This window comes from Coenobita brevimanus, chromosome 70 (genome assembly GCF_032717465.1).
Source record: "Coenobita brevimanus isolate Jiangsu-jjx chromosome 70, ASM3271746v2, whole genome shotgun sequence".
NCBI lineage: Eukaryota > Metazoa > Arthropoda > Malacostraca > Decapoda > Coenobitidae > Coenobita > Coenobita brevimanus.
In genome coordinates, this window is record NC_137023.1 from 45,347,926 (window position 1) to 45,408,873 (window position 60,948).

Below are 60,948 nucleotides of genomic sequence, written 5' to 3' on the forward strand. Positions count from 1 at the left end.
AAATGGACAACGCTGGTATCAATATTTAAACTCATGTAGTAATGTAAGATTGGTAGGACAGGCAGAACCTACTCACTTTCTAGGTGGCAGGCTTGATTATGTTTGTCTTTTTAACGAACCTGACAGAACTTGCTCAGTTCAGCAAGTTGATTTATGTTCCGATCATTTCGCGTTATTAACTACATTAGATGTTAAAAAAAGGACAGTTGGGGGCTCTAGAAAAAGGTTAACTCTTCCTGCCCATAAGAAAGAGATGTTTTTAGAGGAAATGGGGAAATGGTGTGACCGCTACACTGGGTTTGAGTCTCTGGATTCCTTTGTTACAGATTTTACAAAAGCCACGGAAAATGTATTGCGACAGCTAAATCACACCACTTTAAGGAAGCATAAAAAGGGTAAGACTACTCAAGTGAGAGGAAGAGATCCATGGCGTCAATGGTACAAACATGACAGACATGTTCAGCTCACGGAAAGCTTGTTACGTGCAGCCAGGCAGTGCTGGAGGGAGAACAGATCTCATGATAATTTAACCAACTTAAAGTGGTGTGCTGAGAAAGCTAGGGAAGCAAGGAAGAATGCAAGAGAGAGGTACTGGCTAGAGTTCGTTGGCAATATTCACAGAGATACTTCATCTGCAGTAATATGGAAGCACATTAATATTGCCAGAGGGACTCGGACCCAGAGTGTTGCACATCCACGACCAAGAGAGTATGCACAGTCTTTAATGGAAGACTGGGCCTCAGCCTCTAAGTTTAGTAACCTGCCACTGCGAATACAGCATAAATTAAGTCCAAAGCTTGAACACTATCACAATCAAGTAACACAGGCAATAACTCATCAAGACGACACATGCATAGATATCACACCTTACGAATTAACAAGAGCATTGAAACACAGTAAGTCTAGCGCCCCTGGAGAAGATGGTGTGACGTATCCTATCCTACAAGCGTTAGAAAAAGTTAAGGGTAATCCTCTCTTACACATGTTTAATCTAAGCTATCGTGAAAGTCATTTGCCTGCCCAGTGGAAAGGTGCCATGATAATTCCTATCCCTAAAGCTGGAGATGGTGACTCTAAGAGACCAATATCCTTAACGTCTTGTTATAGTAAGACACTTGAAAGAGTAATACTGAATCGCCTGATTCATAAAATAGGTCATGTCTTACATCCTAACCTAAATGGGTTTATCAAGGGCAGAAGTACTACAACCTGCATAGTATCATACCTCACCAACTCTAAGGCAAAATTCTCAGTTTTCCTCGACTTAAAAGGGGCCTTTGATAGAGCCAATAGAAGTGTTATCTTGCATGAGCTAGTAAAAATGGGCATTAAAGGAAAGCTGTTGGGATGGATTAGGAATTATTTAACTCAGCGCACAGCTTATGTAACTTATCAGGGGAAAAAATCTGATATCTGTGAGCTTGAAATGGGTACGCCACAGGGTGGAGTAATCAGCCCTACATTGTTCAATATCTTAATGAATGTCATTGTGAGTACTAAGCTTCCCAAGGGAGTCACGTGCCTCAGCTACGCAGATGACATCTTAATCCAGGCTAACAGTCACAAGGGTATGCAAAATTCTCTCAATCTCATCGCTGAGGTATGTGATGAACTGGGCCTTGTGATCTCAACAGAGAAAACAAAATCCATCACAAAAGGACGTGAGAGACACAAGCCTCTGCTGTTGCATGGCGATCCACTGGACAGGGTAGATTACTATAAATACCTCGGTGTTTATGTTGGTAGCACTAAAGGGAAAAATGCGGAATTTAACCATGTCATGACTACATGCTTAACCAGACTTAGGCCACTCCGAGTTATGTCATGGAAAGGTATGGGAGCATCAATACCCATTTTGAGGACAATGTATATTGCTTACGTTAGATCTGTCATTGATTACCATGCACCTGCACTTGCTTGTCTGCCACATGCCAAAATAAAAAAACTTGAAGTTATTCAGAACAAAGCAGCCAGGATCATTTTTGGATGTCCTCCCAATGTCAAAGTAGCCAATCTCACACATGAATTAGGCCTTCCATCCATATCTGATAGAATTAAAGAGATGAATACCGTTGTGGGTGTTAGGGTGCTGAGGGATATTAGACACACAGGGCCAAAAGTTAGTTTACAGAACATGCTTCACCATGGCAACCACTCGGGAAGGCATTGGCCTCAGATCACCACCAACTGCCTACACATTTATCAGTTACTGGAGGAAGTACGCAATGAACATCACTGTCCGCATCCACTCCCACCCTGGCAAGTGAGACCTCTCGACATGATTATAACAAAGCTACCCGCCAGGAAATCTGACTCATCCCCCTTTGAACTCAAGGCTGACTTCATGAGACTCATTGACGAGCTCACTACTCTTGATACTGACCAGATATACTGTGATGGCTCACTTGACACTGTAACTGGACAAGCCGGGGCAGCGGTTACTGTAATGAGGGGGGGTAGGTTTTGCCATGAGAGTGAGACTTTAGTTAAACTACATGACTGGGCCTCTTCCACTCAGGCAGAACTAGTTGCACTTGAGGTGGGATTGCAGCAAGTCAGTACAAGGAGGAATGACGCTGTGATTTTCTCTGATAGTATGGCTGCATTGCAAGCACTGTCCAGTGTGCACCCTTCCTGGTCCGAACTTGCCAACAGGACACAGAATATAGTGGCCACACTTAGGGAGGACAACATCAGGGTGAGGTTTGTCTGGATTCCCTCACATGTAGGTATTCCAGGCAATGACCGAGCTGATGTACTTGCCAAGGAAGCATCCAGGCTAGCTTCCCACGATTATGATTTAGGACTCTCCATTAGACAAATAAAATCCCAGATAAAAGCTATACAAACAGAGGAGGTCATTAACATGAGAACCATACAACAAAATACCAGCAGATCTATACACTATTATAATAAGGTTGCTTTAACCACGACATACACGTATGGTAAAAAGATTACGAGTAGACGGGTTGACTCTGTGCATGCCAGGATCAGACTAGGCTATGACTATCCCTGGCAGCTTGGTTGGCAGGTGGAGGATGAGGCCAGACAGTGTCGAGTGTGTCATCAGCCAAACAAACACACACTTCACCATTATGTTCTCGAGTGTGAACACTTGCTAGAATACAGAAACCCACAACTATTGTCACTTGAACTACAGGCAAAATATATGTTGGAAAACGATATTGTATCTAAAATACTTGTAAAACATAAAGGATTTGCTCCACCAATGTAACTGTAGATACTAAGAGGAATATAATTTTTTTTTTCTCTCTCTCTCTCGCTATTTATCCACCTATCTATGTCTAACTATCTGTCCAGCTAACTCTCCCTCCGTTTCAAGTCTCCACACCTGTGTTTGTCGTTATCTTTTAGCCTGTCAGTGGGTTCCTCCTCTAAATCTCATAATTGCTTACTGCACCTCACTCATTTCCATCCTTTCTCTCCCCTACTCTCTCTCTCTCTCTCTCTCTCTCTCTTTCTCCACGCCTTTGTTCTAAATCCCATAATTACTGCCCTGCCGCTCCCTCCTTTCCCTCTGGTGCCATAGGACGTCTCACCTAATTGTTAAAATCTCCTCATGCTGCTGCTAATCCTTCCTTTCTCCCTCTTTCTCTCCTACCCAGTCTCTCTCTCTCTCTCTCTCTCTCCACGCCTTTGTTCTAAATCCCATAATTACTGCCCTGCCGCTCCCTCCTTTCCCTCTGGTGCCATAGGACTTCTCACCTATTTGTTAAAATCTCCTCATGCCGCCGCTAATCCTTCCTATTCTCTCTCTCTCTCTCTCTCTCTCTCTCTCTCTCTCTCTCTCTCTCTCTCTCTCTCTCTCTCTCCACACCTTTGTTCTAAATCCCACAATTACTGTCCTGCCGCTCCCCCCTTTCCCTCTGGTGCCACTGGGCTTCTCACCTACTTGTTAAAATCTCCTCATGCTGCTGCTAATCCTTCCTATTCTCTCTCTCTCTCTCTCTCTCTCTCTCTCTTTCCACACCTTTGTTCCAAATCCCACAATTACTGTCCTGCCGCTCCCCCCTTTCCCTCTGGTGCCACTGGGCTTCTCACCTACTTGTTAAATCTCACACCGTCGCCCCATTACCTCCTCGTGCTGCTATAATAATCCTTCCTCTTCCCCCTATTAATCCCTCGCTGCTCCCATCTCTCTCCTTCATAAATTCAACTCGTAAATAAAGCTTTCCTATATGTCTGTCACTAGGTATGCTCCATCATGTATACTGAACTAGATATACTATTTCCCATGTAATATAATTATATAGTCAGTGCTACTATTTTTTGTATTGGATATCTATCGCTGCTTGTAATTTAAATGTATATACCAATGCAGCATCAATATATGCTGTATATATTGTAAGTATATATATATTACGTAGGCCTATATATACGCATTACCTTTTGTCAATATATCTGTCACACTCCACCATGTATACTAATCTAGACATACTGTCTCTCATGTAACATATATAGTCATTGCAATACTTTGTAATTTAATGTCTGTCGCTAATCATAATTTAAATTTATATACCTATGAAGCATCACTATATGCTGTATGTATTGTGTAAATATATATATTAAGTAGGCCATATATACACATTACCATTTGTCACAAACACTTATGCCAATATGTCCTTTTTATTTTATAATCTTTGTAATTATGTGTACTATAGTAACATGTAAATTCTAGCCCAAGTTACTCTTACAACTAGCTGGGAGGAATCTCAATGAGATAACTCCTCCTTTATTGGCCACCCATGTAGTCATCATCTACTGACGCTGCCTCCTCACAGGATGAGGAAGGGGTGTCCAATAAACTAGCTCTACGGGGTCAAATTCATTCTCCCCTCCCCCCCTCATTAAGCTATTCCCCACTCTCTCTCCCCAATCCCCAGCACGCAGACTGGGACATGTGGCTGCGTCTCCCAGAAATCCAGCGAGGGCGAGAATGTCTGGTTCCCGAAGTGTCCCGCACCTACCACTTCGGAAGCACCGGTGCTCACCTCACCGCCCATTTCCATGCCCGCTACTACGCCCGCGCCTCCTTCAACACCCACTCACACACCACCCTCTCCGTGCTGGACAGGTGGGTGGGCGGAGGAACCTAAGAGCGAGTTTGTAGATGATTTTGGGTGACCAAGTGAAATCTGAGTGACTTTGGATCCATTTAATTTTTTTTTATTTTATTTTTTTTAATGCAAGGAAGAAGGAACCAAAGGCCAGGAGTCCGCAAGTTGTACCCTTCAAGAAAAAACAAAAACAACATTACAGAGTGCCAAATTTAAGATTCGTTCATTTGGAGAAGCCTGCACACACTACGTTTGAGACTGGAGGTCATAGGCAGTAGGAAATACGGTCAAAGGGTGAAAATTGAGTAATCTGAGTGGAATTTGGGTGTCCGCATGGTCTTGAGTGACAGGGTATAATATCAATGATCTGGGATGTAATTTCGACTATTTGTAGCGGAATTTGATGGGTAGAATTTGTGTGACGTTCAGCGATTATGGGGTGAGTAGTGAAAGAGCAGTGATTTTGGGTGCAGTTTGGGTGACTGGGTAGAATTTGAGTGCGTTTGAATGGGATTTGAGCGCTTACGAAATTTGTATTAAATTCTGTCACGATGAAAAGTCCCTTCAAAGCTACGTCAAATTGTTGGGCGGTAGCAGGAATAAAACAAAAATACGTCCTCATGCTGAAGATACTAATGAGAATAAGGATAAGCTTCACAATCACCTCCTGTTTTTTAATTACAGCAGGTCTGAAATAATAGTTAATAACATTCAACAAACACTAGAAGCTAAGTTAAATCCCCAGTAAATGTTTCAAAAGGCCTTTGCTTACTTAACCATCACCATAAACTGAAGCCCGAACATAGAAAATTAATGAAGGAGCGACCGAACCCCCATGTTATATGTGTGGTTGTGTATATGAATGTACGTAGGTAGCGACCACCTTGTACATGCCTGACGGACGGGCACCTGTATATTACACGTTCTAGTAGGTGTTTCCCGGGTCTTAAGGAGTAACTGTTCCGTAGGGGTGAGGAATGGCAGTACCTGTTACTAAATAATTTTTGGAGTGCAGGGTTTTGGAATGGACGATTTGATTCAACTAAAGGTGGACCTCTTGTAGTAATGGGGTTAACAGAGGATTTATCTGACCTCCCCCGTTCGAGAAATCTCTTATAAGCTGAGGAAAATCGTCCGGTGATAGCAAAAACAAAGCAAAGAGTACGTCATAAAATTAAAGACATTAAATGTTCTCCTCTTACCGGCAGACTAGTCCCTGCCCGCTACGACGCCTACCTGAGAGAGCTGATTACCGGGGGGACGCACCTGAACGGAAGTAACACGGACCCCTGTTCACGCACTCTGCTACCCCAGAACTCGGTACATCCCCAGTTTAAACTCATCGTTACAAAAAAGTTGAAAAAAGAAAAAGACTGCTATGACTCTATATCCTCTTCACAGCATCCCTTTGTGACTAGCATCATGTTCTAGTGCTAAACTATTGTTACAGCTCAACATTCAAGACAAAGAAATAGCAATTTTAGGCCACATTAGAGTAAAAGGAGTATAGTCACATGCACCAAGTTCGTACATGCACAAAGTATCCAGACACATCCCATTTGGTGCATGTGACACCTTAAGGAATTATTATCTCTTTTAAACTTTAATTCTCTTCCTTCAGACTACCACCTACGTGCTGTGGATCAAGATGAACGACGCAAGTGACGACTACACCTATATGGGGGTTATGTCCGTGAGTAGCAACAACAGTCTTCATACAGTACATGACTCTTTACCCATACATCCCTGAGTTACATTTTCCACTCAGTCTTTAATTTCTATCGCACTCAGTCTTTAATTTCTATCGCACTCAACGAAGGGGTAACGTACAGAAACGCAAGTTAGGGACAAAACTTTATCCCTGACTACAGCCTCGCTAATCAAGTCCTCTGAATAGTCTCTATTCTCCTTTCACACTTTCCTGTAAAATGTCCACGCCAGTTTTTCTATACGGCGTGGTGTTCTTTCTGACTTTTTCCTGCCGGCTTCGGCTGGAGGGTTTGGAGGGCGGGGGAGAGCCTTCTTCTTTGCTGTCCTTATCTCATTCTAGTAGTTCAGTTACTCTTCTAGGAGCTGCCTAGCATGGGCCAACCGGCCTACTGCAGTTATCCTCTCTTCTTATGTTCTTCTTATGTTCTTATACTCGTACTCGAAGTGGCATGGGAGACTTCGTAGTATCTCTTCCTTAAAGATTTATTTTGCATATACACCATAAGTCTCTCGTAGGTCTGTGCCATTTATATAACTAATATGGACACGGTTTGCATCAGGGACATAAATGAGCACGTTGGAGTGTCAAGTGTCAAGCGCAGAATAAATGAATAATGATGAAGTGTTAGGAAGTCTCCAAGGCAGCACAATACGACCCTATGTGTTTAGATGCTAGCCTGAACGAGGAGCATAACGTAGAGAAACATTCAGTAGGAACAAATTTTTGAATTCTTGATCAGTTTCACCAACGCTCATCTTCAGAGGACTTGATTAGCGAGGCTGTAGTCAGGGATAAAGTTTTGTCCCTAACTTGCGTTTCTGTACGTTACCCCCCTACCACAACTACCGCATGCACCACAATTACCACTCCCACCACAGCTACATCCTCCACAGCTACCACAACTACTACATGCTCAGTTACATCCCCCACAGCTACGATGTCCACCATGACTACCACATCCTCCACAACTACCACACCCACCACAGCTACCATTATAGTCCACAGCTACATTCTACATCCTTCACACCTACCGCACCCACCATGACTACCGCACCCACCACGACTACCACACCCACCACAACTATCACATCCACCATTCACCACAACTACAACAATTACCACATCTCCCGCAGTGCCTGGGTCTGTGGAACCTGGACGTGCGAGGTCATCATAAGCTGCTGTGGCGACTTAGGTGGAAGGGCACGCCTCTCCTAATGGTGGCATGGCCTGCATCACCCTTCTCGTGAGTACAGTGAGATAGATGGATAGAGACAGAGAACAGATAGATAGACAGATAGATAGATAGATAGATGGATAGGCAGATAAAGATAGATAGATAGACAGGAAGACATAAATAGATAGATGGATAAATACAGATAAGCAGAGAGAGAGAGAGAGAGAGTTGCGGAAGAAACAAACTGACTGAATAATACTTATGTGGGTGAGTAATGCAGGGATGAGTGTTGGGATGGGGAGAGGTGAGTGAAGATGTGGACTGGGAGAAATCAAGGTACGGTAGGGCGGATGCGAGGAATAGGGAGAGAAAGCGGGCGAGGGCGGGTGTTAAAAAAAAAGAAAAGAAAAGAAAAAAGAAAAAACAAAAGCAAAATCACTTAAGAGGCCTAAAAGTGACTAATGATATAAAGCCATGGGTGAAATTTGCAACGAAAGCCACAGAAGTAAGGAAGTAAGAGGGAATGGAGTAAAGGGAATGAATGAAAAGGTGTACGTACAGTATATTACAGGAAGAGAGAGATTTGGACAGCTAACATATTCCTCCTCCCCCTCTTTGATGACAGATCACTGAAGCCCCCTGATGCAACAGTGCTAATCAGGTACGACCCCAAAGAGAGCAAGGAGGACCCACCTGTCGCCTTCTACCACCATCTCAATCACACCACCACCACAACTTCCTCGTGAGCTCTCCTTTGCTGCCTTATACCTCACCACTTTCAGTATGAAGACATAATTTAACTGTTTAAAAATCTGCTTGAATGAAATAGCTTTGAGATGTACGAATAAAATACATTTTCGCAATGAATGAGGTTAATAGAAAAAATCATATTAGTGTCAAAGGGGTATGGTTGCAGTTACTGGCACACACACTGGCTTCTTAAATAAGGTGACGTTTTAATGCTTTTGTTTGTTTTAGATTATATCAGACATATTACTGGGCTTGGTTGATTGCCTTTGTCGTAGAGGAATAATAAAAGCTGTATCTAACCCAAAGTTATGGACCACAAAACTTGTACCTATTATTTTTCAACAAAATCTAGCTGATAAGATTGATTAGAATAAAGTAGTCTGTATAATATCTATCTATCTAACACCCAATCCTTTATTGACACATAAGGAGCGTTGGGGGCCAGAACTAGGAGAGGGTGACCTGTCTTTCCCATGATGGCACTATGTAAGCAGTAATACTTAACCATTCCTTGGATTTACATCTTTACGCGCCACATTCAGTTGCAACGCCTTAACCTCCTAAACCACCAGGTGTCCTGTTACATATATGAATACCAGTCAACGAAGTAAATGTTTTCCTGGTCCACAGTAAACATTTATCAATTAATGTAGTCACTGAGGGTAGCACCAGAAAGAGTGAGCGGATGCTGGGTGCCCCCATACCACATACAGTATTTACAGAACATTGACTTGTAAGCTCAAAAGGAGAGGACCAACTTGGGTAGCTGTCATTTTAGGTAATCAGACAGAAACAATGTAGTAGCTAACTTAAAAAAATGCAAATAGAAAGTAGTATGAATATTTATCATAGTTAAAGTCCTCGTACAGTCATCTTGCAGTACGAAAAAACAAACATGAACCTTTCAAACTAAATGCCGATATACTGTATAACTTGCCTGTGAGACGACAAATACCAGCCACAGCCAATCCTGAGAGTGATCTTCTAGTGGCGTAGGAGGTTTCGTAGTGCTTCTTCATTTTTTTTTTTCTGCATATTACACTTCAACATTTTTGTATATCATTCATATTGCTTTGATAGCCTCGTTACTTGCATTTATAATATACAAAACGATAATATCTTTGTAGTATAAATCGCTAAGGAGTAGGGGTTATGAAGCCCCCTGTGCCACCAAGAATATGACCCATAGACAGGTGGCACAACAGGAAATCGCACTGACACGGATCAGACTGGCACACAGAACCTAAGGTAGTATATATACTGAACCGATCACATTCAGGTTGCCAAAGAGACAAAACAAAATATAAATTAACACTCACTAGAATGCCAGTGATCTCAGTACAGTATATTACCCCAAACTATACTGATATAATAAAAGTAGTGATTAAATAGTGGAAATCATAAGTTACTGGAAACTGCAGCATATAAATAAACAATACATGAACAGTCGACGCAACACAAGCTCGATTGAAAACGAAGCAATGGCATGCCCTGGAGATGCTTTTCTCATTATTCTTCTTTGGTTTACCCCTCCAATCCGGTGGCATCTTTTTAAATTCATTTTTGCTCTCTTCACTTTCATGCAACTTGGGAATAATCTCTTGTATTGAAGATAACGAAGGCTTAAGCTATCTTCCCCACGTCAGAAGTCGCTCGTAACTGAAAGAGTTTCAGTCGCGTCCTGTCACCAGGGGAGTAAGCCGAGTCGTCTTCTCGTAAATGTACCGCACTTTATTAGCCTAGCCTCGGGTCTTACATTGCATACAGGGTAATACAGGAGTGCCTGTCTTTACCCTCAAGCGCTATCCAGTCCCTCAAATGCTGTTCAGTCAACTCAAGCGCTATCCAGTCTCTCAGGCGCTGTTCAGTCCCTCAAGCTGTGAAAGGTTAAGTATAATTCACAACCTATTTAAATCCTTGTAGGCCACAGCAGCTGTACAGGCGATTTGGCAAGAGATGTGCTTAATGTGCCACCTTTCACCTATTAGCTCACAGTCGTAAAGCTTTTAGATCCACATTAGATTCCTTCCTTATATGACCTTTTAAAATGCTGCAGTTTGTTCCGTGTTTTACACGTTGGGTACTCAGTGCACAATCCCTTCAATTAGATAGTATAATATTGTTTTTAATCTAGTTCTCTCCAAACGATTTCATTCACCTTAGGACAAGTTTTTCGAGCGGAAGTGGTTGGATTTAACCCTAATTAACCCCTTCATTACAAGAGGTCTCACCCAAGCAGTGCCGTTTCTAGCCTTTTGGGAGCCTTATGCGAAATGCAGTTTGGGGGCCCCTTACATTACTCGCTTTATGGTACAATAACTGGCGGGTCCACCGTACCCCTACAAAATTTATTTCATGAATATAGAATGACTCAACACATTTTAATTTCTGAAAAAGGCCAATAATGACAGCTCGGGGGCCCTCTAGTGGCTTCGGGGGCCCTATGCAACCGCGTAATTCGCATATAGTAAGAAACGGCACTGCACCTAAGTTAGCTAACATCGCCTTGCGGTACGAGAAGTTAACTAAAAAATGACAAAGCTTTATTAGGACGGTTACCTTCATCACTCTTTGTGCTGGAGGGTTGTGGTGACACCCATATAACCACTCGACTCAACTGCCTGGCCACACAATCGTTCTACTTTCCCATCCCCTAGAGAGGAGGATGGTGGATAACTTGAGCCTGCAGTCCATCGGGTTCATGCATTTCAGATGAACTTGGAGCCACAACAACAACAACCTCCTCCCGATGACGTGTTTTTCGTTTTAATTGCCCTGCTGTCGGGTGTTTTTGTTCAAAGGTTCAGATCAACTACAGGGATGAAAGGATGAATTAGGGTCATGTCTATTCTCTCCACTAAAAAAGAATATCTAAAACTGAATTAAATCGTCTGAATATAAGAAGAGTAAAATAAAATAATACGTTATCTAGTGAAAGGGTACTGGAGAGAGAGAGAAAAAGAGAGAGAGAGAGAGAGAGAGAGAGAGAGAGAGAGAGAGAGAGAGAGAGAGAGAGAGAGAGAGAGAGAGAGAGAGAGAGAGAGAGAGAGAGAGAGAGAGAATGCTGGAGGCGAACTGGAAAACATGCTTTTTACATTTTCCTCATCGATTCCCTTTAGCCAAGCCCCTCAGATCAATGACTTACCTTTCTATTAGAACCTTTCTGCTTCTAGACGATTCTGTCTTAAAAGCGCGCAACAGTAATTAATCCTTTGAACAGAGGTATGGCTTCTCCATTTTATTCCTGCTATCTCCTGACTATTTTCTACAGCTTCGGATGGACTTTATTTGCTGGAGGGGTTAGACACATCTTTAATAAACACCTCCTCTGTGTCAGATCGTCCGTAAGTTGAGTAAAATCGTCTGGTTGCAGCAAGAGTAAGTTAAAAGGAGGTCTGAGTTAAAAGGCTAATGAAGGCTATATCTAACCCCTCCAGTTCGAAAAATCTCATCTGTGCTGAATAAAATCGTATGGAGATAGCGGAATATAACTACAAAGACGTCTCAGGATTGAGGGGATTGAAGTGGGTTATGTGTTAGCCACCTGTACAAATAATGGGCATTGTTCTTTCTTTGATCAGCGTGGAAATAATACGGCAAAGCGGAAAAAAGAAGTTAGGACCCCCCCCCACCCCTCACATCCGAATCCGCCACTACTGTCTATTGACAAACGGCATCTCTCTCTCTCTCTCTCTCTCTCTCTCTCTCAGGCGTCCCGGGAAAAATGCTACAAAACAAATAATAATAATAATAATTAGAATGGCACTCAGTAGAGCGCATACCTCCGCCAACGCCCTATCTCGCAATGTTAAAGAAAGTGAAAAAAAAAAAAATCCTGGATCCGCATCTTTATCCGGATCCTCACCAAAATTTAATGGAGTGTATTCTGGGCCAAGGCCCATTCTTTTACCAAGTTTCGTGGAAATCCGTCCAGTAGTTTTTGTGTAATCTTATTCACAACCTAACCAACCAACCAACAAACAAACGGACTGGGGTGAAAACATCATCTCCTTGGCGGATGTAACAACAATAACATCAACAATATTAATAATAATAATAATAATAATAATAATAATTAAATAAATAAATAAATAAAAAAGGGAGATAGCCCCTCCTCTGGGTCCGCCACTGGAACTTATAACACAAATCAAAGCCAGAACAGTTGATATACAATGTGTATTTTGTACATGAGCCCCACTTACACTATCTCCCAAAGCTGCAGCACGGGACGAGGAAAAGATTTACTGCAGAAATGGGTGAAACGCAAGAATATGAAAATGTGTTTTAGAGATGGCCGCCCCTCAAAGGATGCAGCGCTAGCCAACAGAATGATAGATAAATGGACAGACAGATAGGTAGATGGATAAACAGTCAGACTGATTCACTGATGGAGTGAAGAGATAACAGGAGAGATGTTTAGATCTTATCATGGCCACTTGTAAATCGCTAAAAGTAACAATGAGATCCTCAGAATGGGGAGAAAATAAGCGTCTAACCAGCAGACTCGAAGATGAATTATACACAGAATAGATGAAACGGAAACAAAAGAAAAGAAAAATGGAAAAGGAAGGAAAAAGCAAGAGATTCAACCCTTTCAGTACCATGACTTCATTCTCTTTTCTTTCCATTCTTTTTTTTTTATCAGGGCACTACAAGAAGATATTGTAGTGCAGGGGGTTAAGAAAGTTTTTATCTAAACTCCCCAGTTCGAAAAATCTCATAAGCTGATCAAAACAGCCTGGTAGTAACATGAATAGAAGTTCGTCATCGGACTGAAGGGATTAATAGGAGCAGAGCAATGAAACTTAAACAGAGAGAGAGAGAGAGAGAGAGAGAGAGAACGCAGGCAAGAAACGGTGCTTCTGACACAGATAAGACAGGTAAATAAAATGCTGGAGTAAGATGACGGCAAATAAGATGACATCGCATAAGGCATACCGGCAAGGCAAGTTAGTTAAGGACAGAGCTGGGACAGGGCACATAGAAACGGTATCACACTATTTCATTTATCTTCAGTCTTTGTCCATCATCCTCCAACCACGGGTGAAATTCACTTCGTCCTGCGAGCCAAAACATATCCATTAACATTTTACAACATTCATCCATCCTGAGGTCCTGCTCCAAGAATTAATGGCTGTTATGTGGGATATTCCCTTATTTTCTCAGAATTTTTGCTTTCTTATCCCATAAAAAATACACTGCAGCCTCTTGGTGATCATGCTGCTGGTGAATTTCGTCTTAAATTCATTTATGAAGAAAATCCAAATTTGTAGGCGGACTTAACTTTCACAAAATGAGCTGAAGAACGGAGAAGAGCTGAGGGATGGAAGAAAAGAACTGAAGGACGGAGGGTAAAAGCTGGAGGATGGAGGAAAAGAGCTGAAGGGCGGAAGAAAAGAACTGGAGGATGGAGGAAACCACTGCCTGAGCGGGGGCTGCAGGATAATATGCTCTAGTGTGATAGGGCTTGAGACAAAAAGGCAAACAAACCAAAATACGGACAGTGCCAGACAAGGACAAAAGTAGCGGAGGACATGAGGAAGGAGACGCCAGAGAACCAGACTACGGGGGGCACGCGGGAGGAATAACGACCCCTGGGGCGGAGCAGAAGAAGGAGACTGTGAAGGTGGTGCCGGTGTCGGTAGATGTGGAGGTGAAGGTGAAAATGGTGGTGGTGAATCTGTTGATGGTGAGAGCGATGCGACCCTTCCGATCTCCTGCTGCTCCTGTAGCTGCGGATTCAGGGTTCAGCAGGTCCCCACCATAGCTGCCTTCAAGGGCTGCTAGGCTGTGAAAGAAAGAGTACAGGGTAGAAAAAGTATAGAGTAAGTGTAGAGTACGATGTGACTTAGCTTTGGATTCTAGAAGTGGCATAGAAGGTTTCGTAGCGCCTCTTCCTTAACGATTAGTTTGCCTATTACAGTACACTTTAACATTCTCTTGTGTGTTATTTCTATCGTTTTAATATAGACATGATTTACATTACTTACCCACAAAAGAATAATAAGGCGTAATACGAGAAATAAATCGCGAAGAAAAATATGTTAGGAAATTTCAAAAGCCACTCGGAATACGACCATTAATCCCTTCACTCTGATGACATTATTCTTCCTCTCTTCACGACTTAACTCAGCATGAGATTATAGGAAGCAGTAAAAATTGAATAAAGTGTAGATAATTGGGATGAAGGGATAATACGTAACAAGCACTATGTCATACAGCATAAAATATATACTGGAACATGTGTATCAAAGAGATACTCGTATTTGCTGTTTTTCTTAGGTTCTGCCCACCTCTCTCTCTCTCTCTCTCTCTCTCTCTCTCTCTCTCTCTCTCAAGTCCAGTTATTACCCCTAATACTGGGTCGATCTCAACCCTCAGACTAGTCACCGCTAAGACCCCTATACATCTCTCCTATCAAAGCCCTCACGTCTCGTCCAAGTCGACAGAAAGCCTTGGTGCGGTGAACCTTCTGCATCGCCTCCTGTCGCAGTTGATAAATTCCGACTACCCCTAAGACCAAGCTCAACTATGTCTTACCCCCAGATCAACTGCACGACCTATTCTGACTATTCCTTAAACTAAAACTATTCCTAATCTCCAGACATACTATAAGACCACAATGACAATTCGCGAAACCAAAATCAACTATTCCTAACTTCCATATACCATTTCATTAGACAAATCCACCTCTTATTTCCCACGTGGGTCATCATCTCCCTTGCAGCTCTTACCCGTCCTCTACGTCGACGGAGAGCTTGGGTGAGGCGAACCTCCTGTAGCGCCTTCTCCCGCAGGTGTTGGTGTTGCCGCCTCCGGTGAGGCAGGAGACGGGCACGGTGGTGGTGGTGGTGGTCAGGACGGTGCGTGTTCTGGTCGTCAGCCGGGCCACGAACCGGGCGTCATCGGCGGCTCTTTGCCCTGGTGGAATGGGAGATGAAGGAGCATTATCAGCTGGCATGAGAAGGGACATACTGCCAGCACCCAAACTCTTTATCCACCACGGCATGGATTTCGAACCCGTACTCGAAGAACACGCAGATATGGTGATAAATGTCATTATCCAATGGGCCATTATGCCTCTACTTTCACCATATGCTAACCCAATAAACCAAGTAAGCATGGAATGTGGAAATCCAGGAAAAAATTGTGTTATTTAATTTAAGAGAAGCGAAATCCAGAGTACACACTCCCTCTCTCCTTCGTTGTAGGAGCTACAGTGCTGCCTGCAGTTCCAGTAGTTGGCTGGTAGAGTAGTCACATCCGCAAGTACAAGGAAGAGAGGTCTAGCTCAGCTCCCTCCCCAAGCAGCTACCTTTCATGATACTCATAGAAGGCGTGGTTAATAATCCAGTTCTCCTTTCCTCAGAGATGTGGAAAATTTGTCACACTGCTAACTAAGAGTCCTTTTCAGTTTTATTTTATATATCACATGTAAATCATAGGGTATGTTAGTCTGTTTGTCTTTTCAGTATGTACCGTTCACCAGGACACCAGAAAGGTTGAGTTTTATTAGTGGTGATGATGATGATGATGATGAATGGGGAAAAGGAGAATGATGATGATAATGATCATGATGATCATGAGGCTGATGCTAATGAGGAGGAAGAAAAGGAGAGGGAGGAGGGAAAGGCGAAGCAAAAAGAGAAGATGAAGGATGATGACGACAATGAACAAGGCAAATAAGACTAGTCTTATTGGCCTTGGCAATGACGACGATGATGGCAAAACAATGATGCGGCGTAGTCCACCTCTACTTACCCTGAGATGCAACCAGCAGGCCACACAGCGTCAGTAACGCCAGCCACTTCATTCTGTGGGTAAACAAGTGCACATCAAAATCGCAACTTATACAATTACCATTCATGATATCTTATAAGGAGAGCACATAAAAATTATTAAAAGAAACAGAACAACAACAACAACAGTGACAGCAGCAACAACAACAGCAACAAAGATAACACATATTCCTTCATACCAACTTATAGTACAAATGTTATAGCATTATCACCGCTGAATAAGCCTCAACCTCTGCCCACCTGAGAGAAGCAGGCATGGATACAGTGCCATCACCAGATATCAGAAAGCGACAACCACAATATTAACATAGTTCACACCAACAGACACGAATGGATTTGAAAGCATCTTCACACCAGGAAGTCTGGCCTCGCCTACCTGAGAGACATTTTTTTCTTTTTTTTCTTGTCCACAGCAGACAAGACTGAATTGTGCTTCTGCGAGATTTTAAGGATTAAATTGATCTGAGTTTCACATGGCTAACAAACGAGTTTCAGGGTGATCGCTCCAAAACGTTGAAATCATCTTGCTCCATTATTTAGCAAGTGAACAGTCAAGAGAAATGAATACATGAAAACCACTCAGACACACAGATAAAACAGCTCAAGGTTTGTCTGCCGACTGAAAGTCAAGATCAAAATCAAGTGGATATCACGATACATTTGGGGTTATCGTGGCTTCTTCAGAACTTTTTGACTATCTTGATTTCTGTCTTCTCTCGAACTTTTTTTTTTTTTTTTTTTATCCCCCACACATGATGGAGTCAAGATAAGTCTTAGGTTTACTTCTCACAATAACATGCCATTGTTATATTCCAGCATATAAACTATGAACACTTTTTTTTTTCAAGTGGAAATCAAGATGCATTTGGATCTATCGTGACTTCTTCAAAATTTCTTGAATATCTTACAATGTCTTTCTTCACTCGAACTTACTTTTTACCCCCCAAACATGATGTTGATATCACTAGCCTTAACGCCTAGCTCAACCATACCCCACCTGAGAGACGCGTGAAGCAGAGCACATCAGGAAGTCAGCTCATCTCTGCTTATATACCAGCACCGCCACTACCTTAAACCACGTGACACTAAAAATAGCATCAAGGTTGAGGCGCCGTGAGTTGGGGTTTGCACAAGGATCTTTCCTCAAGCCTCTTAACCTAACTTAATCTAACGTAACACTACAGTCGACCTGACCTCGCCCCCAGATATAATGACACTGTTGTTGTGCTTTACAGTTTGAAGTACTAAATAATGTTGAAATACAGGGTGAATCAAAGTTAGGATGCCTTCTTTTCACATAGGAATACATTGTGGAAGGGTCTGGGACGGAGTGATTTTTTTTTTTTTTTTTTTATATCAGTTTAGAGTGAAAAGTCAAAAGGCTCATAGTGCGGCGATATCTCATAAATTCCTGGTCAGATCTGGAAAAATTATTTGATTTGGGTGCCGATCGGTCAAAGGTCAAGATCAAAGGCCAGGGTGCGGCGTTATCTTATGAATGGCTGGTCCGATTGATTTAAGATTTGCACATAATTTGCGTATGGGGATAGGTGCAGGTCAGTCAAAGGTCAAGATCATGGGTCGAGGTCAGCGATCGAGTGCAACGTCGCTGTGCTGTCTGAGCGCCTCACCCCCCCCCCCCTAAACATACACTTAAAAAATCGTAAGGTTGTTTGATTTTGCGTCTATACTGTATATACACAGTTCAGACGATTATATTCAGACTAGGAAGAACTTCTGGTACTGGATAGGTTAATGAAGGTTATATCTAACTCCTACAGATGAACAAATCTCTCCTAAGATGAAAAAAAAGAAAATCATCAAATTGGTTAAAAAGAATATAGTCCTGACTTCAGACTCCCGTTCCCCTCTCTCCCTTACCCCCTGTGCAGGATGGATGGATGAAAGACGGGGTGGGAGAGGAGGGCAAAATTGGCAAATATTAAATGGGATATATGTAATGAATCTTTCATTTATGTCCCAGTGTTGTCAGTCCTACCGTATGTGCTCTCATTTAAGACGGGTTCACACAATCAGTTTGGAACTGCGTGGGCGGCAGGGGACTACGCCAAATTATTTATCTCACTCACTGAATATGGAATATCGCGTTTGGACAGGGATGATTGTTCAGCTTTCCTGTCCACATGAACTAATTTTTTATCTGTTTTCTGTTGCTATGCTTCGGTTCCATATCTCGAAACTGGTCGTCTAACCAACCACCAATGTCTGCGTTGACCTCGTTGAAAGTGTCTGGGGTTGTGCGAAGCTGTGACCCCTTCAGTGAAACAATAACAGGTGTCACATTATATTCGAGATTCGCTTTCTATAATATCTGCGTAATGAGGTCCTTTTTCTAAAGGCATATCCATGTATAGAGCCTTTAGTTTATATCATCATTCATCAGTACCACCATTGCATCCACTATTGCTGGCTTTTATCATCATATACTGTTGATGCTGTGTTTCTATCCACTTACTTATTTTACAGACAATCTTAGTACACCAAGCTTTATGACATTAAACCCACGTGAAAAGAATAGTCTGGCGGTAGCTAAATCAAACAGTTCAGTGGTTCCCTAGTCTATGTAAGGTTAACATCAAATCACTCCTACCGGTACTATAAACAGCACAGGCAAGGCAGAACCAGCACACAGTAAAACACACAGATACAGGCAGTTTATATTACGACACACATGTACATACAGCTGACCCCTAGGCATCATACACACACACGCACACACATTAAAACTAGTTGTTATTGCGTCGTCAGGAGAGAGAGTGGTTCAGGTCAGGTGATGTAGGGGGTGGCAAGTGATTTCTGAGGGAGGGATGGGAAGAGGTAAGACGAGAGGGAGAGAGGAAGGGAAGTGGTGGGGTAGGGGAAGAGGCAAAGGAAGGGAGGTGAAGGAGAAAGGCACATGGAGTTTGTTTTCAGAAGAACTGACAAAAGAAGTGGATGTTTTCTGCACTCTCCTCCCCTCGTTCATCCCACAAATCAGATCTTGTTTTTGCAGGGAAGGTCAGAGCGTAAGATTGATTTTGCAAGACCAAACAAGAAACGTGGGAAGTTTCTGTACTTCCCTTTACCCATTTATACAGCAAAACCTAATCTCAGTTAAGACAGGAAGACGTTCGGTGATGAAGAAAAGTGAGAGGAGACTGGAGGGGGATCGAAGGAAGAGATGAGATGACAACGGGGAAGGTGGGGAGGAGTCGGGGAAAGCGGAGAAAATAAGGGTGGTCGGGAGATGTGGAAGGGGGTGGAAGGGAAATGGGGAGAGTAAGGAGGAGAGGGACGGAAGAAAGGAGGTAGGGCTGGGACAGGCGGAAAATTGTATGTAGGGGGGGGGGGAGGGACACGTGATTTTGTTTTAACAAGAAAAAATGAGACCGAAAGCTTTTGCATTTTCTCCTCCTCGTCCTTGCTGTAAAAACAGATCTAATTTTCTTCGCTACCATGATGTATTTAGTTTTGTTCTTGCTACCTCCAGACGATTTTATTCAACCCTTCCAGTTCGAGAAGTCTCTCCTAAGCTGAATAAAAGCTTCTGAATGCAAAAAGAATAAAAACAAAAGCCGTCGGAGTAACATGGTTGATTATGACAGGGATGTTAATTTGCTATTCAGATCAACACGTCAGACTTGCTTTTGCAAGAAGAATAAATAAAGGAAAATCGAAAGTTTCTGCACGCTCCTTTCTTCCTACTTCAACGGAAACAGGTCTTAACTTCCTCACTACGAAAACGTATTTTTTCATTTAATTTTGGCTATATTCAGAAGCATTGTTCAGCTCAAGAGATCTTTTTCACACTGGAAAGATTAATTTTTGTCTTCGCAAAAACCTTTAGTACAAGAAGCCATTCCAAACCTGAAATAAATTGCCTAGAAGCAGCAACAATAAAAAAATATATATATCGTAGTGGAGGGCGCAGCAAGGACATGGAGAACCCTTTGCCGACCATATCAACACGCAGGAGGGAAACTGGCTCCACTGACGGTGCAGAAGAAAGAGAGAGAGAAGGTGGTGGAGTTGTCTGTGGAGGTGACGGTGACGGTGAAGGTCGAGGAGGTGGTGGTCCAGACGGTGAGGGAGATGCGGGGGTTTCTGACGCCTTTCTGCTGCTGGGGGTCTGTATCGAGGCTTCCGTCCAGGGGTTGTCTGTGTGGATGAATGGAGGTTTGTTAGTGTCTTTCTGCCTCCAGTCTCTCTCTCTCTCTCTCTCTCTCTCTCTCCAGTGATCAATCAGTTAATCGAGCAATTAATCAATCAGTCAGTCCATCAATCCATCAATCAGTCAGTCAACCAATCAGTCTGTCTATCTATCTCTATCCACACTCACTTGTCCTCTTTATCAAAATAGTCAATGGTTGAATATCGCTTATATCGCCGCCTCTGACAAGCGTCGGTATTTGTGAGAGAGGCACATGTGAAGGGTGCCGTGGTGGTAGTGGTGGTGAGGACGATGGCTGTCTTGGTGGAGTAGGCGGCGAAGATGCGGGCGTTGTCGGGCTCACGGCCTGGAGAAGAAGAAAGCTTAGAAAAAAGGAGTACAGAGGAAAGCATACATAAACAGCCTTGTCGGTCCTTTCGTGGCTGCTTGGTTTAGGGAAGGTTGTAACTAACAAAACTATTCTACCAGTTAAGGACAAGAACGGAAAAGTGGGAATTCCTGCCTGTAGACTGCACGAGGGCGATAAGTATGGAAGGGGTGGTGTAAGAAGGTAGGAATGGGAGAGGGTGTTACGGAGGCAAGAGAGTGGGACGGAAGAAAAGGATGAGAAGACAAGAAGCAGAAGAGGTGAGAACGAAGACGGCGAGGAGGAAGAGGGACGATGAAAATGGAAATAAGGAGACTGTATGAGAGAGAAGCTTTATATCTTTGCATAAAGGGGTGTTGTCCTACATATCCAGAAAATTCTAAAATATTATACTACTCTTTCTACCTATCTTTACTTTTATAATACTGAGTCTTTCCTTGTTAGTCTGATACTGTGAATTTTTATTCCTGTACTGATTTTGTGAATGCACAGTGTATGACGAAGGTCGTATACTATTCTACTGCGTCTGTTTCAAACTTTGGGTGTATTTGTTACTCTCCTCCCTGACGTGTTAAATCGAAGAAAATCATCTATGGGTGGCGAAACATTAAGCCTCTCTCAGCCTGGGAATACTAGCTAGAAGAGGGAGATAAGAAGTAAAAGATGTAAAATTACAGAAGCACTTTTGTCCCTTGGCTTTATCTGCATGGAAACTCACCTCTGACAACCCCCAGCACTCCCAGCACGACACCGAGGCTCAGCAGATTCATCCTGAGGGAAAGAACACAGTTAGTCTGGGCTTAGGCAAGTGAAAAACAAAACATCATCATCATTATCAGCGTCACCATCGTTAGGCGTGCATGGAAAAGACCTTAATTCCTTCACTACGAGGCTGTATTTTTTTTTTTTTTTTTGTCGATTCTTGTTATCTCCACACAGATTTATTAAACTTCAGAAAGATTTCAAGCAGTGAAGGGGCTGATGAAGGCTATGTCTAACCTCTGCAGTTCGAAAAGCTACCCCTATGCTGTATAAAATTGTCTGGTAGTAGCAAGAATAAACCAATAAAATACGTTATCGAGATGAAGAGGTTAAGAGCTCTATCAAGGAAGTCGTACCCCCATTTTCTCCTTCCTTCACGTCACCCACACTCGCCTCCTCAACCTCTTCAGTCAGAGGACGTATTCCATTCTCGTCTTGCTACTATGAAACGATTTTATTCGGTTTAGATTTTTTTTTTTTATCTGCACCTTAACACGTTCAACACAAAGACGTCATGATTATTTTATATCCTCATCATCACCAGACGATTTTATTCAACTTTTCAGACTGGAGGGATCAGATATTAGTATAACCTTACTTAATCCCTTACAAGAAGTCTCCCCTAAACTGACTCAAATAACAAATAATCTGGCGGTAACAAGAATTATTCACCCCAAGAAAAAAACAAAAGAGATTATCATAATAAATGTGTTAACTTCTTCAGTATGATGACATCGTTTATATCTTGTTCCAGCTGCCTTTAGACGATTTCATTCAGACTGGTAAACTGACCCCGTAGTGAAGGAGAAAATGGACGCTATACCTAACTCCTCTACTTCGAAACGTCTCTCCGAAGTTGAAACACACTCGTCTGGAAATAACAAGAATAAACCAAACAAGCGTGTATGTCAATCGCAGAACCTATGATACGGTAAAAATAGGAGGGTTAAAAATTGGGCGTGGTAAGCAAAGAAAATGGTGGGATGGGCTGGAATGTTTATAGGGCTGATACATGAAAGTGTATTAGGTGAAGGTGGGTGTTGTAAGATAACTGGCTTGAGTGTAGTGAAGGCTTATTACAAAATGCCCTCCATTAACAACAGTGTCCGGGGATAATGAAATGGCCGTGTGGGACAAAGAAATGTATGATATGAGGTGAGACTGTGGCATAGGGGTGGGGAAATGGGGTCAGGAATTTAATGGGTGCTCCAGGATTAATGGCTTTAGTTCAGTGAGGGTGTACATTTTCTCCAACAATAACAACAACAACAACAACAACACACGTTACTCTTAACATGTCTGGCGTCTTTCGAGGCAGGTAAAAAAAACGTCAACTGTATGAAGAGGTTAACTTTTTCAACTGGAGTACTGTACGTCATTTACATTTTATTCTTGACACTAGAGGACTATTTTATTCAGCTTATAATAGGCTTTCCGAATTGGCGGGGTTAGATATAGTCTTCATTAAGCTTATCAGTACCAGAGATCTTTCATAAGTTAAATATGTCATGACTTTTTTTTTTTTTTTGGTTATCACCGGACGATTATATTTAAGAGACTTTCCAAACCGAAGGGGATTAGATACAGCCTTCATTATTCAGATCAGTACAAAAGATCTTTCGTAAGTTATTTAAGTCTCTTGAAGGTAGAAAGAATCGACTACAATGAGACGTCATCAGACTGAAGGGGTGGTAGTTGTTGTGGCTATGGCCCCGGGCTTATCTGAACGTGAATCCGATAGGCTGCAGGAAGAAGATATCCTTTTCCCGCAAGTCACCATCCTCCTCTCGGTGGACAAGGAGGGAGACGAGGGACATTTGTAATTATGACTCAGGCAGAGGAGCCCCATCACGAAGGCGTCCCTCTGCAGCACCACTTGAAGCACCAACGCACCTTCTGCAATACATCCAGCCTAAAGGAGAACTGGCAAATAAATGCGAAAATGGTGTTTTATATCAGGGCATACTCGTGATATGAAGGGGTTTCCTGTTATTGGGATGTCTGGCTGCAGGAAGATTTTGAGGTTGGAATGACAGGGGTTCACTCCCCACCCCCCCTCCCTCTCTCTCAAGTATATGTCTTTCCGGGTTTTCTTAGGGTACATGACCTCAGTACAGTATATTCTGAGGAAAAACACATTCACTCACTCCCTCTCACTCTCTCCCACTCCCTCCATCCCTCCCTCCCTCCCCCCCTCTCTCTATGTAAATACATACATATCTATATCTATATCTATCTATCTATCTATTTATATGTGTGTGTGTGTGTGTGTGTGTGTGTGAGTGTGTGTGTGTGTGTGTGTGTGTGTGTGTGTGTGTGTGTGTGTGTGTGTGTGTGTGTGTGTGTGTGTGTGTGTGTGTGTGTGTGTGTGTGTGTGTGTGTGTGTGTGGATATGCATGCATACATACATACTACATACATACATACCCACACACACACACACACAAATACCCACATACCCAAACACACACACATTATGTTCAGTATGTGGGTAGATATATAGACTGATTGAGAGAGAGAGAGAGAGAGAGAGAGAGAGAGAGAGAGAGAGAGAGAGAGAGAGAGAGAGAGAGAGAGAGAGAGGCTACATCAGTGTTTGCATGTAAACTTGGAATGTATACCGACAACGAGATGGAAATACCCATACAAGGTGTGAGAGTATGTATGGCAAGATGGTGTATGTAGTGGCAAGAGGGCTCGTTACTGTGCAGGAACAGAAACGCTTGGAAATCCTTTGTCAAGACTACCCTACACAAGATGCGACATCAGGAAAAAAATAAAGGAATAAGAAAGATTTAAACATGCAGAAAAATAAAGAATACTGTCTATTCGCTTATTGAAAATGTGGTGGATTTAACAGATCTGTATATACAGTATGTATGCACAGAATTATGTAATGTTTAAAGAGTTGGCGTTAAGTTGGTTTAACATCTAGAAAGACAATTTTAATTCATATTAATCAATCGTAAAAAATTATATATACGCATATTTTAATTTATATATATTTTTACATTATGTAAGCCAAAAAACTACTACACACGCAGGCAACTCCACGGACACATCATCACCAGGAAAAAGTCTCCAAAAATGCACCGAACTCCCTCATGTAGGCCACAGATGTGTATGGGTGGCATGGTACCCTACACTACCCCCTATCACCCCCAACCCCATCCCCTCTCTCCCCTTCCCCTACCCCACCTTCTCTTTCCCCTTCCTCCAACCCCAGCCTCTTTCTCCCCATCCCCGATCCCTTCTCCCACTCTGTTCCCTTGACCATCTCTCCCACCTCCCCCTTCTCCCCCCCACACTGTCTCATCCCACCACCGGCCCTTCTTAGTTTATTTATCCCCCCCTTCCCTCTACTCTCCCCTACGCTTAGCTATCCACCCTACACTATCCCTCTATTTCCTCTTTCCCCTACCTCATACTTTACCGAACTCCCCCTCCCACTTCCCCTACTCTCTCTCTCTCTTTCTTTCTCTCTCTCTCTGATTTTCTCTTTCCCTCTGTTGTATCCCTTCTCTCCCCTGGCCCTACCCCTACTGCACCTTTATTCCTCTCTTTCCCCTACGCATACATCATCCCTTGCCCTACTATGCCTTTACCTGCCCCCCCCACATCCGCCGTCTTTCTTTACTCCACCACTCCTCTCGCTCACTCACCCTAGATCTGTAGAACTTCCCCCCTACTGTAACCCTCTTTCCTCCACCCTCTCCCTCTTCCCCTCCGTCCTTCTCTAATCTATGGGACGTCCCACCCCCCCTACACCTCTTTCTCCCTCCCCCACCAGGAAGCTTCTCCCCTCCTCTATGGGACGTATATAAAAGGAGTTACCATTGGCCGCTCAGTCCTGCCGTCGTCTGGATATACCAAGGTGCTAGTTAATGCCTCTCCTGTATTCACTATCTCTCAGGTAAACCAGGTCTTCTAGCTAGCCTACACTATTTCACTGTAACCTGGCCTAAAATTACCACATCTCCACTTCGAATGCGAGTTCTAATGATAGATTAACACTAGAATATGCTGCCAGTTACGATGTAGGATTAGTGCTATGGGAAGGATGTCGAGTTCAGTGTTGTCTTATTCTGTCGTTGCGCTGCGTAACATAAGCTGCAAAAGAACGAAAATTTAGACCAGGCTAAGGTGCAAGGAGTATACCTGTTCACCCTCTAATTTTACAATTAGTTGGAGGGAAATCGTAGCCAGGGTATTAAAATGAACGAAGACCCCTTATTCAGTGCTATGGTGGCAGTTCTAAGTTATGCTAGACAACATGAGGAACAGTTCGCGATGTTACTCGTTACTCGTGCAGTTTAAAAAAAATATTTGAGCCACCATCGACAGCTCTTCGGTATGATACGACTTTCATCAAGCCAGGGGAAGAAGAAGAAAATGAGTGGATACTACGGCTGGCGAGTGTATGGTCAAATAGAGAAGTCTATTCGCCTCTCCTGCCTCTTTCTCTCACTGCTGGATTCACAGATGCTTCACCGAGACGTAGTGGACAAAGGTACAGGCTCACCCACAGATAGATGATAATATACACCTCACTCCACAGCGTCATATTCAAGCGTCTGTGAATACAGCGATGAAAGGGAGGCAGAGGAGACAAACGAACTTTTGAAACAGACTGCATATTTTGCTGTGTTGGACTGGCTGTTTTGGGGCTAGGGATGAGTCACATTTTCATTGCTTCAGAATCACAATATCTTTATTAAAGCCTACATCATTTTTTTAAAATCCATCCACCTATCAACTAATCCTGCATAGCTGTACCAGGAAAGCAGGGGCTCAAGGTTAGGCCGTTTAATTTTTGTACATGAAAAAAGCTAAGTACACTGTAGAGACAACCAGTTAGTGTCTCAGTCGTATCAACTTTTAACTCCCTTTATTATGGTGACATTCGGTTTCTTCTTCTCAAGGACCTCTACCAGTGATGGGGTAAAGACGACATGAGCTCAGAGTTACGTTTCACTATATCGAATATTTAATCCACATTTTTTCCCGTCTTTTCTGTTAGTTCTTGCTACTTCCCTATGTGAAGAGAGAGAGTGCATTATTTTTTATATCAATCTGCTATCTTCAGGAGATTTGGCCTAGTTTAGGTGCGGGAAGTGAAAGGGTTAAGGTTACTTATATTTTTGTATCTCCTCCAGTTAGATGCCTCCATAGCTAAATGTAACCCGGGGATAGCAAGAACAGAATGAAACAGAATTATGAACAGAGTCAAAAACAGCGAAGAATAGGGTGAAAAATAAAACGAAGACTGTGAAAACGTCAACGTGAATCTGGTGAAATATTTTTTTTTTTTAATTATATTCCTGGTGCCTTCAAATCATTTAATTCATTTTCGGAATTACAGTACTTTTATTCTTTTATCAGAGGTGTTGATGACAACTATAAATAACCATATAACTATATAACTATATACCTCTCTTTCTCTCTCTCTCTCTCTCTCTCTCTATATATATATATATATATATATGATCTCTCCAGTTCAAAAAGTCTTTTCATCATCATCATCATCCAGACCTCTTTTCCCCTATACGCTGATTGGAATCGTCTGAAAGTAGCAAGAATAAATGAATAATTTAAAAAAATCGAATGGAAGTGTTTATAGCGATTCACCGCATCACAAAGATGATGTTTTTTGCACTTAATTTTTGTTGTCTGTAAAGGATTTGGCTCGGCTTTAGAAAGGCTTCTCGTAGCAGTGGGTTAGAGGAGGCTGTATCTAGCTTTGCCAGTTCGAAGCAGTCTCTCATCAACTGAATAAAATCGTCTGGCGGTAGCAAGAATTAAGAGGGAAAAAATCGTACTGAGAAGGCTTAACAGACTATAGAAAATCAACCCCATCAGACCGGTGACGTATTTCATATATTCTTCCTGTCTTCAGATTTCATTCTCCATCCCCGAGCTGTCACTTTCTTCCCCAAGTTTTCAGATGATCACCACCACCACTATCATCATCATCATCATCATTACGTGTATCATCATCATTATCATCATCATTACGTGTATCATCATCATCATCATCATCATCATCACCATTACGTGTATCACCATCATCATCATCATTACGTGTATCATCATCATCATCATCATCATTACGTGTATCATCATCATCATCATCATCATCATCATTACGTGTGTCATCACCATCATAACAAATTCTCAGTACAGCATTATAACAGGGTAGTCAGGATCTACAAAAAGGGAAGAGGAACAACAAAGAGGTAGAAGGCCTGTCATCTGAGTGGCCAGTGAAATGGGAGCACAGTTATCTATCAAAGCAACGAGTGAAAGTTAAAGCGGTGTGCACAGATTAACACTTCTTCCCTATGACACACTTCTGACACTATTCTTGCTACCCCCAAACGAATTTTATTGTTTAAGATATACCTCCAGTAATGACGGGGTTAATGAAGGCTATAGTTAACCCCTCCAGTACAAATAGTTTCTGCAACATTAAGTAAAATCGACCAACGGTAGCAAGAATAAAATGAAACGTACAGTAGGTTATCGGAGTGAAAGGGATGAAGGGCAGGCGTCCACCAAGGCATTTTACTCTGGCTACCTACGGACGACAATTTTCAGCTGAGAGAGACCATTGCACACCCTAACCGGAGTGACGGCCATATACTGTACCTAGGTGTGTTCGATCCTCAAAAGGTGACAGGATGATTTGGTCCTCGGGCAGAAGGGACTAATCTCATCTAATTAATTGGTAGTCCCGTTCGTATCATTTTTGCCGTCTGTCACTAAAAGTGCCCCATAACATCTGTATCTGAGGTGTATCTTCTTGCACAATAGCCATTTTTACTGCCAGGGCATTGTTATCCATCTTCTCATTTTTTAGGTGAAAAAAGAAATCCACATTATCATCATCATCTCCTTCTATGAGATAAGGTGGGATGGATCCAGAAACTGTATAAATAAATCAATAAATAAACGTAAAAGTGCGCTCCGAATTATTTTCCAGTCAGTCTCTGACCTGTTTCTTTCCCCACAGAGAATGAAGTGGCTGGTTCTTGGCGTGTTCCTCGGCGTCCTGTGTCTGGCTCAAGGTAAGATGAAATTCATTAATCTGTCTATCATACTGGGATCTAACCTACTCCTAATATCTTCCCTTACCTTTCATTGCCTATCATGCCCTTATTTAACCTTCTCTCCCTACAATGCTGTGAATTACCTATCCTCCTAACTTTCTTTACACCACTCAACCCTACAGTACCACAATACAACCCACTCTACCAATGCTTCCTCCACTCTCCTTTCCCTGCATACCTTAGCTTCCCTACCTTTTCTGCTTACCCTAACAATTGCCTTGCCTATGCTCCCCAAGCCTTGCCATACCATACCCAAACCCGCCCTGCCATAACCTCTCCTATTTTAGTTACCTTCCCTCCATCTTACCCTACTACATCCTGGACAACCCATTCTGCCCTAAAACTCTCCTACCCCCTACCTTCTGTCCACCACCCTACCTCACCACAACGTACCTCAACCTGTCCTGTCCCAAACTCCCCTACCCGACCAAACTTTCCTGCTTACCCCAATTTACACGTCTTCCCGCCTTCTCAAACCTTCGTCCCTTCTAGAATTCAGTTTTGGATCCTGTTTTGTCCCTTATTTGCATAACTGATACCAATGAATATTTGTGATTCAGAATATCCAAATTTGCTGATGATGCACGAGTTGGTAACAGAATGGATTCACCCTTACAAGAAAGTTCATTCAAAATAAGTTTTATTTTTTTAATAGACTGAAACAAAGTAGATGGCTTTTAATTCTGGAACTATATAGTCATAAATGTCAGCGAATAGAAACGAAAAAGCTTGCCATAGGATGAATAACATTCAAATCGAGAATGCAAACCAAGAAATTACTTACAACTAATATTTAAAAAATGATACGGAAAAAGAGGCAGTAAAGAAAAGCAACTAATGAATTGAAATCATAGGTAGAACACATGAATTAGAGCATATATATATGTATATATATATATATATATATAACCCTCACCTTGTATAATTCCTCAGTCCTGCTGGTATTATCATTATCATCACAATTAGTTAATTACCCCCTTATTCCTGCTTCTTCCAGGGCGAGACCTTGATGACGCGCGAGTGGTCGTTGTTGCCAGGAGGACCCAGACCGCCATCGTTCTCACCACCTCCACCACCACCGCCTTCTACACATGTGCGTCGGCTGCCAACGCCGCCACATGCCAGAGGAGGCGATACCGCAGGATGTCTGTTATCGATGAGGACAAGATGGGAGATGAGACGTGAGTTTATATAATACACAAGAGATCGAGCTGGTTGGGTGAATATTATAATGATATGTGCATGATCAGGGATTTGGCACACCTTTTTAACGTGACCGCGTCCGGACTGACTCTATCGGATACGTTTATGTGAAGCTATAGTACGTGGTGAACGTTTTTTGGCGTATCAGATAAACCCAGGATTCCGGGGGCTTAAATGGTGAGTGAATGGAAGCGTGGCCCATTGGAATGGGTAAATTTGGGCTGTCTGGACGATGCCGCTCCCCACCCTGCCGTAGGGTGGGAAAGAAGGTCCGGATGACGATGATGATGTATATATATATCCATCTATCTGTTTATTTGTCTGTCTATCTATCTATCTATATCTATCTATATATAATAGAGAGAGAGAGAGAGGGGGAGGGGTTATAAAATTTTCTCTACTTCCTAAGAGACATATAATCGCCTGCTTGTCCGTCTGTCACTCTCTTTCTATCAGTTTTCACATCTGTCGATCAGTCTACCCATGAACCTCACAGTTACCTTTCCCCTCCCCCTCTCTCTCTATATCCCCAGCTATCATTCCAACGATTCACCGACCTCACACCATTTACCTCTTTTCCCTTCTTCAGGCCCATGGTGGACGGTTCCCTACAGGAGAATGACGACGATGAGAACGACGACGACGACGACGACGCCTTCCGCAGCAAGCGTGCCCTAGGCAAGGATGAAAAGCGCGACCCTCGCATTGCCTTCACCGTTTGGAACACCACCTCATCCACCTACACCGTGACATCCACCTCCATCAACTCCTCCACCACCTTCTCACTCTCCTTCTTCTGCACCGTCAGTGGGCAGGCTTTCCCTCCCACCTGCGGATAAAATGGAAGGAAATGAAATAGAGATGGATCGCAGGTAGAATGGACCACGGAACGAGAATATGGACCACGGAACATAAAACGGACAACAGAACGGAAAAGTGGACCAAAGAACGGGAAGGATGAACCACATGAATCACGGGCCACAGAAATGGACAAAGGTACAGGTTAGAAGAACAAATGACTGCGTGGAAGAACAAGGAACCGGACGAGCGTTTGAAGTTGAAGGAATGCATGAAAGAACCAAATAAATATACTGAAGAATGGGATGAATATATCAAAGAACGGACTCAGTATATATAGGAAAACCGAATGATTGCATAACACGAGCTTATGAATGCATTAAAGAGCAGAACGAGTGTTAAGACAGCCAGGACACCGAACAAATGTGATACAGAACCAGACGGACGATTGGAATGAAATGAACGAACCAACCGAACCGAACAGGACTTCAGATGATTTGGATTACAACTTTTTTCTTCTAGCTATTTGTTTATCTTCCTTTTTTTCTTCTCTTTTCAAACTGGACACTTCAGAACTTCGTCACTGCCTGAGTCGCATTTGGAGATGAACTTTTAGTTATTTAATTTTTCATTCTCTACTCGCTTAAGGCGGCCTCCGCTGGAAGTCAAAAGGCCAAAAATGGGTCATAACTCGGGAACCGGTGGCCCGATTGGACTGGAAATTGTTTTATTCTTTTAGTTAGAGCATTTTAAAAGTACCTAGCTCTAACAAAAATTGAGCTACGTTGCGCCGTTTTTGCTGTGTTATGGTAACAAACCAATCAACAAGCATACAGAAATCAGATCGTTATAATATAAATTGAAACGATTTTTCGTTGTTGTTATTCCGTTTTGCGCTTTTTTATTTGAGTTTGTATTTCTAATATTTGGGTTTGTGATATTTGTTCTTGACAGTATTTTATCTAACTGAATAAGCATAATACGTACTTATTAGATTCTTCATATTCTTATTTATTTGATAACACATTTTCATGTTCATATTTTTTTCTCTTATAATTGATCCTGCATTTTACTTTTCTTCACCCAAGTACAGTGTTTCTGTGCAATAGAAAACACTGTTACAGCTCACACTCTGGCACCTCGCACCAACATATTGCACACCTCACACTGCCACACATACTGCAGCACCTCACACATACCTCACCCTGCCACACCTCACACTGTCATACTGTACCTGACACACACACACACACACACACACACACACACACACACACACACACACACACACACACACACACACACTTCCCATTTACCTGCACAGAAGTTTTCCCAGTACCCTGCCTCACACATTATGAAAGAAGTAAGGTTGTATTGACTTTTCATTTTTCGTTATTCCGTTTTACTTGATATTCTTCCACCTACGTCATCTGAAGGACCTGCCACGCTACGCACTGCATCATCATTCCAACTCTTACTATTTATTTCCTTATTTTTAAGTCACAAGGGTCAGATCTGTACATACTTAGTTAATAAAGAAGATAAAAGTTACGTATGGACTGTTAGTGACACCCTTATTAAACCTCTCATGGTCGGAACAACTCTAGTGTACTGTTCCAGATAACGCCAGACGATTTTATTCAGTTGAGCGAGTCATGGAAACCTAATGCGTAATGCCCAGAGTGCTTGGATTTCTTTCAGCTGAACAAAATCATCTGGTGTCAGTCTGAACTTCAGTGCGCCAAACAGTTTCAAGCCATCTGACTAATAAGATGTTCTTAAACTGAATGATATCATCTGGTGCAAGCTTGAATTTCTCACAGATGAATGGAAATGCTATTGTTATCCTGAATGAAACACTCAAGAACGTTCATGTAAAAAAAAAAAAAAAAAAAAAAAAAGGGGGGGTAACCGAGATTCCTTTCACCCTGCGAATACCAAGATTTTTCTCGGATGACTAGTACAACCCAGTGTTAGCCTGAATGACGCACCTGAAAGCGTCCTTAGCAGCAAAAGAGTTAATATGGTTTGTTAATTCCCCAAGTTTTTGGATTATTTCTCAGCTGTATACAACCGTCTACTGTTAATCAAGAGAGAGAGAGAGAGAGAGAGAGAGAGAGAGAGAGAGAGAGAGAGAGCTACGGTGCAAACATGAAGGACTGTAAGACTGCTGCTGTGACTGTGACTGGTGGGGCTGGAACACGGCAAATGGTGAACTGTTCCTGTCAGTTCCCGTGCTTACTTCCCTCCACCTCACTGCTCCTTCTTTCCTTTCAAGGTAATTACTTCAAGCACCCGCACCACCACCAGGATAAACAATACAAAAAACAAAGCAAGGAAGTGCTCGCAAAAAAATGCTTCCTGAAAACAAACAGTACCAAAAAAAAAAAAAAAAAAAAAAAAAACTTGCAAAAAATTCTATGTACAGAATTTAATTACGTCTGTACTCCTCTACACCCAAGACAAGCACAAATTTTACGTACACCCCAGAATACCTCTTCCTGACTATCTTTGGTAACGAAACCTTGAACTAGAGGAAATGCCAAGCAACTTCAAGCTAACAAGAGTGCCCTACAAAAGACGAGGTGCCAGAGGGTTCTTGACGGCAAGCAGGTATAAAACGAGCGAGACAGACACTGTAGGTCCTTCCCTCACGTCCACATATACCCAGGTGCTTCTCTGGAACCTTCGGCGTGTACTTTACATTGTGAAAGCAAAGGCCCCATATACTGACGGTCATTTGTAGGACAGCTGTGTGCGATGTGGTCAGGATGCATGCCACATTACAGAATGCATTCAGCAGTGAGGCAAAGAGGGCTTTTTTTTTTTTTTTTTTTTTTTTTTTTTTACTACAGACCCCACAGCAGGCGTGAGCAACCAGATCTGTTTCCTGGTCATGGCTGTGATTAGTCGACTACAAAAATGATAACTCTGTTATTATTATTATTATTTGTTTTTCGCAAAACAAATTTACTTAAAAATTCCAATGATATTGAAGCTCGATTAGAAACTTAAGTCACCTCACGAAACACTACAACTTTGCTTTTTATTTTACGTCTCAGTGCCCAACAATGCACAACGTTCCTATGCATCGTCTTGAAATATCATGATATGCATGACAACCAAATGATAATTAGAACTACTAACAATTCTAATAAACTACCGACAGCTCGTGGCTGGAGTGCTGTCAATCAATTAATCAGATGGCAATATCTGATATAGATTACAGTTGGGAATCGTCTGACGTCGTTGGAAGTCTAACGCTTCTCAAGGTGTTTTTTTTTTTTTTTTAAGCCGAGGATAAATATGAAGATAAATAATTTTTCAGTTACGTACATTCATACGGTAATTAGAAAATCTTCGGATATGTTTATAATATTTTGGTTCACCTCAGTTGAGCTGGCCACACATATGTATTTGCTAAATGGCCGTATCTGCTCATTATGTAATAGGTTTTCCTCCCCAATCCATTTGTAAGGAGAGATGAGACACATCTCGCCATTGGAGTGTTCCATGTCTACAGTCGAGAAATTGATAATTTTAATTTGAGTGATTTGTTTGGCTTACTGATCCCAGCCATTACTAATACATCCATGCGCCATAAAACTGTCATGCAAATCACAAGGATTAAGCGTTTGCATGTTGCACGGAATGTAGGAGACACAAGTCGCATCTGTATTCCGTACTGCATCTAACTCTTGTCTTATGGGTTTCACAAATGACTGACATACATTACGAGATTGCTTTACTTTTCTCAATTTTTTTTAAGTCCCTACATTTTTATCGATTATTCTTGCTTCCCCCACACCATATAGGTCAATTTACGAATGATCTCGAGCTGAAGGGATTAATGATGGCTATATCTAATGTCTCGCATTCGAAACGCAGTCTCTTTAAAAAAATCGTCTAAAAGAGGCATGAATTCAGTGATAGTTAGACATCGGAGTAAAGTTGTAAAGAAAACACCTCTTAGTGTGATTTTTCATGAATAATAGTGACTGGAACACGACAGTTGCTTCCGTAGACCCTGGAGATTCAAACAGAGCTGAAGGAAGTCACACAATGAATGGACAGTACTGTACTTCTCACTGCCACACAGTTATGATATTTTCTGTACATATTGCGTACAATAATAATGAAAGAAAAATAGTAAAATGGAGAAAGAGAGTATTCCGAGGACAGAAGATGCACAACGTTGAATTTTACTAAAATGGATAAGTATAAAAGTAATACTTTTTTTTTATCTTCCTTTCGGCTCAGGACAAATGAACGATAAACAAAAATTATGAATAATATACACAAATAATCTTACGTACATCAGAAAATCTTTCACTTAGGTACGTGAGGTTTTAATCATTCTTGTAAAAAAAAAGTAGTGTGATGGGTAAGGATGGAAGTTTAGAGGGTGAAGTGCTTGAAAGAGTACAACAGGGAAGGAAGGTTACTGATTCTTTGAAAGCAGTGATAAAGAACAGGGAAGTGAGCACGGAAGTAAAAAAAAGTCACTGCATGACAGTACTGTACTGTGATACTGACTCTAACATACTGAAGTGAAGCTTGGACCTTGCTGGAAGGACACAAGTAAAGAGTTACTTCAGAGGAGCATCTGGAGTTACATGGAGAGACAGACTGACAAATGAGAAAGTGAAGGAGAGCTGTGGTGTAGATGTGGATGTGATAGAATGCATTAGGAGAAATACACCGAGGTGGTTTGGCCATGCGAAGAGGATGAAGAGCGAGAGACTAGCAGAGGATATGCGAGTGAGGTAGAGAGGGGGGGGGAGAGGGAGGAGGAGGCCGAGGATGAGATGGAGGGATGGAGTGGAGAGATATATGAGAGAAGAGTGTGTAAGCTGGGATCAAGGCAGTGAAGTGGCATTGGACAGGGAGACTTGGAGGCGAATTAATTGTGGCCACCCCTTACGGGACTGAGGCGTCTGGCAATAGATAGATAAATAGATTTTTTTTTTCTGGGGGGGGGTTAATATAGAACCATTCTTTCAGCCTTGGTTCCATATTCTAGCATAGATAACTGTAATTCACTATATATCAGCATGCTCATCTAAGACAGATGAACTTTGTAATGAAATTTTGCCATGAAACAGCAAAGGAATATTGTACCACAGCTTTCTCAACAAAATGATATTAACTCAAAAGACTCAAGGGAGCAGTCTGGAGGCTACACTTATGTAATTAAGAACATGTGCCGTGACACGTAATCTCATATTCTGGTCAGTTTTCACTAATATGATGCTTTCCTATGCGTTACTTAGTTCCACACATCAGCAGTATCACAGCATGTCTTTATAAACATCTCTACCTCTCTACTTGTAACCAAGGATACAGGAATACCTATTTTGTAAAATGCATGTCCGTCACGCATCCCCAAAAGTTAGGAACAAGACATTTTGCTTTACAATAAACGTGGAAGAATAAAATAAAACACATTTGATAAAAAACATCTCTTCGGACATCCTTGAATATTTTACTTAGAAACCCAGTCCAGCAAAATACAGTAATGATGAAGATATAAATAAGCAAATAAATAAATAATTAAATAATCAAATAAGCATAGAAGTACAGTATATAAATGTATTTTAAATGATATCGTTGAATTTACTGCAGACGCTGACGGTATGAATTCTAACTTTAGTTTTTCAAGGCTCCCCATTCAGTAGTCATTCAAGGCACGGTTTATATAAGCAACCATCATCATCACCTTCTCCCACTAATACTTGAGATGGGAAAGATACAGGGGCAGGTACGAAGAAAAAATGGAGAATTACCAACCAAAGCCACCTGTGATAAAAGACATACTCGTAGAACCATTTAACCTGTCATTCAAGCCAAGACCTTGATTCAAGCCATTTGAAATCGTCGACTTCACGATCCACACACACAGGTCACACATCCATTCACCCATCAATCAAGCTTTCAAATTTCCCGACTCCACCTCAGAGGCCAAACAATGCACACGAAGCTTCACAGTATAATTATCGCAATGAGTACCAGTAAAAGCGCTTTCAACACCGCGGACTGACGAAATGATAAGTAATGGCGTGTTGAATGTTTACGTCTAAAGGATCTGATTGCAATAAGTAACGGGTATGTTGAATGTGACTCCTGATTCACGATTTTTTACTTCAGCTTGTGATTCACGATTTTTTCTTCTGCTTCTGATTCACGATTTTTTCTTCTGCTTCTGATTCACGATTTTTTTTCTTTTGCTTCTGATTCACAGTTCTTTTTATTCTGCTTCTGATTCACAATTCTTTTTCTGCTTGTGATTCGTGACTTTTTTCTGCTGCTTCCGATTCGCGATTTTCTCTTCTTCCGATTCACGATTTCTTTCTTCTGCTTCTCCCCATCCAGGGCAGGATGAAGTGGCTGATAGCGTGTGTGGTTCTGGGCCTTGGCACGGTGGCGCAAGGTGAGTCCTACATTTAATACATACTCTAGTGGTCGGGGTATCTATGCTCCGCTCACATTAACTAGGCGTGAAGTTAGAGACTGATTTGAGGCGTGTATGTGAGTGACGTGGAGGGGGAAAGGAGGAGGGGGACACCATGGATGAGACAAAGGGATAGAGTGAAGAAATATATGAAGGAAGGGGTGTGTGAACTGGAGGGTGGGCAGCTAAATGACAGAGGACATGGAGGCGATTTATTTGTGGCCACTCCTTACGGGATTAAAGCGTTTGTAGCGAGACAGATAGGAAATTGCCATCTCTCCACCTTGAGTGCCGAGCTACAACATGAGATTAATACTAAAATATGGTGCTAGTCACGAAAAAGTGCTATGGAAATGATGTAGAACCGTAGCGCTGTCTTATTCTGCCACTGAACTCCGCCAAGTAAAGGTGATTGAGCTGTAGGAGTCTCTCGGCCCTATGATCAGTCCTTTTATTACAGTGACATCTTTTCTACATTATTTCTTCCATCTTCAGACGATTTTCTTCAGCCTGGGGGAGGTTTTTCATACTGAGTGAGGGATGTAGAGCTTACATTAACTCCTTCAGTACAAGATCTCCCCCCTCTCTTTCTGTCTGTCTACTTGTATTTACCTATCTGTCAGGTAATCAATCAGTCAATCTAGTCAGTTAATCTATCTACCTATCTATCCATCTATCTGTCTATCCATCTATCTATACATCTACCTCTCTATCTCTCTCCCCCACCAGGCCGGGACCTCAGCGACGCCCGCATCATCGCCTCCCGCTCCACCAAGACGGCCATCGTTCTCACCACCTCCATCACCACCACGCCTTTTACCTGCGCCCTCGCCACCAACCCCCAGGTGTGCCAGCGACGCAAGTACAAGACCTTTTCGCCGGTGCAACTCTGGATCGACGAAGAGGAGTGAGTTGAGAGAGAGAGAGAGAGAGAGAGAGAGAGAGAGAGAGAGAGAGAGAGAGAGAGAGATGAAACTAATATTATGCCAATCCTCACCTTCCTCCAGCACGCTCCTAGACGGCTCACAAATGGAAGTGGAAGATGTGGCAGCTGACGTGGGTGGAGAAGGACCTAGGCAGCCCCGCCTGGCCCTCACCGTCTGGACCACCACCTCCTCCACCTTCACCATCACCTCCACCTCCACCAACCTCATGACTACCTTCTCCCTCTCCTTCTTCTGCACGGTCTCCGGGGCCAGCTTCCCTCAGACCTGTGGATAAAATTTGCAAGGGGAGACTGAAGATTGGCAGGGCAGTGTTCTCGTGGGTTTAGGAGATTCCCAGTGTTATCGTCTCTCCCTCCTTTTCCTCCATCTCCTTCTTTTCTTTTTCTTTCTCCTCTTACTTCTTGTTTTCTTCCTGTTTCCCCTCTTCCTTCTTCTTCTCCGCCTTGTTAAGCGATCTCTCTCTTTTCTTTTTATGGTGCATTAACATTCGCTTGTTTTTGCCTCTCTCTCTCTCAATATGGTACATTAATTTTCTTTTTTCCTAATACAGTTTCTTATCAGTTTATCTCTGCACATAGAACGCCACTATTCTCTTTCCCTCTGTATTCCTTCCTAACCCCATTTTGTTCCTGCACCTACCAAAGCACCCCTTTCTCACCGCTCTATTTCTGCCCATGAAAACGTCACCATTCTTTTGCGACTATTCCTTACCGCTTTGTTTCCTGCACACAGAAGTTCTTCCATCCCTGTTTATTTTATTTATTTATTTATTTCTCATGGCACATTAATATTCATTTGTTATGCATATTATGTGGCATGTTAAACCGTAGGCCTGCACTATGGTGGTACCTACATTTTTTTTTTCCTTTTTGTGCAGATGATTGAAATTTTTTGGCAGTTAGAGGGTTAAAAAAGAGCCTCGTTCGACCCATTCATCGCTATGGATGTTCCATTTTGTAGGATAGCAACAGACGATTTTGTTCAGCTGAGAAAAATCCGTCATCAAAAGGTCAATTTTGCATTTCATCTATGGTCATGTCGATGTTAGAGGGATATCAGTAACATACAAAAGAACGTGAGTGTGTAATATGCAACCAAAAAAAAAACACACACACACACACACACACACACGCTAAGAAAGGGAGGTACTAAGGAGCCTGCAAAGCCCACGAGAATACTGCCCACTGGATATTTTAACTATCATTATTCTGGGGTCGATCTTGTATATACACACAGCTTACCATATTGTGATTGTTATTTACTTTAGAAAGGTGTATTTATTAAACGTCATTGATAGCCTTCGTCTGTGTTTCTATTGTCCTTGTGTTTATTTCTGTACCGTCCTACCCAGCAAAATCAACACTGCTATTTTGTCACATCAGTACGATTAAGGGAGGCATTCATATATTTTAGTTCTACTACAACCGAACGATATCTCTAGGTTTCCGAGAGAAAGAGAGAGAGAGAGAGAGAGAGAGAGAGAGAGAGAGAGAGAGAGAGAGAGAGAGAGAGAGAGAGAGAGAGAGAGAGAGAGAGAGAGAGAGAGAGAGAGAGAGAGAGAGAGAGAGAGAGAGAGAGAGAGAGAGAGAATCTTTGTGAATGACTTAGAAACAGCCTCCGTCATTCTTTCTAGTACGATGACGTCTTTATGAGTATTAACTCCTTCAGTCTGACCACGTATTAGTTTGTGTTATTTTTCTTTCTGCCAGATGATTATATTTTAGTGATGAGAGGCTTTCCGAACTGGAGGAGTAATATATAGCTGGATAAAATCGCTGAAATAAATTATGAGGAAGTAACCTGATTTATAAGAGTGAGGGGAGTTAAACTAAACGACCTCCTCATAATCAAAACAGAGATCATAAGTAACCTTCATTAAGTCCTTCTTTATAACGAGCTCTATCCTATTTCATTCTTGCAACCATCGGGGGAAAGGGTTAGAAATGGTCTCTGTTACCTAGAAATTGTCTCTTTTTAAACCTACACTACAATGACGCCAGACGATTATACATATTTTAGGACAGACCATTAGCAGCGAAAGGGTTAGATCTCTGAGGCTAACTGAACAGGTATTGTAAATTTGCTTGATGTCCGACAATTTCTGTAAGATGATGCCAAAACCCTGTTCAAGGAAGAAACATGGCTGCAGTTCTATTACCATCATTATATATCATCTTTATTATTATTATCAAAACCATCATCATCCCAACTCCATTCCGATCATCATCATCGTCACCACCATCATCACCTTCATGAGGCCTATACTCTTACTCATTATCGTAATCATCAATTCCATTAAACCAACTTTATCCCAACTTCATCATCATCATCATCATCATCATCACATGGGGTGGGCAGGAGCTAGAAACGGGGAAAATAAAGCAAAACGAAGCATGAGCACTATCATCAGAGTGCCCGGCGAAAAATGCATCGCGTCTCTATTTACTCGTCATTTAAGACTTCGAATAATGACAAACTTTCCTTTTTTTTTTTTTTTTTTTTGAACCCGTGGAACTGTCATAATGTCCTCTCTCTCTCTCTCTCTTACACACACACACACACACACACACAATATCCTACAGTGGCTTCATCCACGACTGCCTTCCAACTCATCAATACAAAAGTCGCAACGAACACTACGAGTAGTCACATAGGAGCGGGTCAGGAAACAAAACACACAAACTGAGAATGATGCACGTTGAGCCATTTCTCCGGGCATGAATAAATAAATAAGTTAATAGGCATGAGTGAGGTGAAACTTAGGTTAGAGGATGTTCATCCCTCCGACACAATTACGCAATCTATTTCGTTCAAGCAGATGGCAGGTAATTAATATGCAGCTTAGGAGAGATTTTATGAACTGCATCCTGGTCACTTTAACTAGGCGCAAAATTGCCATCTCTCCATCTTGAATGCTGAGCTGCAACAACGGATTCATACCGGATTATGATGGTAGTCAAGAAGAAGTGCTATGAAATGGATGATGAGCCGTAGCATTGTGAAGAGAAAATGGGAAAGGATGATACAAAGAGGATATAAAATGGGAAAAATAATATAGAATTACAAAAGAAAGAGACGTAGGGAACAGAGAGATAGACATGACACTGAGGTACGAGAGAGAGAGAGAGAGAGAGAGAGAGGAGGAAAATGCAACCCTCTTTCACAACGTTCTGAAGTGCACTGTTGCCTCCCTCTCACTCCTCCCCTTTTCCTCTCTGCTAATATTATCCTCTCCTGCTTTCATGGAGGAAGTACAATACACCTCATTACATTGCTTCCCTCAAAATAGAAATAAAAACTTTGAAACTGGTTTACTTTAACTAATAATGAAAGCTGACATCAATTTTAAGAACGTGCAAGATGCTAGTGATCTAAAAGTAAGATAGTTTGTATAATTTTGAGGTAATGGGCGTTTCCGAAAGCGATGGAGGAAGTTGTAGCCCAGTTTTATTTTTAGCACCGTTGACAGTGTAAAATCGTCAAGATAAATATATTTCCCGGGAAGGTATAAAACTGGGAGCACTTCGCCTGGGTCAGTTCTCCGTCGCTTGGGCTTTATTGAGGTGCGGTGGTCTGGCTTTGTTGGACTGTCTTCAGAAACCTTAGATAAACTATTTTTTTTTTCCTGCAAGACCAGATATACCTGTAGAGTTAGACTATTTCAAGTTCTGATAGCCTGAGTAACTACCATATTAATGTAATGGATTCACTATAGGAGGAGGAGGAGGAGGAGGAGGAGTTACATTTATCGACTGCGTGAGGGTCAGTAAGGGAAACAGTCAATTTATGCTAAACCTCAGTCTTCCTCTAGAGTACCACCCGCAGGACTTGTTTGTGAAACCCTTGATTAGAGTAATAAGCGCATATCGATTCACTGCTTTCGCTTCTATTGTAGATGTCCTCTTTAATCTAGTATGCAAGCTAAACACATCAAATAATCACACATACTCATCTCAGTTTAGTCCCTTCAACACGATAACGTATTTTCTTAGTAAATTTTCTTAGTATATTCTTGCCATTGCCACATAACTTCATACATTACAGGTGAGCACCCTGGCAATGAAGGGGTTAATCTCTTCAATTCTGAGACATATTTAATTCTTGCTACCTCTAGACGATTGCTATTCACTTTAGGACAGAATTATCGAACTATAGGAGTAAAACACAGCATCACTGACTTTTCACTGTAAAAATATCATAGGATCAATCAAACTGTCTGGAGGCAGCAAGAATAAACCAAGGGAACGTGTCACCTGACTGAAAGGGTTAACAAGGCTTGTTTCTAAATAACTCAATTCTACCCTAAGCTTAAATAATCATCGGGTGGTGAAAAAGTAATCGAAGTGAGGGGATTTACGAATACGGCAGTTATTTTGATAAGATTGACTGATTCACGGTTAATGAATTCTGAACTCTTTTTTCCTCTAAATGATCCAAAAATGCCACATCTCTGTCTTTAGCGTTGAGCTGTAGCAACAAAATAACACCAAAATATAATGCTAGTCACGAAGAAGTACTACGGAAAGGATGCAGAGCTGTAGGAGAGTACTGTTCTGCTATTGAGTCAGGCGAAATAAGCTGCAAAAGGACGACAATCTGGGCAAAGTTTAAGAAACAGAAATGTAGCATTATTAAGTAAGCAGATTTTTAGAGATCATTTTTTTTTTTTTTTTTGTACAGTCGGTAAAGAAAGTATCCGAATTTTAAAAATCGTCTTACAGGATCAGGCACAGTAACGGAACATGTGAAATTCGCCTTTGAACTTAAAAAAAAAATAATAATAATAATAATGATGAACTGTTAAATTCCAGACAGATGAGCCCCATTTAGATAGATGAACTTGGTAGCCAGATATACCAACCATGCCGAGATGACAAAAACCACACTCTTAATCTAGAAAAATCATCGCAGCCAACTGTTCCGATTTTTTTTTCCAAGGTGCACACAGATTCACAAGACTGCAGTATCAGCTCAGTAATTATTCAATAATGGAAAGCACAGCAAGATGAGACACCTTCCCCCTCCCCCCCCTCCAACATACACAAAATCTAACTCAATCGTACATCGTCTCAGAACATACTTGGGTTTCATTCGCTCGGGATTTATCATGGAAAGACCACATTATCTCATGCAAAATCTGCCTCGTAGAGACTAGGTGTGCTCTGTGCCTTCCTTACTCCCGCACTAATGTTGACAATATAATGGGGTTTTATTCGCCCCTGTGTAGAATACAGTTCTCATGTGTTAAGGGGAGGAATTCCCCACATAAAGCTCCTCACAACAGGGTGGAGTCAAAGGTTTTTCGTCTCATTAACTTTCTTCCTATTACTGAGTCCTTTCAACCTCAGTCTCCTCGCAACACTGTTGCATCATCATCTTCCTTCCTTTCCACTTCAATGGTCACTGCCCTTCTGAACTGTCTGCTTGCAGTCCACCTACATTACGGCAAGCGGTTAACACCTGTCAAGCTGACAAACTCTCATCCTTTTTCTGTCCAACTCTCTAATGCAAGAGTTAAGAGATACTTCCAGTCCTTCATATATGGAATAAGTCAACTGTGGAACAGCCTTCCTCTGTCTGTATTTCCTTCTGCCCATGACCTCAGGTCTTTTAAACGCAATGTGTCCAGGCAGCTTCAATTGAACAATCTTGAATTTGGCTGTCTGTTATTCACTCATTTTTTTTTTTCCTTGGAAGGAATAATGCTGTTGGCTTCTAGTTTTTGGCTTCTTCTTCCTTGCGTTAAACACACACACACACACACACACACACACACACACACACACACACACACACACACACACACACACACTCCCTTAATCTTTAAAACCGTTTAGAAGGACAAAAAATGCCAACACAAAGTTGCATTACCAAATCGAGTTTTCATTCGCCATCTCACAAACGCCCTTAATTTTTTAGATAACATTTCTGATTATCAAACTACCAGAGTGCCAGAAGACACCGACAAATATCAAAGTGTCATGACTGTGAAGATCTGAAATTCTGCTAAAAAAAAAAAAAAAAAAAAAAAAAAAAAAAATCATCGTCTCATTCATGTCTTCTCACGATTTTAATCAATGCAAGTTGAAAAGGTGGAAGGAAGAGTGCACCGAGGTATAAAGAAGCCATGTGCAACGACGGAAGAGACTAGGAGGAAATGTGCGCTTGAAACAGAAAAATTCGTTGACCGGTGATGTCTGTATTGGCATCTTCTGTACAACTCGTTTTTTGCAACCTGATGAAAATCCCTGGCGCATTTTCAGCTCGGTTTATGGCTCAATGTAGTAAGAATGGGGGGTCGATTTGACTAGTCACCAAGGAAACTCATTCCTACCTCGTAGCAAAGGTCAGGGAACTAAGTGAAAGGAAGGATAAAGCAGATGAATAGACGCTTGAGGAAAATTAGGATGGTATGAAGAACTACATCTGAGCCAGAATAAGAGGTTCAGATTTATGTTAAGTCTCAACCTTCCCCTACAGGGCGACTCTCTGTAGCTGGTTGATATCCAGGTCCCCAGTTAGACTGCTTGGTGAACAGGGACAACGGGAAAACAAACTACGTCCACCTGTTTAAGGCTACACAGACATGTATTTGTTACGGCCAACTGCATATTCACGATCTAGGCTGATATATATGGAGCAAACAGGTAGAACAATCAGAAGAGTCCATTTACCTTGTGCAGTCCTGAGTGTTGTGAGCACTCCTTCAGCAGACGCTGGAGATGTTACAAAGAAGAGAACCAAAGAGAATACTGTGAAGCGTCGAGAGAAACATACACTGACATAACTGCATTTCGAATTCAAAAGTAACCGAACACATTTCCGAGGAACCAATAAACCATCAGGATACATCATCAATATGCGATCCACAAGTTTTAGGCTACGAGTAGCCAAGTCTCTCATAGTCAACCTTTACAAGTTAAAATTTGATTACTGTTTTTAATCATAGGTGTGTTATGCCTGTCTGATTGACATGTGGCAAAACATAAAGAAATCTCATTAGGTTATTGAATAACAATCAAATCAGGTGAAGTGGAATCTCATTTCATTCATTTGGATTTCCAGACGTGAAGAAGGATTTACTGACCTCTATTGTATGTAAAGTAACCGAAAATCGATAGGGTTGTAGGAATTAAGAATGTCAGTCGAACTGAACTAGAAGCTTTAGTCTGAAGCTATGTGGACGAAAACGGTCCAGATTTCTGACTTACATATTAGATGGGAAACTGATTTTGAAAAGTCACAATCAGGACGTCTGACAGACTTGACTGGTACTTTCTTTGTTGTTCTTCAGGAGTTATAGATCCAGCTAAGACAGCGTTTGTAAGTAGATACTTCAGTACTGATCACAACAGCCTACTACAAAGTACTCAAAAAGCGCATAGCCACCTCCGCCAATGCCATTAAAAAGGACCCGGATCCAGATCCGTGGAGATATTGTTTGAAATGCGTAGGATCCAGATCCGTGGAGATATTGTGTGAAATGCGTAGGATCCGGATCCGCCCCCAAAATTAATCAATTTTTCCTTTGCCCATGGCCCACTCTTCCACAAAATTTTATTGAAAATAATTTAGAATGTCTGGAGATATTGTGCGGGATAGGCTACATAGGATCCGGATCCGATTCCGCCCCAAAATTTAATCAGTTCTTTCTTAGCCATGGTTCACCCTTCCACTAAATGTCATTGAAATTCATTAAGAACTTTTGGAAATATCGTGTGGACAAACATACAAACATAAGTGAATAAATAACCTCATCCTTCGTTGGTGGAGGTAGAGATACGGCGTGATGGAAAAGTGGCCGCAACTAAACGAGCATTTACGACATGATGCTTCAGTGCTGATCACCACACGAAACTAGAACTAGTAAAAAGATGCACTCGCCTACAGAAGGCTTCACTTCCCAGTAATTCTGTATTTTACTAATCAAAGTATCCCACAGTGGCAACATCGCTTATGATTTTCCTGAATTCTCCGAGTTGCATCAAATCTTTGTGAAATATTTCATGACATTTTACGCTTCGTTTAATACCGCCAACGGCGACAAAAGCGTAGAGAGCAAAAGCATCACGGACGCAACGACAGAATCTTACACACACACACACACTGATCTTGCTAGAAGTATCATAATTTTGGTTTTTGTAAATCAACTGTCTTTATGTTTATAAAATAATTCAAAAGAATGTGAGTACTGTACTAAAAATTATGGCAACAGCACCAACATCATCATCATTCTCTCTCTCTCTCTCTCAAATAATTTTTCTTTGTTTTTTTTCTTTGCAGGATGAAGTGGCTGGTGGTCGGTGTGTTCCTAGGAGTGCTGGGAGTGGTCAAAGGTGAGTCTTTTGTCCTAGCAATCCCCTCAGCTGAGCTAAATCGTCTGGTGTTAGCTTGATTACGGTAATTTAAGTGCATCCGGAGCAAGGAAACGTATTGTGGATGTTTCGTGAAGCTCATAAAAAAAGGAAAAGAAATGATACATAGCGGGGAAATAAGAGAGACACTGGGGAGGGGAAATTGTGGAGATATAGGTGAGAAAATACGTAACAGCAAACATGGAGAAATACTTTTAAAAAAATGATAGGGAAACGGCAGAAAGGATGATACATGGTAAAACGAAAAAGATGAAAAGATAATAAACAGTTAAGAAATAGAAGACAAAACGATATTTACAAGAATAATAGGAGCGAGGACGATACATATGTAACAGGAAGATACATACTACAGAAATATGAGGTAATACGATACTTACTGAAGCAAAACGAGGATGAACGATACATACCTGAGTAACAGCAAGAGAAGACAAATGCTGGAGAGATGGAGTACCAATACATACTGTGGAAACTGGAAAAAAAAAAAAGACAATTCTCATTACAGAATAGAATACAAGACGATACTTAAGGGAGAAATAGGAGTCATGGCGATAAATGCTGGAAAAATGTGAGAAGTACATATTGAGGAAATAGGAGAAAAGCAGATACACGATACAGAATGAGACAGAATGATACTTAAGGCAGAACTAGGAAATAAGGCAATACCTAAGGAAGAAGTAGGAGAAAGAGCGATGTACAGGCTATAAAAAAAATTTCGGCACCCTTAAGGCACGATACATTATGCCACAACACACGAGGCATTCTGAATCAACTCCTGAATTGCGGTATGTGGTTGGTATCCCTGGCCCTGTGTTGCTGGTGTGTTAACTCGTCTGCTAATGATGAAATCCGGCGGGAGAGAGAGAGAGGTACAGGGGTACCAGCCACACCACGTATTCACACCGTCTGTAACAGTGATCGTTGCGTACGGTATCGGAGCAAGGGGTGCCGAAAATTTTTTGCTAGGGTGTACAGTGGGAAATAGGAGATGCGACGAATTAGTATCGGAGAAATACGAGAACAGACGGTGATACTCAACGGAGAAATATTTGAAAAGATGATACTTAAAGGGAAAACAAGTGAAAATACTGAGTGGGAGAACAGAAGAAATGGTGGTAAATATTATTTTTATTACTCTATGGTTAATATTCCATTTATATAAAAAACACACAGAAGAAAGAAGAGAAAGAATCATTACCTGCATAATCCTTGCGTGTTGTATAAAGAAGACTGTTAGGAGAGCGAGATCAGGGACTGGAAACCACCTCCCGCGAGATCAATGGCTGAAAACATCGCCTTCCGCGAGATCAAGGGCTGGAAATTTCACCTCCAGCGAGATCAGGAGCTAGAAACACCACCACCAGCGAGACCAGGGATTGGAAACATTATCTCTCCTTTCCTTCCATGTGGCGACTTCACTGGCATCACTAAATAGTTGTGTAAGCAACCTCGTACCTTCTGCAACACAAGAGGGAAGAAGAGAATATTTCGCCATTAATCCTTCAGTCAGAGAGGCCTTCCCTAAGCTGAAGACTGTCGCTTGGAGGCAGTCAGAAAAAAATAGATTAGACGTCCACTTGCTGAAAGCGTAAAGCTTCCGTTCCCGTCTAAGTAATATTCCCAGCGAGATGAAAGGCTCCCTACACTACGGCAACAAAGGCATTATATTTGGATAATAAAGCTAATGAGTTTACTTATTTTTCATCGGCTACTCTAAAGCCATATTTTCGTCGGCTGAGGATGCTCCCTACCTTTTCTTCATTATCAGTTTATTTCTATATCCTGTGAATTCATAATCTGGTATGCTGTTTATACAATCTGTACCGTTATAAAAAGAGGGCTTAATTAATTCGGAAGATGACTATGAGGCGACAAATGTAAAGTAGGGAAGAGGAATTAGGAAACCGTCCAAATCGAAGAGCATACATCCCTAATGCCAGTACGTTTGTCGGCTTAGTTCATAAACCTCTTAGTGATTTACCTTGTTGCAATGTACTGTTCTCTTGCAGGCTTTTATATATCTTTTTTTAATATCGAAGAAGTTTACATCAATAACATACAAGATAATAGCGTGACAGAAAAAAAAAAAAAAAAGTAACTAAGACGCCACGGAGCCGCCGTAACCGACCAGTTTGTACGGTATTGTAAATGGCATTGAAGGCTTCGCAGCATCTCTCCCTAAGCGATTTACTCTGCATATTGAACTTCAGCAATGTCTTTCCTGTTGTCTGTGTTATTTTAAAATTGACATCAGTAACACAAATGAGGATATTGAGGTGTAATGTGTATGGTACAATAAATCGCTTCGGAAGAGGTGCTAGGAAACATCCCAGACCACTTGTAATACGAGTGTTCTTTCTCTCCCCTTTGCCAGGCCGAGACCCCGATGATGGCCGTATCATCGCTGCCCGATCCACCAAGACGGCCATCGTGCTAACCACCTCCACCACCACCACGCCCTTCACCTGCGCCTTCGCCACCAACGGCGTGGTGTGTCAGAGGAGACGATACAAGCGGTACTCAGCCATTGACGACAAGATGGTGGAGGACGGGGAGTGAGTTGAAGACACGTTATTATTATTATTATTATTATTACCACCCACGTTGCGAAGCGAGCAGAGTGGTAATGTTTTCAGTTGTAAGGTTGGCTGGCTGGCTTTGTTTGTGTGTGGGTAAACAAGATACCTCTTGAACGGCTTGAACTATCGACATTAAACTTTCAGGGTATTAAGAAATGACCAAAATCTTGGACAAGTTTGAAAATGGGCACTCGGTGTCAAAGTCATGGTCGCCAAAATGGCTGCCAAAGGTCAACTAATTGGCCTTTGGTGACCTTGACCTTGTCCCCGAGTATCCATTTTCGAACTCGTCCAAGATTTTGGCCATATTTTGTTACTCTGAAAGTTTCATGTTGATAGCTCAAGCCTTTCATGAGATATCTTGTTTACCTATACACACATACATAGCCAGCCAGCCAACCTCACAACTGAAAACATAACCACTCCGATCGCTTACCTCCCGAGTAGCGAAGTGAGCGGAGTGGTAATGTTTTCAGTTGTAAGTATGGCTGGCTGGCTTTGTTTGGGTGTGTTTTATATCCTGAATTTGCTCCAAACAAAAAATGGAGGTGCAAAATTATGTGCCGAGGAAAAACTTTCTGGCTAAGCTGGTGGTGAGATCCTATGGTGAGATGACTTCTATATCTGTTGTTGTAACTACTACTACTACTACTACTGCCACTATAACTACTACTATCGTTATTTTTATTACTTTGACGCCGCGATAGTACAGTGGTACAATTCATGTCAAAGAGTGTGTTAACGTGCTACAGTTCGAATCCAAGAGGTGGCCAGGGGTTATTTTACTAATTAAAACGCTGACAGGGACGTAAAGTGGTTTCCTACGCCAAAACCAGTCCAGACTCTGACAGCTTAGTTTCACGCTTTTACACCCTCCCCCCTCTTCAAAAAAAAATAGGGGTGGGGTAAAAAGGGAAAGGCTATTGCACTTTATATTTATCTATTTATTTATTTTTGTGCAGTTATCAAAGAGGGAGAGGAAAAAATACTGCCTGAATGATTCTTGTGGAAATTTAGGGTCTTGTTCTAGTAGGCTTTGGGGGCTCCCGTATACGAGTATATCTTTCTTATAAGTTTGTGTCTGCGTATTATCTTTTAGGCTATTTATGCAAACTAGTAATATAAAAAAAAGACGAGTTTACTTTCCCCTTCGCAATATCTGCTTAAAAACACAACCCTATGTTTTTCTCCACCTTGGTTCCAGTACCTTGCTCGATGGCTCCCTGGATCCAGAAGGTGCAGAGGGCCAAGGCGCGGGAAGCAACCGTGAGGCCCGCATCGCCCTCACCGTATGGACCACCACCTCCTCCACCTTCACCGTCACCGCCACTTCCACCAACTCTGCAACCACCTTCTCCCTCTCCTTCTACTGCACTGTCAACGGCGCCTCCTACCCTCCCGCCTGTGGCTAAAACCTAGCGGCCACTCTTGATAGGGGGACAGACCGGGCGACTCAGTGTGTGCAGGTTGAGATCATGATGGTGATAGGGGTAATAACAGACCAAGAGTGGAAGAGACAGCAGAAGTTATAGCCTGGAATAGATAACAGGATTATGGCGTCCGGCAATAGATAGATAGAGAGACATCATAAGTGGAACAGCACTAAGAGCAGACCTTCACTGAGACGGGTAACAGATAACAGAAGACAACAACATATTTAAATGGAAGAGATAATAAGAGACACTGATCAGAAGAGTTAATGATAGACATTAATTATGGGAGTAAGATAAGAACTGAACTGCATTATTAGTAAAAAGAAAGACAAGCCCTTCAGTGACAACAAACCTTAATTCCTTTCTTCATTCGGAATACGTGTTTTGTTGTCAGTTTTAACATAAGCTTCTCCAACATGCCATTCTATGTTTATTGTTAACAGCACATGAACAAATGATTAAGTTCCTTCTTGATCAATGAATGTTTTAGCCAAGTGAGTCATGAAAACTTTAGAACTGTCAGAGATTTTGTTACTCGATTAGTGTGGTACTCGTTGCATTAGCAGGGTACAGAGTAATGGTGATGATGATGATGATGATGATGATGATGATGATGATAACGTATGAGCATTTGTGTTCCATAAAGCAAAGAGACTCTCTACTAATGTATATTTCTCCACGTCACTGATTAATTACCTGCATGCTGTGAGTGGCCCTGGCTGCCTCCCTTCCCTGCCCGCACATCAACCCGAATCTTTGTCCACAGAACGATGTTGCTGCGATGATAATAATACTTAGGGGTCAGTTATGTAAATAAATATATATTTTAGTTTTACTTGTACACAGCATTATTGTCTTCCTTTAATTCCTGTGACCGTATGTGTGTGTGTGTGTGTGTGTGTGTGTGTGTGTGTGTGTGTGTGTGTGTGTGTGTGTGTGTGTGTGTGTGTGTGTGTGTGTGTGTGTGTGTGTACGAACCTATACAGTGTACAAAATGAGAAAAACTACTGTCCTTGCAATTTTATCTGAGGAAGATAATTTATGACTCGCGAACCGTAGCGAATATCACGTCGACTATATTCTATCTTGGATGGTAATTCTTCAGTTATGGCAATGTACAGGAATATACGGTACATACTCAGGACTGCAGAGTGGGGTATTTGACATGGCAAGAAATATTGGCCACAACAACTGAGAATGAGTGGGAGTGTGTGTGAGGGGAATGGAGTTGGGTTGGGAGGGGCAGGTGATACGCACGCTCTGGTGTATCCCAACTTCCCAGGGGAGTCATGGCTCAAAAAAAAAAAAAAAAGAAGAAAAAAAAAACTGTCAACGTTGAAATAAAGGAGGAAGAAACTCCTCCACTGAAACCTTTTAAGACTGTCTCCACAGTCGTCTGCATCTTAACGAAAAGAATCTCCAACATGATAAGCTTCACTGGGGAGATGAGGAGCTCACTAAGGTTTCCATGATAACCGTTCTCATAACAGGCTACTCACTTTGATGGTCAGTGAGCTCACCAAACGTCACGGCCGAAGGGAAATGAAGCGGAAACAAACGAATAAAGGTTTCGTTGGCTTGCATTATAACAAAAAGGGGCGACTGTGCAAGCGACCTTTAACCACTTCAGTCATATAACGTAGGTTATTTTTCATTTCATTCACGTTATCAATAGATGATTTAATTCATGCTTGGGAGGACTTCTAGCTATGCAGGGACTAATGAAGGTTATACATAACCTTATTAGTTCGTAACGTCTGTCTCATGCTGAATAGAATCGTCTCAGGATTGCAAGAATAGAATAGAAAATACAACATTGGAAACAAGGAGTTGACGGCTGCAATACGGTGACGTATTTTTCATTTTTTCTTGCTACCACCACATGCTTTAATATTGTCTTGGGAAAACTTCAGCCAGTTCTCCTTGGTTACATAAAACCGTTTGGAGGTAGCAAGAATAAAGGTAACTACCACGTCACTGACGAAACGGGGTTAACCCTTAGACGATGAGAGGCCACATCAGAAATTAATAGAAATGCTTGGTGGTAACGAGAATACACACACACACACACACACACACGCACACACACACACACACACACACACACACACACACACACACACACACACACACACACACACACACAATATATGTATATATATAGACACGCGTATATAATTATGCACAGAGTCCCCCCAAAAATTTATGCACAGTGTAATGGGAATATATGGACACCCTAATAAGCTCTGATTCATTCCTAAACTTCCCTCTGACAGTCATAAGAGATGTGCAAGTAAAATGCTGCCGGCGGAAAGAGGTACTGAAGTGATACTGGAATTTGAGGACGTGTGCAAAGGCCAGTGGCAGTGGAGATGTGATGTCTGGACGCGACATACCATTTTCAAGCATCCGTGATATAAGTTTGAGTCGGATTGTAGTACCAATTTTCGTTGTCACAGTGTCAGAGGTAAATCTCCCATGTGACAAAATGGAAATTCAAGGGTGACTTAGAACTTATTATGGCGTAAATAGCTCACTAAAGTGTGCATTTATTTTTCTGTTCCTCCTCGAGAGAGAGAGAGAGAGAGAGAGAGGAAAATGCAACCCTCTCTCACAACGTCCTGAAGTTCACTGTTTTTCCCTCTCACTCCTCCTTTCGTCTCTGCTAAATATAATCCTCTCCTGCTCTCTGAAGGAAACACAATGCACCTCTTCACGCTCCTTCCCTCAAAACTGGAATTAAAACTTCCACATTAACTTGTTTTCGCAAATAATGAATGCAGACGTCAATTATAAGAATGTGTAGCTACACTGATTTAAAAAGGATGATATTTTGGATTATTTTGAGGTAATGGGCGTTTCCGAAAGCGATGGAGGAAGTTGTAGCCCAGAGCTATTTTTAGCATCGTAGACAGTATTTAAAATCTTTAAGATAAATATAACTCCCGGGAAGGTATAAAACTGGGAGCACCTCGCCTAGGCCAGTTCTCCGTCGCTTAGGCTTTGTTGAGGTGCGGTGGTCTGGCTGTGTTGGACTGTCTTGTTAAGCCTTAGAGAGATCAATTTTCTTTTTATTTGCAATACTAGATATACCTTGGCAGAGTTAGTTATTTTCAGTTCTGACAGCTTGAGCAAAATATCATATTACTGTACTGGAATCGTTATGGATGCAGAAGGAGGCTTAGGAGTTATGTTTACGACTGCCCGAGGGTTAGTAAGAGAGATGATCTATTTGTGTTAAATCTCAGTCCTCCTCTAAGGTACTATCCGCAATACTCTGTGAAAAAAGAGCAGACAGGCCCCGAATTTTAAGTCGTTTATGAAACCTTTCTTGAGAGTAATAAGCGCGCTTTGATTCACTGTATTCACATCTAGATGTCCTCTTTAACATTGCATACAGGCAAAACACACCATATAAGCGCAGTTACTCCTTCAATGGTCACTGCTTTTTAAAACTGTCTGCTTACATTTCACCTTCGTTACGGCAGGCGCGTAGAACGTGTCTGGTGGCAAACTCTCACCTCTTTTCTGTCCAACTCTCTCATGCAAGGGATAGTAGATATTACCAGTCCATATATGCAACAGGTCAGCTATGGAACTGTCTTCCTCTGTTTGTATTTCTTTCCGTTTATGACCTCAACTCTTTTAAACGCAATGTGTCCAGGCAGCTCGAAATGAACGATCTTGAATCTGGCTGTTCGTTATTTTTTTTTTTTTTTTCCTGGAGGGAATAATCCTGTTGGCTTCTAGCTTTTGCTTTCTTCTTCCTTGCATTAAACACACACACACACACACACACACACACACACACACACACACACACACACACACACACACACACACACGTAATCTGAATAAAACCGTCAAGTAGAGCAAGAATATTACAACACAAAGTTGCATTAAGAAATTAGTTTTCAATCGCCGTCCCACATTTCACACGCCCTTAACTTTTTATGTAGCATATTCCTGCTTTCATCAAACAGGCAGAGGATCAGAAGGAACCGAAAAATATCAAAGTGTCATGATTATCACCGCGGTTCCGTAGCGTGTCGTAGGCTGTCGTAGCTTGTCGTAGCGTATCGTGACGATGTCTTGGCGTAACGTGGGGTCAAAGTGACCATTACTTTTTAACTGAGGGATGATCGTAGTGTGTTGTCAGGACAACGTGACGCTTCCGTAGGATGTCGTGGGATGTCGTTGCAATGTCTTTGTGTGTCTTGGCACTAACGTGACTGTCGTGAAACGGCTGTTTAGGCCTACCGTTTGAGGTATGATCGTGGCATTTCACCAAGTTCAAACCTCGAGGGTAAGATCGTGGTGATCGAGGCCGTTCTCGAAGATGAACTTGAATGTGGGATACGGGCTTAAGTGTAGTCAGAATGGGGAGCGATTATCACCAAGGAGACTTGCTCCTACTTCACAACAAAGGAGGTGAAAGGAAGAATAAAGTGGATGAGATGTTTGACAGAAAATTAGAATGGTATAGAGAACTGCATCTGAGCCAGAATACGAAGGTTTAAGTTTATGTTAAGTCTCCCCTAGAATTCGAGTTGATGTAGTCGGTTTACATGCAGGTCCCTTGTTAAGCTGTTTGTTGAACAGAACAACGGGTAACTAAAGTTCATCTATATAAGGTCACGCAGAAGTATTTGTTATGGTCAACTGCACACTCACAGCCTAGGTTAATAATGGAGCAAACGGGTAAAAAAAAAAAAAAAAAAAAGTCCATTTACCTTGTGCAGTTTGTTTCCTCTATTCTTTTTATCCTCCAAGTTGCGCGCATTCCGGCAGTAGACATTGATGTTACCGAGAAGTAAACATTGTGAAGCGTCGAGATAAGCATACGCTGACAAGACTGCATTTCGAATCCCAAAGTATAGGAACAAGTTTTCGAGGCTCCGATAACTAAACCAAGAGAATACATCACCAATATGCGGCCTATAAGTTTTAGACTACGAGTAGCCAAGGCTCTCGTAGTCAAACTTAAAATTTAAAATTAATAACTTTTTTATTTTTTTTTTTGCCACAGGTGTGTTGTGCCTGTCTGTCTTGAAATGTGGCAAAACCTACAGGAATATTATTAAGCTAAAAAATAACAATCAAATTAGGTGGACTGGAATTTCACTTCATTCGTTCGGATTTCCTGACGTGTTGAAGGATTTACTGACCTCGGATGTATGTAAAGTTGCCGAAAATCAAGGACTGCAGCAGTTATGAATGTCAGTCGAAATGAACTTGAAGCTTTAGTCTCAAGCTGTGTGGATGATAACAACCCAAACAATTTCTGACCTTTATTAGACAGGAAACTTTGGTCTATAAAGTCACAGGCAGGAGGTTTGTGAGACTTGACTGATGCTTTCGTGGCTGTTCTCCACGAGTTATGGATACAGCTAAGGGGGCGTTAGTAACTAGATGATTCAGTACTGATCACAATAGCCAATTAGAGATGCTACGTGATGATACAGTGACCGCAACTAAAGGATCATTAACGACAAGATGCTTCAGTGTCGATCACCACACGAAACTAGAACCAGAGAAAATATGTTTTCGACTACAGAAGTCGTCATTTCCTAGTCATTCTGTATTTTACTTGATCAACGTATTTCACACTGGCATCATCGATTTAATTTATATAATGTGATTTTTCCCGAATTCACCAAACTGCATCAAATCTTGGTGAAATATGAGGAAGAGAAGTTCTGCCACCTCCACCTCCCTAAAATTAGACACGGAGAGGGAGATGTTGTCCACTCTGTTTGACTAACTTGATCCTGCTGTGACTGAATGCATTAGGCAGTAAGAACATTGTGGTTTGTAAAGCTCGTTTCCATTAATCAAACTAGACGAGCAAATAACTTTAATACCCAGCATAAATTAGATCTGAACACGCACACACACACACACACACACACACACACACACACACACACACACACACACACACACACACACACACACACGTTGCTAGCAGTATCAACATATTGGTTTTCGTAATAAACTGTCTGAGTTTACAAAATAGTACGATTTCTCTCTCTCTCTCTCTCTCTTCAACATCCGTAGGGTATCATCATGATCATCACCATTATCATCGCTCTTTGTCTCTCTCTCTCTCTCTCTCTCTCTCTCTCTCTCTTTTAAATAATTTTTCATTGTTTTTTCTTTGCAGGATGAAGTGGCTGGTGGTCGGTGTGTTCCTAGGAGTGCTGGGAGTAGTCAAAGGTGAGGCTTTTGTCCTAGCAATCCCCTCAGCTGAGCTAAATCGTCTGGTGTTAGCTTGATTACGATAATTTAAGGGCATCCTTAGCATGGTAATGTTTACTGGATGTTTCGTAACGCTCTTAAAAAATGGAAATGAAAAGATACATACTGGGGAAATAGGACAGAAGCAGCGAAAGGGAAATTGTTGAGGCATGAGAGAAAAGATGCGTAATAACAAACTTGGAGAAATGCTTAAACACATAGTAGGGAAACAGCAGAAAGGATGATACATGGGAATAAAACAGTTAAAAGATGATAAACAGTAAATAAATATAAGACAAAACGATATTTACAAGAATAATCGGACCAAGGACGATAGGCTACATCATGTGAGTAACAGAGGAAGATGGATACTGCAGAAATATAAGGCAATGCGATACTTACTAAAATAATACGAGGATGAACGATACATACCTGAGAAATAGCAAGAGAAGACAAATGCTGAAGAAATGGATGAAAATACAGATGTATACTGAGGAAAAAAAGGACGATACATATTGCAGAACAGGAGACAAGACGATAGGTACTTGATAAATATGGCAAATACATATTGAGGAATTAGGGGGAAAGCTGATACGTGATACAGAATAGGAGACAGGATTACATTTAAGAGAGGAATAGAAGAGAAGAGAAGGCAACGCAGTGGGAAATAAAAGAGGAGAAATATTGGAAAAGACGATAATTAAAGAGAACAGGAAGAAATACTGAATGAGAAAATGGAAGGAAGGACGATACTATTGTTAATATTACTCAGTGATTACTAGTCCATTAATATAAAACCACGCAGAGGAAAGAAGCGAAAAAATACTAACCTGCATAACCCTCGTGTGTTGAATTATGAAGGCTATTACGGGCGTGAGATGAGGGGCTCGAAATATCGCCTCCCGCGAGATCAGGGGCTGGAAACATCACTTCCCGCGAGATCAGGGTTTGGAAACATCACCTCTTCCTTCCTTCCATGTGGCGACTTCACTGGCATCACTAAACAGTTTTTTAAGCAACCTCATACCGTCTGCAACACAGAGCATATTTTATCAATAATCCTTCAATCAGACAGGCCCTTCATAAGCTGAAGACACGCTTGGAGCTTTCAAAATAAAACAAATCAGACCTGCTCTGGCTGAAAACGACAAGCTCCCATTTCCATCTAATTAATATTTCCAACGAGATCAAAGGCTTCTCACGCCACAGTAACCAAGACATTATATTTGGAAAACGAAGTTAATAATTTACTTCTTTTTTTATCGGGTAATCTAGCGACCATATTTTCGTTGAGTAAGGATGCTCCCTATCGTTTATCACCACTGTATTTCTATATTCTGTGAGTTCTTAATCTGGTATGTTGCTTAAGCAATCTGCACCGATATCAAAAGAGGGATAAATAATACGGAAGATGACTATGAGGTGCATTACGCAAAACAATTCGTTAAGGAAGCCGTCCAAACCTATGAGCACTCATCTCTAATGCTTGTATGTTCGTCGATTTAGGAGTTCTTAAACGTCTTAGCGATGTAATTAAATACAATGTACAATTCTCTTGCAGGCTTTTATACATCTTTTTTAATATCGCAAAGTTTATATCAATAACATACAAGACAATATTAGCGTGACAGAAAAAATAAAATAAAAACGGTTACTAAGAGATGGTAGGGAGCCGGCTTAACCGACGACAGTACTGTAAATGGCATTGAAGGCTCCGTAGCAACTCTCTTTAAGCGATTCACTTTGCATATTATACATCAGCACTGTCTTTGTCTGTATTGTTTTAATATTGACAAATATTGCATCAGTAGCGCAAACGAGGATACCGAGGTGTAATGTTCAGAATAAATCGTTTCGGAAGATGAGTTACGAAACCCCTACACTACATGTAATACGAGTGGTCATTCTCTCTCCCCTTTGCCAGGCCGAGACCCCGATGATGGCCGTATCGTCGCAGCCCGGTCCACCAAGACGGCCATCGTGCTCACCACCTCCACCACCACCACGCCCTTCACCTGCGCCGTCGCCACTGGTACCGACGTGTGTCAGAGGCGACGATATAAGCGGTACTCAGCCATTGACGACATGCTGGTGGAGGACGAAGAGTGAGTTGAAAACACCCCCTCTCTATTATTATTATTATTATAATTATTATCATTACCACTACTACTACTACTACTACTGCTACTACTACTGCTGCTGCTATAACTGCTTCTGCTACTACCACGACTACTACTACTACTACTATTGCTACTGTTACTACTTCAACTACTAATTATACTACTACTGGTACTAATACTACTTCAACTATTACTTCTGCTACTACTACTACTACTGCTGCTACTACCAATACAACCATCATTATTTTTATTACTTTGACTCCGCGATTGTACAGTGGCATAGTTCCTGTCAAATCGTGTGTTAACGCGCCACAGTTCGAATCCAAGAGGTGGCCGGGGGTTATTTTATCATGTAAAACAATGTCAGGGATGTAAGATGGTGTCCTACACCAATATTGATCCTGATTCTGATAGCTTAGGTTCACGCTCTTTCACTCCCCCAAAAGAGGTATTAAGGAATTGGTTACTGGATTTTATAATTATTTATTTATTTGTATTTATGCAAAGCGATCCGGGAAGGAGGGGAGAAAATGAAAGCTGACAGATTCTTGTGGAAATTCAGGGCCGCGTTCTCGTGGGATTTGGAATCGCCCAAATTATATATATATATATATATATATATATATATATATATATATATATATATATATATATATATATATATATATATATATATATATATATCTTGGCTTTCAGTTTATTTATGTTTATTTGTAGATATTTTATGCAATCTATTAATGCAAAATAGATGGGGGGGTATATTTTCCCCTTCTCGATTTCTGTTTAGAATTCGGCCCTACGTTTTTCTCCACTTTGCTTCCAGTACCTTGGTCGACGGCTCCCTGGATCCTGAAGGTGCGGAGGGCCAAGGCACAGGAAGCAACCGTGAGGCCCGCATCGCCCTCACTGTATGGACCACCACCTCCTCCACCTTCACCGTCACCGCCACTTCCATCAACTCTGCAACCACCTTCTCCCTCTCCTTCTACTGCACCGTCAACGGCGCCTCCTACCCGCCTGCCTGTGGCTAAAACCAAACGGCCACTCTTTATAGGAGGACAGACGGGGCGACTCAGTGTGTGCAGGTTGAGATCGTGATGGTGATAAATGTAATAACAGACCAAACGTATAAGTGACAGCAGAAATTCTTACTTGGAACAGATAACATTGGCCGTTATTTGGAAATGATAATAAAAGACGCTGACGAAAAGATAACAACACAACTGGAATAATGCTACGAGCAGGCCTTCACTGAGATAACATAAGACTTTAACTGATTGACATAACAACATAATTGAAAGAGATAATAATAGACACTGACTGGAAAAAGAGTTAATGATACACTTGAATTTGGGTAGTATAAGAAATGAACTGCAATGTTAGTAAAAAGAAAGGCAAACCCCTAATTCCTTTCTTCATTCGGAATATGTGTTTTGTTGTCACTTTAAACATAAGCTTCTCCAGCATGCCATTCTATGTTTATTGTTAACAGCAAAATGAACAAATAATTAAGTTCCTTCTTGATCAATAAATGTTTTATCTAAGTGAGTCATGAGCACTTTAGAACTATCAGAGATTTTGTTACTCGATTAGTGTGGTATTCGTTCCATTAGCAGGGTACAGAGTAATGGTGATGATGATGATGATGATGATGATGATAAATTATGATAATGTATGAGTATTTGTGTGCCATAATGCAGAGAGACTCTCTACTAATGTATATTTCTCCAAGTCACTGATTAATTAGCCTTTACCTGCATGCTGTGAGTGGCCCTGGCTGCCTCCCTTCCCTGCCCGCACATCAACCTGAACCTTTGTCCACTGAACGATGTTGCTGCGATGATAATATTACTTAGGGGTCAGTTATGTAAATAAATATATATT

At 41.7% G+C, this 60,948-nt stretch overlaps 6 protein-coding genes across 6 annotated transcripts in view; 5 read left to right on the forward strand and 1 right to left on the reverse strand.

The window, feature by feature from the left end:
* LOC145406440 (protein O-linked-mannose beta-1,2-N-acetylglucosaminyltransferase 1-like) overlaps positions 1–8,709 on the forward strand; it is a 57,332-nt gene extending 48,623 nt beyond the window's left edge. The window contains exons 12-16 of the mRNA XM_080277596.1: positions 4,905–5,095; positions 6,287–6,398; positions 6,700–6,771; positions 7,923–8,032; positions 8,589–8,709. Of these exons, the coding sequence (XP_080133722.1) occupies positions 4,905–5,095; positions 6,287–6,398; positions 6,700–6,771; positions 7,923–8,032; positions 8,589–8,709 (606 nt within the window). The remainder of the gene's footprint in view (positions 1–4,904; positions 5,096–6,286; positions 6,399–6,699; positions 6,772–7,922; positions 8,033–8,588) is intronic.
* Positions 8,710–20,474: 11,765 nt separating this feature from the next.
* Positions 20,475–21,820, reverse strand: LOC145406441 (uncharacterized). Its single transcript, XM_080277597.1, has 3 exons — positions 21,769–21,820; positions 20,852–21,029; positions 20,475–20,670 (listed from the first exon to the last, which is right to left on the reverse strand). The coding sequence occupies exons 1-3, from the start codon at positions 21,818–21,820 to the stop codon at positions 20,475–20,477; spliced, it is 426 nt and encodes a 141-aa protein (XP_080133723.1).
* Positions 21,821–28,827: 7,007 nt separating this feature from the next.
* LOC145406361 (uncharacterized) lies at positions 28,828–30,963 on the forward strand. Its single transcript, XM_080277521.1, has 3 exons — positions 28,828–28,879; positions 29,919–30,102; positions 30,714–30,963. The coding sequence occupies exons 1-3, from the start codon at positions 28,828–28,830 to the stop codon at positions 30,961–30,963; spliced, it is 486 nt and encodes a 161-aa protein (XP_080133647.1).
* Positions 30,964–37,300: 6,337 nt separating this feature from the next.
* Positions 37,301–38,594, forward strand: LOC145406442 (uncharacterized). The gene is made up of 3 exons (XM_080277598.1): positions 37,301–37,352; positions 38,103–38,280; positions 38,381–38,594. Exons 1-3 carry the CDS (start codon positions 37,301–37,303, stop codon positions 38,592–38,594), a joined length of 444 nt encoding a protein of 147 aa, XP_080133724.1.
* An 8,010-nt stretch (positions 38,595–46,604) lies between these two features.
* On the forward strand, positions 46,605–50,683 carry LOC145406363 (uncharacterized). Its single transcript, XM_080277523.1, has 3 exons — positions 46,605–46,656; positions 49,067–49,247; positions 50,476–50,683. Exons 1-3 carry the CDS (start codon positions 46,605–46,607, stop codon positions 50,681–50,683), a joined length of 441 nt encoding a protein of 146 aa, XP_080133649.1.
* A 6,188-nt stretch (positions 50,684–56,871) lies between these two features.
* LOC145406374 (uncharacterized) lies at positions 56,872–60,095 on the forward strand. Its single transcript, XM_080277538.1, has 3 exons — positions 56,872–56,923; positions 58,869–59,049; positions 59,888–60,095. The coding sequence occupies exons 1-3, from the start codon at positions 56,872–56,874 to the stop codon at positions 60,093–60,095; spliced, it is 441 nt and encodes a 146-aa protein (XP_080133664.1).
* The last annotated feature ends 853 nt before the right edge of the window (positions 60,096–60,948 follow it).

What these genes read in the sequence shown, in the direction of transcription:
- LOC145406441 (XM_080277597.1), bottom strand. Translation starts at nt 21,820, where the DNA reads ATGAATCTGCTGAGCCTCGGTGTCGTGCTGGGAGTGCTGGGGGTTGTC. An exon ending in AGTGCTGGGGGTTGTCAGAG is followed by an intron (nt 21,030 to 21,768) that starts GTGAGTTTCCAT and finishes CTTCTTCTCCAG; the next exon opens with GCCGTGAGCCCGACAACGCC. An exon ending in TATTTTGATAAAGAGGACAA is followed by an intron (nt 20,671 to 20,851) that starts GTGAGTGTGGAT and finishes TCATCCACACAG; the next exon opens with ACAACCCCTGGACGGAAGCC.
- LOC145406361 (XM_080277521.1), top strand. Translation starts at nt 28,828, where the DNA reads ATGAAGTGGCTGGTTCTTGGCGTGTTCCTCGGCGTCCTGTGTCTGGCT. An exon ending in CGTCCTGTGTCTGGCTCAAG is followed by an intron (nt 28,880 to 29,918) that starts GTAAGATGAAAT and finishes TGCTTCTTCCAG; the next exon opens with GGCGAGACCTTGATGACGCG. An exon ending in GACAAGATGGGAGATGAGAC is followed by an intron (nt 30,103 to 30,713) that starts GTGAGTTTATAT and finishes TCCCTTCTTCAG; the next exon opens with GCCCATGGTGGACGGTTCCC.
- LOC145406442 (XM_080277598.1), top strand. Translation starts at nt 37,301, where the DNA reads ATGAAGTGGCTGATAGCGTGTGTGGTTCTGGGCCTTGGCACGGTGGCG. An exon ending in CCTTGGCACGGTGGCGCAAG is followed by an intron (nt 37,353 to 38,102) that starts GTGAGTCCTACA and finishes CTCCCCCACCAG; the next exon opens with GCCGGGACCTCAGCGACGCC. An exon ending in CTCTGGATCGACGAAGAGGA is followed by an intron (nt 38,281 to 38,380) that starts GTGAGTTGAGAG and finishes ACCTTCCTCCAG; the next exon opens with CACGCTCCTAGACGGCTCAC.
- LOC145406363 (XM_080277523.1), top strand. Translation starts at nt 46,605, where the DNA reads ATGAAGTGGCTGGTGGTCGGTGTGTTCCTAGGAGTGCTGGGAGTGGTC. An exon ending in AGTGCTGGGAGTGGTCAAAG is followed by an intron (nt 46,657 to 49,066) that starts GTGAGTCTTTTG and finishes CCCCTTTGCCAG; the next exon opens with GCCGAGACCCCGATGATGGC. An exon ending in AAGATGGTGGAGGACGGGGA is followed by an intron (nt 49,248 to 50,475) that starts GTGAGTTGAAGA and finishes CCTTGGTTCCAG; the next exon opens with TACCTTGCTCGATGGCTCCC.
- LOC145406374 (XM_080277538.1), top strand. Translation starts at nt 56,872, where the DNA reads ATGAAGTGGCTGGTGGTCGGTGTGTTCCTAGGAGTGCTGGGAGTAGTC. An exon ending in AGTGCTGGGAGTAGTCAAAG is followed by an intron (nt 56,924 to 58,868) that starts GTGAGGCTTTTG and finishes CCCCTTTGCCAG; the next exon opens with GCCGAGACCCCGATGATGGC. An exon ending in ATGCTGGTGGAGGACGAAGA is followed by an intron (nt 59,050 to 59,887) that starts GTGAGTTGAAAA and finishes CTTTGCTTCCAG; the next exon opens with TACCTTGGTCGACGGCTCCC.